This window comes from Vanessa tameamea, chromosome 6 (assembly GCF_037043105.1).
Source record: "Vanessa tameamea isolate UH-Manoa-2023 chromosome 6, ilVanTame1 primary haplotype, whole genome shotgun sequence".
Taxonomy (NCBI): Eukaryota; Metazoa; Arthropoda; class Insecta; order Lepidoptera; family Nymphalidae; genus Vanessa; species Vanessa tameamea.
Window position 1 is genome coordinate 7069622 of NC_087314.1, and position 72089 is coordinate 7141710.

A 72089-nucleotide genomic window follows, 5' to 3' on the forward strand; every position below is an offset into this window, starting at 1 on the left:
AAATATTTATTATATATAATTATCATACAACTTTTTGACACTGATATTATAATTACGTATTAAAAACCAGGTATATACTTATTTTAGTCATTGGGAGACTCTTATGTAAATAAATCAACTATTTTGACATCTTATCCTGTGAAACTCATTATTATTTATTTAAGCGATGACTAACATTGAAAATATGGACCATTTATAGCTCTCGTGAACCCATTAAGCGTTGATGTAACCCGGATACCTGTAGAATGTCATTCACAAGATATAATATATTACTTAACATATATAAGCGCTAAAGAAACATTTTTAAGTTTTTTTATTCAATACATTAAGTCACATAATCGCTTGAGATTGTCTGCGATATCAGTTATGTAAATAAAGTATGTTTTGAGCTATTGAATGTATATCAAATAACGAGTTTAATAGGTTAATGAACAAAAAGTTTGTTATATATAACCTTTTTGGTCAAGTTTAAATGGTTTGTTAGTTTGGTTTATTCAAAGAACAGAATCGCATTTCACACTTTTAACATACTGAATTTGCTTTGATTAGTAACAGTACAATTATATACAAAAAAGAAGAATAAAAAAGGTTATATTCGGCCCAAATATTTTTTGCTTTAGATTGATTTTACACCGATTGTAAAAACAATCTTTTCAAGTTCTAATTCAACTATTAGAGAGAGAAGGTAGACTACTCATCGAAATCAACTCTTGTGTAACGTGGTCAATCATAAAAATAAGCTAATTTGGTAGAGTTCGTGCTTGAGTGTGTGTGCAACACAGGTGGGCTTTTTCTCATAATTCCTAGGGATGGCAATAGATATCAAGCGAAGGATTTCTGATTATATGAACGTGCTTTCCGGGTAAGTTACTCTGCCAACTACCTAAGTCTGAGCTTGTTAAAAAACAAAGGGCACACATGCGAAAACGTGGAAGATAGTAAGAATATAATTACATTATAAAATAAGTATTTTTTTTTTAATTATTAAAAATAAAGATTAGATAGATGAGTTTATCTTTACCGTTTAGACTTGTGTACGAGATAAAAGCCAGCCACTTTTGAAATAATGATTTATGACATAAGTCTCATAAGAATAAATTTAACATTTTATTTGACGGTTTTTATTTACCACTTACATATATTAGCACAATTAAGTATCAAATACTTTTTGATGATTTCATTGAAACTTGATATTTTGTAAAAATTGTCAAAACAATTTCACATTATATTTATTTCACATTTGTCTTTTGTGTTAAATCATAACAAATATCTAAAAATGTATCACTGTTTAATCAACATTAATGTACAACAATAATTTATCTATACCAAGAACTATTATAATTTAAAAAGTGATTAACGTGCCACACCTGAAAATCAAATTAAAATATTCTTTATTCAAGTGGGTTCATAAAAGCACTTTTGAATCGTCGTAGTAAATTAAATGTAAAACTACTACCGGTTCGGAAAGATGATTCTATCGATAAGAACCGTCAAGAAACTCACTGGCTACACTTTTCCACCATTTTATTTACAGAGTATATCAGGAAAGAACATTTTTATAAACTTATGTCTAACCTATGTACATATATGTATTATACAGCATAAACTAAATCACGCCCATTTATTTCAAAAATATTTTTAAAATATTTGCTCTTCTAAAAGCATTGACGCTTTTAAACTGCAATGCTAATACGAAGCAAACCTGATACTGCTAATCTCTTAAGGACCAGGCGATAATAAGTCATATGTGGCGACAATGCGATGTGCAATGTATTTTAGTGTGCAGGGCTTGCAAATGCTAAGGTCGAGACGACCGCATAGTATCACGATGGCTTCCAGTCGAGATGAAGAGCGCATCAACTGCATCATTTATACCTTTGTGCTGTCTGGAATGATGTAAAGAATGTAATTTGTTATGAACATTAGTACAGCAACAGTACCCTATTACTTACTTAGTATTTTTTAAAGGTATTATAAAACGGAGCTTGCCTCAAGGCTCCAACGACGTTCCACTCTCATTGAACACTGAGATTTAGTCTTGATTATGGTAAATGGTCTGATGGACTAGTATAGATTCCTTGGGAATAGGAACGGGCCCTATTTTAGGACGCTAAATGAGTTGTCATTTTGATCTCGTCTAACATCAGGTAAATAATATTAAAGACCGAAGCCACCTATACCTTTGATTCAGTGTAAATTATTTCTAAAATATGTAATACCACGTCTCAGTACCCACTGGTGACACAAGTTCAGTTTGTAGTTTTAGCAAAACGGAATTTTGATGCAACAGGAAACATTAATATTATTCCACGCGAGCATAATTTATACAATAGCTATTAATAATCGTATAATATTTTACTACAAAGTCGGACCATTATTCAATATTAAATCTTGCCAAATTGCAACCTATCGAAAAATTATCAACAGCGATATTATTAACATCAATATTTGGGTTAATAAAACCAAAAACATTTTATCAAAACCAATTGAGTTCATTTTTATTACATTAATGTGGATAGAAAAAAAATCTCTACATGTACTTTAAAGATTAAATTATAAATAGATTTCTAGAACGGCTTACTATGTTGTAATGTATTATCCCTTTACAAAGCTGTCGGGCAGACGATCAAGGTTAAATAATGTATGAATCTTCAAACAAACAACTTATTTTAAATAAAAAGACCGTTTCATTTTGCTTTGTTTGTGGATCATAATTTTATTTAATAATAAATAAATATATAGTTAAGGCCCATTAATTTATAATAGGCTAGAAGAGAAGCACAATTGTGGACTACGTGATACTAATAGATCCACATTGCCTATAGACACTGGTTCTGTAAGAAATATAAAGCACTACTTATTCCGTCATGTGCCGCCACTCAGGGAATCTATGATGTTATACCCATGTCCCTGTAATAACACTGTTGACTGTTGCTGTGACGAAGATATTATATTATATAACGAGTTAAACTGGTAGCCTAATTTTTTTTTAAGTATACCTATATTATTGCTCACGATTCGTATGCACTGCCGTAAAAAAATTACGTGTAATAATATTATTAATTATAACTGTTTCTACAATTCTTTTAAATATTTATTACAAAAATCGTGTTTATTTTTGTGTGAAGAATTATCTAAAATGAACACAATCTAGTTATTATCAACGTGTTCGATATAGAAGTGCTAATAGATTTGAATCGTCACAAACCAGTGTATCGTGTACGAGTAAGTTGATTTTAATAGACGTGCATGAACACGGAAGCTACTATTTATTCAAATATGATGACAAGTGCTTGTATATTAAAATATTGACTATCGGCATTGTTATGAATATTTTTTTACTAATTTCTAAGCCATGATTACGAACCAAACATACAAATATACTTTCACATTGATAATATTGATTAGTATTAATCAATACCAAGATTAATATTACATATCTTTTTAACTGTATATAAAATACTAGTTTGTTATTTTAATGCAAACATCGCCTTGTTCGAAATGTTATAGGATAAACCAACTGTTAGGATAATGTAATATATCAGAAAACATCACACAAGATCGTCACCTTTATAGTCGCTTCTTGTATATCTTCAAATTGACGACCTCCGTGGTCGAGTAGTGTGTACACCGGTTTTCATGGGTACGCCACTCCGAGGTCCCGGGTTCGATTCCCGGCCGAGTCGATGTAGAAAGAGTTTAGTTTTCTATGTTGTCTTGGGTCTGAGTGTTTGTGGTACCGTCGTTACTTCTGATTTTCCATAACACAAGTGCTTTAGCTACTTACATTGGGATCAGAGTAATGTATGTGATGTTGTCCAATATTTATTTATTATTTATTTAAATGAAATTTCATTGGTAATCAGTGGTAATAAAGAGTATTTGTAACAAATATAAACTAATGAAAACGACTTGGCGAAGTAACTAACTGATTTAACATTTCGATATAATAATTGGTTGAATGGTTACTATCGATCGAGTTTCTTCGATTATTTATAATTTTATTGTTTTAAAATATAAATAGCCTATTTTAAAATATAATAAACCGAGATTCCCTAGTGGTTAGAACGCGTGCATCTTAACCGATTGCGTGTTCAAACCCAGGCAACTCCACTGAATTTTCATGTGCTTAATTTATGTTTATAATTCATCTCGTGCTCAGAGATGAAGGAAAACATCGTGAGGAAACCGGCATGTCTCTATTTTCAACGAAATTCTGCCACATGTGTATTCCACCAACCCGCGTTGGAGCAACGTAGTGGAATATGCTGTTAATGTAACGTTAATGTGAAATATATATAGACAAGGTAGGAAAGTGTAGAAAAGGTTAATTTAATTTTGTGCCTTGACAAATATTCCACTAGAATTTTGACCACTTCGTTCGTTATACATTCGTATAAAAATATTATCAGTTTAGTTTTTCTTTGTATAAAAAATATAACTATATTATGCATACATATATAGATGCGAGCCAAAATAGAATTTTTAATAATTTAGCATTAGAATTATATTTTAATAATTTGGTCAGTCACATTAAATTTTTTAATCATATTAACTCTTTACACAAAATAAATTATACCATTTATATTTATTTGAATATTCATTTTATTAACTGGTAAAATAATATTATCATGCTTGTTTGTGGGTCGTGTTAAAATCACTATTATTTATTTAATACCAGTCTAGTTTAGTTACTAGAACTTTACTAAAATGTATTAATGACTTTTCATTTTTGCTTCCATTTTATAATTCTTCTTTATCATACCATCTCGTGCTTATTGCAAAGTTATATTAAGTAATGTAAAGTCATATAAAAAAATAAAGAATATTTTATTTTAAAACGCCTGTTATGAAAAATAGTCATAACTTCCAAGCGATAAAATACGTAAAGCTACCAGTCTTTATCAAGGCGTAAACAGTGGCGTACAATTCACATCTCGAAAACCTCTACTAATTCTATGTTATACTAATTATATGTACTAATAAAATGTTATTCGGATTAATGTCTGTATGCAGCAGACATAAAAAATCTTGTTAAGGCTACTGCAATAAACGACTGACTCGTCACAAACAATTCAGAAGCATGTCTTCTAATTAATTCTAGATTATCATTTAATTTTAGCACCGTGGATTCAATGTTACATCCGTTTCGATTATGCGAACGATTGCGAAGAAGTTCATCTATTAAAATCGGTTTTGAACAATTTATAAGGTCGTTCTAGAGATAAATCTTTTTAAAACCAGTTGTAATAAATTTGTGAATGATTGCGTAATCACTGAATTTTGATGAGCACTGTCCAGCCGCGTGGGTACAACCGCTTGATGCCTTGGATATATGTGACACCAATAAATACCAAGGACATTCAAGAAACGCCAACTGATCCATCTCTTATCAACGCAAATTACCATAACCAAAAGATCGGTTATCGTGGACTTCTAAATAGTCTAAACTATAACACAGATACAGTTAGTCGATTACTATTTAAAAAGCATACGTGCCACACATATATATGACATTTCTTTCGCTCTAAATCCTTATTATTAAATATATATTCATTTTTGAAATTAAAGTAACAACCTGCAAGTTGTAAAAAACATCAATTTAAATATTAATTCTTACAAATTACACATAAGCTATGTGGTAATAGTTTTATGAATTGTTTTATGTAAAACAAAATGCTATATAATTTATAATACTCAAAACAATATTATAGAAAACAAAATAATATAGCATGCCGTAAATAATACTTTAAAGAAAAATATTATAATTAATTTATACGTCTTATAAATGACACTCGATCATTAAATACATTCCCGATATGGCCAATGAACTAATACATTTTTACATAATATGAAAACGTCAAATTGGTTTGAATATTTGATTTTTTTTTTAATTTACAATCTATATATTTTTTGTGTTTCATATCAATTTAAGTCTTATTTAGACGATTGCTTCAGTTCAAATTAAACATCACATTAGCATTTTAATCACAATGTTTAGTTAATTTATACATTGCGTATTGTATAAAAAGTTATCTTGTTAAATAATAATTATTGTAAATATAAAAGCTTAATCTTAACAGATTTGTAAAACATTGATAGGCAAAAAAATTTATAATACTGGTTGTCGCGCTCGACTTCATTCGCGTTTTAGAGGTTGGTCATTAGGTATTAGGTACAAAAGAATAGCCGAGGAAGGATGTCCTTCCTTATAGTTCAAGCTTGCTTCATAGAAAATTTCATAAAATTCGTTCCAGTGTTTTCGCTGTGAAAGATCAACAGACAGACAGACAGTTACTCCCGCCATTATAATATTAGTATAGAAGTATAGATGAAGCAAATATATTTATTAAAACTTACAAACAACAACACAACAAAATATTTTTGGTGGTGGCTTTACAAGCCATAGCAAGGGTAGCCTTACAAATTAACCTACGTCAAAATAATCTATTTTGAATTGTTATGTTTTGGTTTGTACGTTATAGTTCTACTCCATTGACTTCGCGAGCAATTGTTTATATTTTCCAAAGTGCCGTTGTACGTGTTATGCAAAAACATCAAAAAACTGTAATGCAAATAGAATTTTTATTTATCTTTATTGTAGAGATATAGTTTATTAACAAACTCAAAATCACCGCAAAAACAATCGTAGAGTTTTAAAAAGTATGTGATACTATTACAATGATAACATTTAAAGGGTCGTTAGATAGTTACCGTAAGTTGGTTTTCAACATTTCACGGGAGATATTAAGTGAATTCTCACAGAATAACAATTATGGTAAAAAGTATTCCCAAAGGCTTGCACGAGGCCCTACACCAAATTAGCTTTATACTTCCAAGTTATTCTTCTGCCAAAGACTTTTTTATGTACTTGGGTTTTAATGTTGAATGAGTCAGTTTAATTACAAAAACTATATATAACTATATACAGTGCCAGTACCGGAGATAACAACTTATCATTAGGTAGCAGAGATACATCTGTTTTCGTGCCATAGACATATAACTTACCTTTTTCGCTGGAAAAACACCTTAACGCCACCTGATGTGGCGTTAAGGTGGTACCACCTTGGTATGTAGAGCTCGCCGGCGCAAAAGGTGCTGGAATACCCACTAAAAAACTATCGGTACTCATACCGTCTTTCCGGGAGACGTCACGGGATCGCTCGCGCTTACGTCCCGTCACCTCGTCACCGCCGCGGGCCTCAAAATTCTAGGCGGTTATTAGGGTAACCTCTAGCCCCAGTGACGTGACGAAGGAGAAGGTGTACTTAGCACAGACGCCGGTCTTGTTCAGCGAAGCGGGTCAGTGGCATATCACTGGACCCTGGCGGTATGTCCTTAACAGACTTCTGAGATAGGATGGCATCTCGTGATATCGAAGTTCCTTCCTTATTGTCTCGAAATGAAGAAATTGTTATGAAGGCGTCTTCTATTAATCTTCTTACCTTTAAAGCTAATAGAAAAAGTCCTGGTTTATCTTTTTTATGGAGATTTGCTCGACTTCTTTGGGAAGACAACAGTTCAAATCATCGTAGCACACATACAAAAATGTAATAAAAATAAAAAACATGTGATTAATTTAAATGCTTAAAATCTTAATTTATTCGTCGTAACAAATATTTCACATCGATCCCCAATGGAGTTCAAATTTTTCACTTTTTATAAGTTCATTGCCCTCGAGATCATCACTAGGGTTCCACAGCACATTTAAATCATTTTAAATACCAACTTTTATTGTAAGAAAATTGCGTTTAAATTATCTTATGATTGTTAATAACAGATTTTTTTTGTATAACTACACCATTATAAAAACAGGAACCGACATTGCATAATTTAAAATTAAGTAACATAACATAATTTTAACAAACCCACAATAAAATATGTCAATTAACATTTATTAATATAGCATAACAGTTATTAATATAATTTGTATTTTCGCAGATTTTTAAATTAAATAAAATAATTCTAGACTACAAATACAAACTTAATTTATACAAATAAAATATGTACAATTCTTTGATCCTGTTTCATAAATAATATAAAATTTAAGTGCCGAGAAACCATGTCGTCGATTAGAGATAAAAATATTATCTCATACTTTGACTACTTCGACTTTGCGAAACGTTTAATCTCTGTCACTTTTTGTAACTGTTCCTAACGAAGCTTAAAAATAAATGCTTGTTCGATTATTAAACTTTATTATTAAAGAAGATCTGATATCTATTTATATTTGATTATTAATATTATAACAACGTATAATGTTTATTGTTATATACATACATATATATATATGTTTGTTTTTAAAGCAATAGCGTTTTTAATTCCGTACATAAATAATAAATACCATCAATTTTCATACAGGTTTACTTACTCCGAGCCGGAAAAAATAGCTAATAAATTTGTACATAGAATATCCATAAATGATTGATGTTGATCCTAATATTGTGTAACGTTTAAACTCATCCATCATTAGCTCGTTAAAATTAATTCAAGAGTAAAATCAATTTAGGAAATTATATATATAAATCCAGTCACCAAATTATTTATTCAACTAGGCTCTTACGAAGACTTTTGCATCCTCATTTTCAATGTTAATTTAATGTATTTTTTAATACTATCACCGGTTCGGTATCATTTATATAATCCTGTACAGTATAATTAGCATTATGTTGTTTTGAATATAAAAAAATATGATATTATTGAGAACATATATTGTGACTCTACCATTTGTGTTTCTATTTTATCAAGAACATTCCGAGGGGAAGCCATATGTGATGTGATAATCTTCTCCCACGTGTGCATACATCGACTCGCATCGAGACAGCGTGGTGGGAAACTTCACCTCGAATCCCTTAGCCCAGCTATGGGACTTGTATAATAACATAAATACATTTATTTATTCATAAGAATGGATTTAAAAGACCACGTATTCTTATATCAAGTAGTATTCGGGGAGCACCACTGAATTCTCATGTCATTAATTTGTGGTTACATTTTCTCATGTTTCTACGTACAGTAGTGCACAAAATATCGTGAATAAACTTGCATAATTGTGTCGAATATAAGTCCGCTACAAAAAACTCCACCGACCAGCAATAGAGCGTAGCGGTGGAATAAACTGCAGACCTTCATGTTAAAAGTAAATAACATATCTATACTGAAAAATGAATAGATATTTTTGTAAAGCCTAACTGAAAACGCAATATGTATAAAAGTTATTTCAGAAGATGCGAAAAAAAGGTTTTTGTATGTAATATTAATACTCTATATTGGCAAATAGCGTTTTGCATTTTCATTCGTTTTAAATTTAGGCTATATATATTTCTATGATTGTTTCCTTCGTTCTTATTTCGTTATTGTCTGTGTCTTAATTTCGTGTTATTTTTTAGTAGCAAGAGTAAACATAAACGTATGTATTATGAAGTTACCGTTATGGATACTCAGTATGTCTGGCATGGAAGGCATCTAATTTGTAATAAATTCTCGGAGGCATTTTCACTTTTGATATCCCCTGAAACACTTTAAAAAGATTCTATTAAAAATAGAACTATAAAAAAATAAAGTGAGTTTTTTTTTCAATTAAAATTAAGCAAACATTCTGAATGTCTGAAATGTCTGAACATCTGAATGTGTTTTTCGTTCAATTTACAACTTTTCATGTAAAAGTATTGGTTTAAACTTACTTAAAAATACGGCCTGCTATATAATTATTCAAAACCTAAAAACAAGTCATTTAACTCTGCTACAATATAATATTTAAATACATTTAAAATAAAAACGTTTCATAACATGACTACCAGTCAAATCATCATAAATTTTAATTTCGTTCATAAATAATATATAACATAGTCTAATCATTTAGTCATGTGAACATGAAAAAATAATAATCATTCTAATAATGAGTAGATTTTATGTTTGCCTAATTGAAAAAAATAATTAACTAAAATACATAAAACTTATACCAAAAGATGCAGCGCTTTGAAAACGTTTAAGTAATTAATATTCGAATAAAAGTGGCTGCGCTTCGCAGTTTCATCCGCCTTGAGTTTAGACTATGGACAAGACAAGCGGGAATTTCATGTTTTGTTAAAAGTATTTGAATATAGATTAATTAATATTAATTTTTATTTGTAATTTATCACACTTTATAAAATCTCTATCAATATATATCAATTCGATACGATCGAGATTCATGTTTATATAACATATATTAATAGTTGAAATATAAAACATATTCATGAAAAGAGTAACAATAAATTTAATGCAACTACGAGTAATCTAATTTTTCTTTAAGAATGAATCTAGTCATTCAAATATTATGGTTTCCTGGTTTTCTAGACAAGGACATCTTCATGTTTATTCATTCTCATTATTTTAAAATTCACTAAATTTTAGACTTAATGATTTATATAAAAATATATACTGCTTGCTCGTAGTTAAATTATAAATGTTTTTTTTTCTATTTTAACGTTTGTTATAAAAATAATTATCTTATTGGAAAATAATATTAAAAATCAATATAATTGAACTAATAACTGTAATTTACTGTTGTATTTAGATAATAATTTTACTTTATTTAGTAGTACTTATTTAAAATTATTTCTATAAATATATTACATGCATACCAAGGCGCCAACATAATCAACACTTTTGAAAAAAAAAACACTTACATGTGATCACAGATTGTGTAGTCCTGTTCTAAATAACACCCAGTCCATTGTTCAGATTAATCCATCACAGATGTCACTTGGTCTTCATTTTGTAACAAGGAGTTGTTTTTGTGTGTCCTAAATTGTCGGACAGGCAAATGGGCCATCTGATGGTTAGTGTTCCTGCCCTACCACTGCCCATAGTCATTGGCACCGCAAAAAAAATTAACGTTTCATTACATCGCTAATGTACCACTGACCTTGGAAACAAAGACGTTATTTCCCTTGTGCCATTTACATTATTTATATTATTTTTTTTTTAATTTACATTGTCAAGTAAATTTAAACCCTCTTAAACGATGAATCGAAAACTTCCTTCATTGATTTATTTCAATCCTGCTACTTTTACTATAGAAATATTTCCCAGAATTTGGGAATTATTTTTTCAATTCATCGCGTATTGTATTTTTTTTTTTTGGGAATTGTTACTAAATATTTATAAATTCAGATTCAATAACTTATTTTGCTCTCTTTTTCCAAGAGTAATTGGATTTTGCCAAATTGGACATCTACAATTTATTTTAATTATTTATTTATTTAAAAAGTTACACTATCATCAAACATGAAATCTAATGCTCATATTTTTTCTAGAATTGGATAAATTCAAACCTACTTCATGCAAGTCTGGAATCGATGCTTTATTGCAATTCATGAATGATTATGAATGTTCCATGAGATAAATAGAATCAACAAATATTTAATGAATATTACGAAATACGAGTATAATAACAATCTTAAAATATAATACTTATAATATTATATTGCAAATTATTTTGTTTTAAAGCTATGATTGTGTATGTATATTTAATAAATCGAAAAAGGGATGAAAATAAGAAAATATGTAATGGTTTAAAATTCTATGTTTTTATTAAAATTGCATATTTATCACTCAAAAATAGAACAGCACATTATAACTTATCACATTACATTTATATTTTTGTACACATTGATTAAACTAACGCTATTATTTTATAAAATGTTACTGACATGGTGGTAGAATTCGTATTTTTTAAAGTTGAAATGTTTTAGTTCTTGGAAACGGGAGCGTTCCTCGCGATGTACTCAAGAGCGCGAGCGATTTGTGGGGGAACTGGAGGAGGCTGGGGAATAGCGTTACCCTGGAAAAGAACAATTTGAATTAAAGAAAGTATGCTTTCACACCTACTACTATTTAACCAATTAACCAATTTGTATGTTATAATTCAATTTAATTTATAATAGTTAGAATTAGAATATTTAATATTAATTGTACATGCAATTATTTAAGGTTGATAATTACTTTATAAAGGTTAACTTACAGTTGGCTGGTATCCGTTCTCATCAGCGACGTAGGTGATAGCGATAACCTCACCCTCGGGGGAAGTCCAAGAGAAGGAACCTTGAGCAACGTCAGGAACTACAGGGGGGTTGCCTCCGAAGTTACGTGGAGTTCCTTGGGCCTGAGCGGCGATACCGTTGTTGGTTTCGAAGCTGTAATAAAAAAATCATCAATTTAGTGTTGTATTTTCAGTAAAATTTAAAACAATTCATTTTAAGCAAAGTCAAACTTACAAGTAGCTGTAGGAACCATCATCGTTGATGTCATTGCCGTATTTAAGAGTCTCAGCAGAGCGAGCGTCAGCAACAACCCTGGGTACAGACACTGGGACAACTGGTGCTTTGGGGACGACGGGAACAATGACGGGTTCCACGGGTCTGACTACGGGGGCGACTGATGGGGAAACGGTTGCTTTGGCTTCAGCGAAGGCGACAGCGGGACGAGGGTAGGGGGTTGATGTTACGTATGGCTTGTAAGGGTTGTAGTTTTGGTAACGGTTGTAGTTGTTGTTGTTGTTGTTGTTGTAGGGGTTGTATCTGTTGTATTTGTTGTACTGGTAATTTTCCCTCTGGGGGAAGTATTGGCCCTGATTGACTTGGCCAAATTGAGCGTTGGCGGCGGCCAACACGCAGGCAAATACGACCACCTGTATCACAAAATTTTCAAAATTAATAACAAAATTAAACGTCACATCGCGTATTATAAATGAAACTTTTATTTTAAATATATAAATATTAGTCGATCCGAATATTTATATTTTAAATACAAAAAGTTACTTACGGCGAATTTCATGATTAGTTTTTAATGATTGTCTAGCTTCGTTGAACTAGTTCGAATGCGGACAAAAAATCCGTGCGAGCTTATATATGTCCGATAGAACCACCCACTTTGGACGGCGAATTGCAATAACATTTAAATAATTTGCTATAAGAGCGAGGATTATTTTTTTATTAAAATATAACTTGGTCTATACATACATATTAGTCATTTAATTTCTTAAGGTCGATGTGGGGTCATATATGTTCAAAGCTTTTGTTGAAGTGTTATAGTTATTTATTAAATTATAGCAACACAAATGTTTGTTTACTTAAATAATTAAAAGATATTGATGTGACAATCCATTGATTTATATTTAATAATAATTAAAGCATAGTTTTATGAAATAATTTAAAAATACGTTTGATGATTTTTTTTCTGATTGTCAAAATAGTAACCAGATATAAATGAATTTTATTTTAAAACAATCCTCATTATTGAATGTTTGTAAAAAAGGATCTTTGAATAAGTACAGCGATTAACTGAAAAATTAAGCTCAGAGTGTCAAACAATAATTCAAATATTAATGTTATTTAATTCAAAAATCGGTTAAATATTAAACAAAAATCATTTAATATTCGGAAGAAATTTATAAAATCTCGAATTTAAGGACCAACCTGACCTACAGTTGTCGATATACTATCGTATATCCCTTAATTTGCATATTAATAAGACGTGTAATTAGTATTAATTTTTTTTAATTTATTCATTTATTGATTGATATTATGATAATCTATACGAATCATCAAGGGCGCGTTTTATAACCAAATTACTTTATCAATGTATAATACGTTACCATCATCGACATCAACTAATCAATGGGAAAGAGTTATGTATGATTTAATTAACAAAAGACCAATTTGTTTAGCTGTGATAAATAATAATACATAAATGTTTCGATTCGATAGTAACTAATTCAACGGACATTTACATAAATAATTTTCACTCAACAATTTTCATAGGGATTTTTTACTGGACTTCATTAAATATACACAAATCAAAATTAATAATACCTACTGTATAAATTATGAACTCGTGGAATTTTGGCTAGAATTTCGCTGAAGAATTTAAAAAAAATATTCTTAAAATAAAATCAAAATACACGAGAGCTTTGCCCACGGAAGGAAGGATTTTACTTGGTAGGCCTTTGTGCAAGCCCGTCTACCACCGTGTTTTGGTTTTAACGGTGAGTGAGCTAGTGTAACTACAGGCACAAGGGGCATAATATTTCAGTTCCCAAGTTTGATGGCGCATTGACGATGGAAGGAATGACTAAAAACTCATAGGGCGCCAATGTTTTTGGGTAGTGGTGACTACTTACCATCAAATGATCCATTTGCCAGTCTGCCTACCTATGCAACGTAAAAGTAGTTGCGGAAGAGTTGCGAAATATTAATTACATTTTATTTATTTATTTATTTATCATGTTTTACAATATCTGTCACTGTGTCTATCTAATTATTGTAACAATACATTATATTGCTGTAAACATACTGTGAAACCGCATATTTTAATTTTCATAAAAACATCTAAAATGTATTTTCAAGTTCAGTGACTATAAATAGCCGCGAACTCATTTATGAGAAAGGTAAATTAATAAAGTTTGTACTAAAACTCCAAAAATAAACTTGTCGAACAATATGAACTGGTTCTTTTGTCACCAGTGGATATAAGAAGAAAAAAAATATATTGAAAGTTTTGATTTATTTTCCATTTTTGGAACAAGTTTGATGATTATACATAAGTATTTAATGGTAAATGAAATAATTTAAATTAATTAATTATATGAATTTAATACATTCGGTAGACGATAGGACAGGTTCGTTTTTTTTATTTTTACGGACTAAAATATTAATACAATTTATTGACTATGTTACCGAACAAATACCAAAATTCTTACGAAAATATACATATGTAGTAAATTATTCTGCGAATATACTTCTTAAAACGTTTTCAAAATAGTTTTTTAATAAACATTATTGTAAATAAATATATTTATAATGCTTAAAACTTGATTAAGTTTGTCTTATTTTATCTCTCTTAATCGAAAATATAGTGAGTTGGTCCTGTTTAATCTATTAAATTTTGTACTCTAGAGCTCACAACAATTTTAATGAAATTAATATATATGTTTAGATTAACAAAAAATAAAAAACCTTTTTACGTTCTCCGACAATTCCTATTACCTTATATTTGCATCTTTATAGAAACCAAGAGTATTTCACATAATATAATAAAATAACTCTTTGTAAATTTAGTATTTTAATCGTACAAGTACAAGATGTTCAGTTAAGACGTTAAGAAGAAAGTAATTTGCTTTCATTAAAATTGTGCAGCAAAGATGCATTTCGCATTTACACGATTAGCAAAAATGTTACAGTAACTATATATTATTTAGTCAAAATATTTCCGTGAAATCGATAAAAACTATCTTTTTATAAGGTACCCTCAATAAATCTGTTGTTCTATGACTCATATTCATAAGTGGGGCGTTTCCCTCATATACTCCTAGGTTTTTTTTTTCCTAAGGAATAATTCTAGTACAGAGAAAGACATAATTATTACTATAGAAGCATCCTATTATTATTTTTAAGTGCATTTATATATTTTAATAATGCTATAAAAAAGGGGTTCGAAGAAATAGCGAATTATATTAAAGGAGTCAATTTAGCAAGAGTACGAATATTTCGTCAAAAACTTGACCTTAGCAATTATTTAAATTTGTCAAGTGGTTTAGGTAAAATCTTTATTTTGTACAACATTATTTTGTACAATAACAAGGACATTGATGTTAGATAAAATGAAATAACCTGCTCTCCATAGACATTCTTTACCATCGCTTTTATCACTATATCTAAATCTCAGTTATCAAAATCGTTTAAATAAAATAGATAGATATAAATAATCTATATTTAAAAAAATATAAAAAACATATATTCTAAATTACTAACGTCCTCATAGTTTTTAACGAATTTCTAATTATTATTCAAAAATCTGGACAATTTAAATTTTTAAATTACCAAAATAATTATTTAATAAGTAAAGGCGGATCTTTAGTTCCATCGGCAATCCTGTTCTTGAATTTATAGACATAATAAAACCAAATCTGTATTAATGAGCTAAAAGAGATTCCATATATGGAAGAAACCTTATCTTTATCACCCATACATATTGGTGTCACTTGAGTCTTTTTAATACTTCAATTTTTAGTATCGAGGTCGAATTACAATACAAAACAGAATTATTTGAACTATTTTCAAACAATGGTAAACAAAAATAAAAAGAACTTTGTATATATAATTTAAAAAAAACTGTAATTTAGTGAAATTAGTGAATTTCGTAAGATTCAAACCTTGAACATAAAAAACAAGATATCTTAGCTGTATAGATAAATTAATTTTAAGCTCTTCCAGAAAAAAAATAGGTGAAATATATATTAAGACTAAAATATTTATTTGTACCTTCGATGTTACTTTATTGGAGCTTCTGTGACGAAATTTACAGTAGACGGTAATTAAGAAGATTACGACGTTACACTGCGACCCGTCGGAAAGCATGTAAGACCGCTGGTTTTTCGCCAAATCACTCTCGAAAATTTTTATTTTTATGCTCCACGGTATTTCCTTTGCTGTTGGCTATTCATGTTGAAAAATTGTCGTATTGATAGAATAAAAAATAAAACCAACATAACATCGTATACAAAAGTTAGGTGGACTACTTTTTTTTTAACACGGTTGGCAGATTTACATCTGATTTGCTAACTCGATGTTTTCTTTACTGTCTATTACAAGGTGAATTATATAAGACAAATTAGGCAGTTGGAAATTTATTGGTTCTTACCCAACTTTGAACCCGCAATCTTGGGCTAAGTTTCTAGTATTCTAGCAACTGGGTCATATCTTCTCCTAATATAAAAATGGTGAAAATAAAGAGAGATAATCCTTGAAGATATAATTATTGATACAAATTTGATATATATTTTTTTTCAAATTTATTGTGAATTAGTTTACAAACTCACTTTTTCATTTATAATCTTTATAAACTTTATAAACCTAATTATAATGAGAATTTACAGTTAGGTTTATAAATGCTTATGCTTGTCGTGGTAAGGTTTAGTGTCGTTTTTTAATATGATTAAACAATGAACATCGTAATCTGTCGGGAAAAAAATTGTTTAAAAATTAAATATACCTAAGTATACAGATCAGTTTCAGCAATCATCTATGTTTCATGTGTGCATTACAATAAGTTTAAATACAAACATATGGGAAAAAAGCATAACATCAAAGATCCCATGGTTGACAGCACACTGATGATTTAAGAAGTGGTCTTGAAATGCCAATGTACTCGTAAATGGGCGAATGACACATATTGTCACCATTAAAAAGGTCAAATTGTTCGTCAGTCTGTCTATAAAGCTTATTTTCCGAAGCCAGGGGGTGTACACACTTGCAATTTTCAGACTTTACTTTTGGGCTGCTACTAATATTTTTTTTACAGGAAAACCCAGTAACTTATTTTATTAACCTGACTCGGTGCTTGAATTGCGGCCTTATAAATGTTAGCCACTAGACCAACGAGCCTAATATAATCCTGTGATCCAAATTATTAAAATTATTGAGTAATCTAACAACTGTTCATTTTCTTATTGACTAAACTACACTAAGATAAAGTATATCAGTGACTCCAAATACTACCAAAAACTCAATGTAATAAAAAAATAATGTTATTGAATTATCTTTTATGTGTAATGATGTTCAATATGCATGTATTTTAATTTATGCCTAATGAATAAAATCTGAGACTTGTAAATCTATTTTTTCAAAACTTTTAAGAGTTCATCAGTCTTTCGTAAAACAGACGCAGCAGATACGCCTCCTATAAATAACTTTTAAATTATATTTTAACACAACTCGATGAATTGATTTAGAATTGTAGATGAGTTGTCGATGTTGATTCTTGATTTTAATTATTTCAATAATATTATATTTATCGTAATTAAAATAGTTTGTCTGTTTTAATCTGAATATTTCGTTTAAAAACTAACTCATGGATCGTGTGACCATGATTTTATTATGTTTTATCCATATTCCATGGATAAAATATTGTTCACGATCCTAAACATATAGAAATAAATTTAAAAAATGTATGGCAATCAATTTCTTAATTTATCTATCTGATCTTCAGTATAACATATTGAAAGATAATATGTCATTTCTTATTTTATAATAAGTTTATAAATAAGGTAAATTTTCGAAATTGGGAAGTTTTAATTTGAATTATTTTAAACGAATTAATAGTTTTATGATCCGGCTTCTTAAACAGTGGTGTTGCTTTGGACTTAATTGAGGAAATATGTTTGATTTACGAGTTTTTAATAAATTTATTGTCAGTAGCATCACATACGCAACATATTCAATAGTGATACACATTAACAAAAAACACTCGTGACACAATTCAGACATTGACTGATGTGAGGCTCTTCGATTGGACAAGTCTAAATAGAGTTAAAATTGTGTATTCACTTCTGATGCTGGTAACTCAGTATACGTTATAATAATACGCATTCAAAATCATAAAGTTAAATTGTTTTTCAATATTATACCGTAGATTTCACAACTATTTACATATTAAGTGCTCCAATGACATATTATAACAATATAAACAGGTATAATGTAAAAACTCAATGACACTTTTGAGCAATATCGTAACTATCGTGTGTTTATTTGAATTATTTTTTAAATACAATACTCCACGTTGAATGAACCTCATGAAGGTAATTTGTAGCGAGTCAAGCAATTAAGCTTACTTCTTACCGAACATCAAATGTACTGTGATACTAGTACTAAAATGATCATTATACAATCATGATTACTATTCCTTTATTTAAATCTATGAATGTATTTATATTTATACTAATATTTAAAGCTGAAGAGTTTGTTTGTTCGGTTGAACGTGCTAATTGCAAGAACTACTGGTCCGATTTGAAAAAATATTTTAATCTTAGATAGCCCATTGGTCGCAGAAGGCTATAGACCATACACTGAGATGCTACGATCAATGAAATGAAAAATGTTGCAAAAACGGGGGAAAATTATTCCTTTTGAGAGCTTCAATAGCGTGATCTGCGGAAACGATTAAAGTTAAAAATAATGTATTACAGAATCTATAATATAGCCGAACGAAGTCGGAACGAGCAGCTAGTTTTTATAATATTTTACTAGCAAATATACTTAGGTCGGGGCACATTGCATTAAAATTGGGTTATTCATGGGAAAATAAACGTTTCTTCCAACTATGATATATGTAACTTCATTTTTGATGCCATTTTCTTACAACAAACTTTTAAATTAAAACTTATAAAACAGACGCTCTACTATCAAAATATAATCAAAAAGAGTACACAATTTATGCACAATGTTTGAGATACATATAGGTATATTTTTAACTTTTACTAAAACTCTTAGCAAGTTTCTTGCGTATATGTGCTTTTTCAATATTTATTTTAAATATTCGTTATTTTTGAATTAATTAAATATGTTACGGAACACAAAGGCAATAACACATTCCTAAGATGTATAATATTAATTATATGACTATTCATAATTTATAGACTTAATTCTAAATAACGTGTTATATATTATAAATATTGTAATTTTTAAGTTCATCTTTTATACTCAGCTCCAGTTATATGTATTAATTCAAAACTTAGCATTGGAATTTTAAATAATATTAACTCGATGCTCCAATTTCGAACAAAACACACGTTTTTAAACATTATTATTTGAATAATATCCTTGTTCGGTAAATGTGTGAATGAATAACATCTATAAATTTTTATGCTTATATTTTTAACACGGAAATACGTTTGTTCTTATTTTTTTTTCTTAATGATATTTTACAATATACTGATCATTTCTATTATTATGTATATGCAGAATATCCTGTTCAACAGACGTTCAGTATACAAATCGATACTAATAAGTAAATCCTGTTTTACGCAATTTTTAACCGATTCCAAAAAAGGAAGAGTTCTTATAAATCGTCCATAGGGACGTAACATAATATGTAGAAATAACACACAATTATATCGATATTTTTCAATGTGTGCTCTGGTATAAGTATTTTTTATATATAATTAGATTGATTGAGAAATTGAAATGAATTGAGAAATTCATGGACAAACATACGAACATACACTTACGAAATTAAGCACACGTGCTTGAAAGCCTAAATGGATCATCATACTCAAATATAATTCAATTCTAATAATGTTGCATACATACATGTCGAACTGATAACCTCCTTTTTCGAAGTCTGTTAAAAGAAGATTTTGATGATTATTTTTGCATTAGGAAAAGCATAGCTATGAGATATTTTTGGACGACGGTTATGATTTATTAATATAAATCTCTTTGGAATTGAATATTGTTCTTTTTTGCTGATTCATAAATTAAAATAATTTGTAAAAACTAAAGCGTGGAGCTAATACTTATTGATTTTTAAACAGGATACATACATACATATATATAATTGTATTTAACTACTTTGTACTTGAAATTTTGAAAATTTTCTAGTTCTGGTTCTTCTAAGTAGAATCTACATTTCGAACCGATGGTACCTCCACTTGATATAGTTTTCTCAAATGACGGTTCAAAAGTGCTTGAAAAAGCCTACTAGAATAAAGTATATCTTGATTTAAATTTTTTGAGACGTATATTCAGACAAATTTTTAAAGCCAGTTTTTTCATTATTTGGAAAATATTTTCGAAATTAATATTTTCGTTTGTATTAATATTATATAGTCTGTTCATGTTAACATACTTAAAAGGTCTTCTAATTTTTAATTATATCCGTTTTAAAGGAATAATTAGTTAAGAAGTATTCATAAACCTGTCATGTCACAGCGTGTGCTTAAGATAAATATATTTCTGTAGATTCACTTAATTATAGTGCTAATGTTTCGTTAAATTATTCAAAAATCTCTCATAGAAGGTCAGATTTATTTAGTTATAGGATAATTTCGGTAAATGAGAAATTTGAATTATGTCATTTTAGTTTAGACAGTATTAAAACGAAATTCTAAATACATAAAAAAGTAAGTTATCTATAGTTTTTTAACTAATAATAACTTAATACTAAACATACAAAAAATATAAACTTCATTTTAGACTGTTCGCAAATAATTTTTCATCGTATTGAAAGCAAGTCATAACACCAACCTCTCAATAGAAAGCACCAAAACAATAAGAACCATGAAAGTATGATAGGAGATTAGACAAAATAGTACCGTATTATTGTTATTATAATAATATCAAAATCAAAATATTGAATTTAATTTAATATAGTTACTCTGTTCTACCATTTTACATAACAGAGTATGCAATTATTTTTGTATTTTAAGTGAATATACATTTTATTTATATTGTATTGTATTAAGAACGATGTAACAAAAACTCTATTGGAATAAACTATTAAATAAAGATGAATAATCAATTTCTTACAAATATGTTGCATAATATAGAATATATATAAAATACGACTCTAGTTTTCAGGTTTTAATAACCTGAAAATATGACAAAGTTACGTTAAGTTAGTGAAAATATCGGATGAATTAACTTTCTAATGAGAAGTTAATACAACTATTCTTATATACGTACCTTCATTTATCTCATTTAAACTTCGCCACAGCACATGACTCCTTACAATAAATTCGGAACAGCGTTTGCGTGTTTATGCTCTAACCCATGTTTACTTTCCTTGCGTTTAATAATGGTAAAAAACTAAATTATTCTTCTTTCGAACGTAAAAAAAGTTAAAGGCAAACACTTTTTCATGACTTGAAAATATACTTAAGCGAAGTTTTGTATATATTATTTGGCGTTAAACGTATAGACGTGTATCTGTATTAGTGTGTAAAAATTATTAATTTTTTTTTCAAAATATTTTTAATAAGTAATTTGTAACAAAAACTTTGAAAAACTTCTATGCTTATGTATTATCTATACTATATGTCAAGGATTTGTTCGTTACGGCCGCTACAACAATTGAACTAATTTGAATTTGTATTCAAACTATTATAAAGGCATTAGGAAGCTATACAAGTCCTGCAATTACTAGGTATTAAATGGTACAATAACTACTAAGTTGCATATTATATATATATATACTTAATGTGCTTTTAAAAACAATTTCTTGTTAAGATTTGATATGACATCAATAATAATTATTTTTATGAATAAGGCTTTGTTCGGCTCTCATAAATCACAAACATTAACATAATAAAAACGCAAAAACACTCCGGTGATTCATAAGATCCACTGAATAATTAATATAGCTTACAATAAAAAGTCACACTTAAGTTTAACAATACATTTACAATTGATAGGGGCTTATAAATAAAATTTCATCTATAATTCAAATGTGGTATTTATTTCTCAATGATAATTTACTAACTATAGTCGTTTTATTCGAAAGTTCACAGCTTAGGCAAGTGAGCCCCAGTCGGATGGAAGCCATTTTCATCTGCAGTATAGTCCACCCTGTATGTAAGGCCATCAGCTCCAATATATTCGTAAAATCCGGACACTCGAGTTCCACCCACTGCACCCGAAGGATCAACAATTCCGGACTCACCAGCACTTATCCCATTCTCGGTCTTGTATTTATATTGGTAGCTGTTATCATTTACATCATTGTCTTGTTCAATAATTCTAGCATAGCCTTCATTACCATAATGTTTGGCATACACGTAATTTGGTGGTTGAACGGTGGTAACCCGGACGACTGGCGGAAGTGCTGTTGAACTAGATATGGTGCTAGAATAAAAAAAGTAAATTCTCGTATTATATTCAGTAAATGGTATTATAATAATAAGTATACTTGTTTTATGAAATGATTATTCGGACGGACAAATCGGTCATCTGATGGTGAGTGGTCGCAACTAGATATTAGCGCCGTATAAAATTTTCTTAGATAATCAAAACACTAGCAACTTTGGTAACTGAGATGTTATGTCCGCTATATCCGTAGTTACACTGACACTTCAAACCGAAACACAATAATACTAAGTACTCCTGGCGGTAGAAAAGGTAATGAATGGATGGTATTTTCCCAGACAGGCTTGGATAAGGCTCTACCACCAAGTAAATTTAAGCGCCTTCACAAAAATTAAAGCAAATATTCAAAAATACAACATTGATATTTTTATTTTGATCTTAGGAATCTACAATAAATTATATTTAAGTTTAGTTATAAGAAAAAACTCAAATTTCTAATAGAAATATTGTGAAAAAAAAAAAAACGAAATATTGTACCATGATTAAAAATATATGTCTAAATTACCTGGCAACTTTGTTGTATGTTTCTAATGGAGCAGAGAGTTGTTGATACGGTTTTAGCGAATACAATGGCTGGTAGGCATGATTGGGGTAGTACAAGCCACTTCTTCCAAAGTTATTCCTCTGTCTGTAGTCGTATCTTCCATTGTTTATTGGATTGTATGTGACCGAGTTATCTCCATACAGTTCTGGGTGATATCTACCATCATCATCGGCCCTTATACAATTTAGAAGGCCAATGGATACAAGAACACACTGTAATAGTAAATAGAAATAACTAAATTACACGTAACTCAGTAAGCGTATGAATGTAACATGAAACTCCATATCGAATAACAATTATTTATTTGTCAAATTTGTACTTATTCGACCACTTCTAAAATTTCAATCTTTTAAAAAATTTAATATATAAAATGATGAATCTGTGTAAAAACTTATATTTTTTTTATTTTATTGACTTTTTCTGAATTTACCTTACAGTAACTGGGCAATTTATCTTACGGTGTTACTTGGGCGACCGAGCTTCTTTCGGCTCTAATAATAATTAGTTATAATTATTTTTTTTGCATGAAAGACCCCTGAATAGATCAACTTAAAGGGCGAAAACTTATTTATGAGCCAAATACAGTCGTTTTTGAGGTATACGAAAATTACAATAATTGATCATTTATAATATTTCCTACTCTTGAAGTATTATATGATTTTTGTAACTTGAAAACTGAGAATTATATACATATTTTGTGAGTCCCTTCCGTATTCGTCAATATCACGGTCCAAACCGTATATATAACATTTGATTTTTACGGATTATAAGTTACTACATAAATGACAAATATAAAAAAAAAACTGTGTTACTTATAATTGAAATTTATTTATTAATATAATGCATTCTAAAGATAAAATTGTTATAAACTCCGAGAAAAAAAGCTTATCAAATAAAATATTACCCAAACTATATGAAACCATCGGGTTATCAAAGATTTGTATTATTAGGAACTTATTACTTAACTAATTAACATTACATTTTTTTATTAAAATAACATGTGTTATTATGGGAGCTATTAAACGAAATAATATTAACAGTCGAAAGCCAAAATCACCGAAGGTGTATTCATATAAAATATATATGAAATAATTTTGATGAAGAAAATAATAATGGAACTGGAAAACGAAAAACATTTTCCTACATAGTACTAGTCTAGTTAATGGCATTTGCACGTGACATTAGTTATTTTACAGTATTTATGGTACGGAACCTTTAGGCGAGGAGCTTGTCACACTATTCAGATGGTTATAAGTATTTAATTAAAATAATAGTAACGTATTTCTAAAGAATATATTGATTAAAAAAGAAAAACGTATTTGTAATCCGTGCCAATATTTTACTGATGGTAAGAATCTATAACTGTTTAAAAAAAATATTTTGTTAAAGTAATATTTTTTTTATTATTTTATATTATATTATGTTTCATTTTATATAAAATATAAATATTTGACTACGTACCAAGACAGCCTTCATTTTGACACCTTACAATACTGAAACTACAAATACAATGGTAGTCTAGTCAACTCACCAGTTGATTTTATACAATGATCGAAAACGAAAATAGACTACTTAATGCAAGAATCAGAGCTCCAAATATGTAGAAAAAGCAATTTAGTATTTTCTAAGGTGACATTGAAAGGCACTTATTTGGAACAGTGTGTGGTGTGTTACGCCATTAGCCGCGCCCATATCAATAAATCCTATCATTCCGCTAAAACAATAAATACAACAAATGTTTTCCGGCAACTGTGTGTGAAGTAATGGGAGTTCTCATTTTTAAGTTCTACTCTTACAAGGAAGTACACTGACGAAAATGACAGGATATTAATAAAACAAAATAAATATATCAATTAGTTTATTATAATTTAGGTTTCGCGGGCATCACGTGTAATCAGAGTTAGACAACATAATTAACTAAAATATATATATCACTGGCTCACATCCTCAACAATCCTAACGAAAACTTCATACTCTAATTTTAAATTATTTTTTAATGAATTTTTCACAGTACTTAAAACTTTACTTCCTTTAAAGTTATAAAACGTTCCTAATTTTTCTCCCTTCTTTAGGTTTAGGTACGGCGGATATCTGAAACAAATTAAAAAATACATTAGACAGGTTCACAAATCCGTTTGTAGTTTGACCTTGGAGTGAAAATTCGTAAATATTTCTAAATATGCATAAGAAGTCTTGTGGTCTCAACTGGTAAAAGGACTTGTCGTATAATAAATATAATAAATAAGGAGGAAAAGGTATTTAAAATTGTCTTTATTTAAGAAAGAAAACGAAAGAATTATAAGGTAGATTGAAAAAAAATAGAAACTCTTTTCAGTCTGCCAGAAGCACGAGGAACATAATATCTTAGTTCTCAAGGTTGGTGGCACAATTATAGGTTATTATGAAGAAAGATTAACATTTCTTGTAGTACCAATGTTTATGGGCAGTGGTGACCACTTATCGTCAGGAGACGCATTTACTAGGCCGCCTAACTATACGTACAAAAATTGTGATAATTAGCCAAATAAGCTATTTATTTTGATAATTTTAATGTGTACAGATTAAATATGAGAATAGACAACAACTTATACACATTTTTTTAAACATATTTTCATATAAATGAGGCCTGATATATTCTTTGAATATTTTTTTGCTATTCCGCGTAATTTAGGATTCCGCAACACATGTCCAGCTCAAAAATTCAACCTGTTCTGATATTTATTTTTTAATTAAAGTATGTTTATGTATCTGACTTTGTTTTCCCATTTTACTGATAAACAAGTGTATCAGAATTATTGTTCAGATGCAACCATCCAAAATTCAACTAAATAAATAAATTGAACATTCTGACATATTATGCGAAAAATTTCAACCCTATTTTCACAGTAATGTGTAGACAAATATTGAAATCTTAATAAATAAGTTTTTTCCAAATTTTAATAATGTAGTATTTACCCATCGTTTGTATATAATTTATTAACACTAGACACAGTTCTAATTACAAACCTACTTAAATGAAATATATTTTTGTCTTTGATTCAACAAAAGTACTTTTTGAAGACCCGAAAAATATATGTTTAAAAATATTTATGTGTGACATTTTGAAATATAAAGTAAGGTTTTGAAAACAGATTACACAAACAAATAAGAAATTACTTACAATGTATATTAGAATGATAATATTACGTTTGGAAATATATTGTCCCTGTATTCACACTACATATTCATTTCTTCTAGGCCTAAGCCTCAAGATTACAGCCCTAAGGGTTATAACTTAGATCACAAGCTGGTCTGCCTTACATTTAAAGAAAATATGACCTAAGATTATTATACATGATATGAGGTTAATAAAATTAATAAACGCATATTTCTTTTAATGAACTACAACAATACAAAAACATTGATATTATTAAAATATACAATACATTAATATTTAAAGACATCGCTTCAGCGCTAAATCGTTTAAATAAAAATCAAAGTAAAACAGCTTTAAGAGTTAGATGCTAGCCGAGAATTCCCGTAAAGGTCGCTGGTTGAAAAACACAATGTTAAAATTGCTAAATATCCTAAATAAAATATAAAGCTTTATAATATTTGAACATTTCATGTGTATCATTAAGTCTTTAAATTCCATTTAAGTCTTATATAACACTGGTGTAGTTAAGCCCACACGTTTATCGGTCTATGTTGAATCAACTAGGAATTTTCCTATTACTGTTTTCTAAATAAGACATACTAGATGTGCCAGTTTTCAAGAAATAAGTAACTAATACGCCTATTATCACCGATAGTTAAGATACGATGAACAAGACACGACAATAACACAGAAGCCAGCAACCTATACTCACGGTGCAACTGTGCAAGGTGGTTTATGTCTTTTACCCGATATTGAACGTGTAACTATGAATCGCTAAGTATATAGCATCAGTAAACCTATAAACTATATATACTTATACTATATAACTATATACCTATTTACCTATACTATATACCTATACTATATAATACTTTTATTTATCTTGTTATATAATTAATATATTTAGATTAATATAATAATTACTTATTTTTAATCCATTAATGGTTATTTAAAGCTTAAAGGTAAGTAGGAAAGGAAATAACAAAAAATGTTTTAATAGAATAGATATTAATATTAAGATATATATAATAAATCTATAATAATAAGATAAGCCTATATCATAATAATTTGATGGATTCAAGGTCTTTTTACCAAACTTTTTAATTTATTCATTTGTAGTATACGAATAGATAATTATTTCATACAAGCAACATGTATTTTAATACAGATATATAAAAGTTTTTAAATCAACTGTAAAGAGATGTGAAAATACAGAAGATGACATAATAATCTACTTAATAAAACTCCAACACTGACTGACTAGCAGCATAGAAACACAAATTTGCACACGAATTTCTTTCATAACGTACGTATAAGCACGAAGAAACGTGTTTTGAAAATTCACCTAAGCCGTATAAGAGATGATGAACGATTGTTTGAATGTTTTACATTTTTCAATTCGTAAATATGTAATCTGTCTAATTTTCATAAAACATTCAGTACGTATACGTAGTAGTAGTTAGATTAAGAAATTTGATAAAGGCAACGCAATATGAGACAATAACATAATAAAATAACGGGAAAGATTTAAAAAATATTTGTTTACTAATTATTCACCGCGACCAAAAAGTGAAAAGAAAAACTAGCAGATGGGATATCCCATTGGCCAGTCATGGAAACTACTTAAATAAATCGTATGAACTAGGAAAAATAAATAAATGTATAATGTTTATACATCAAAAATTATACGTAGGGCGATAACAATTTATAGACAAACACATTAAACTATGCAAATTTTATTAGTGAATATAAAAACATCCTGCAATTACTATATATTAACTATTGACTATTAAATATAACCCATTATATATGTATAAAAAAACATTTAAATGTAAAGATGTTACGATTAGTGAAGTCTCATCATAATACTCAACAACTTCGAAAACTTGTATGTTTATCTGTCAAAGAAAATTTTATAGCCGAATAACCTTGTGAACTAAATATTTGAATTAAATATTTCGAGCAAGTTCGTGTCATACGTCTTTACCTGTTACGTGTTATTACGCAATGTACAAGCAAGGGCAGTATGAAATTTATAAATTTACAAATATCTAAAATTCATCTATCAAAATTAATAGATATCCATTGCAGTTTCAAACATAATTCTAGTGATTTGATTCTATAAATATATTATATTTACCAAAATATAGACTTAATATTAATATGAAATCCTTTATGCAGGATTTTATAATAAAATATCAAAGATAATGGTAGCTTGTTGCTTTAAAAGCTATTTTAGTCAATATTATCATATGTATGTTAAACAATTTATTAAAACAATAAAAAGCAAATATTGTATCATGTATAGCACCCAAATTTCATTTTAATCGGTCCAAGCTAACAAGGCATGTTAAAAACAATAAGTAATTAAGTATAATATAATAATGAATAAGGTTTGGTTAATACACATGTGCCAGAATTATATCGGACCATGCAAGTTTTCTAACGATATTTGCATTCACCGCGGAGCACGAGATGGTCAAAACACAAATTAAGCGAATGAAAACTCAATAATACTTAACATTTCACGCATAAATGTCTACGTCTTATAGAAAAAACTAAAACTCGGTCAATATTAAAAACATTGTTGGAATGACAGACAGATCTATATACTCAATTCATTTATATGGATTAGTTTTAATTATAATATTTTGAAGCGTGAAATACATTAATTCTACTTCGTAGTGGCTTATATTTTACATTTAAATGATCACATAATTTACGATCAATTAAAAACCATTGGATATTAATTAGTAACAACTTCCGTCGATAGCAATTATAATATACCTACTAATCGGATCACCTCTCACCTCATCTTACCTCTCAGAACATTGTATTTGCAAATATTCCTAAAGTATCTTTATTAATTTTATACTAAATACTTTATCGTTGTGGCTTATTGAAAGAAAAAATATGCGAAGTGTTGGACGTACTAACATACATCTATGATTGTGAAACTATGACCAATGTAAAGTTTGAAAGCTATTCAATTTTACCAGTCTTAGTTATTTACACAGCAACTTATTATTATTGTAATCATATATTGCACCTACATTTATACTGTGAAAGTAATTACTTAAGTAATTACCACCAATATCATATTATATGATTTTCATAATAGCAAATATATCTTAAGCTATACAAATATAAAAAATAAAATTGTAGTAAAATTATGGTGTAATATATTTTATTTTTTACAAATCTAAACTTTTACAAGGTTACATTGTTACAGATATCTAATCTTTCTATATGATGAGAAGTATCTCATCATATGGTACCACAGTAGTGGTAGATTGAAGTTTTAAAGAACAATTAACTTCATGTTACTAATTTCCAATTGAGAAAAAAGGTATATAAAAATACTAAAACTTCCGACCTTTCTTATGTTACATTTTTATTATGGAGTCGAGATTGTGCTTTTAGTAGGAAACATCCACATGAGAGCGAGAGAGACTTTTCCCAATAGTGGAATATTAAATTAAAGAGTAGAGACACTCTTTACACATAGTCTCGGTTTGGAATTGTCCATAGAAGGAATAATTTGTGGTGGCATGTAAATTAAAATAAATTTCAATAAAATAAATGTATTAATTTATATCCTCATTTCTAAAGCAAGTTTTTGCGTTTGTTATTATTTTATAAATTGCAGCAAAACTTTATAAAATTTAATCATTTAATTTGATAAAAATATCTGAAAAATAAAAATGCACATTGCTAACATTGTTTATGTATAACTATGTACATTCAACTGTCAGTAAACATCATATAATGTGACTGAGTCTGACTGAGTCTCATGTATATGCCTTTTAGAAGACTTGACCCGACTATTGACACTATTTATAATTAAAATACGAAATAGTAAATTACGATTAAAGTATAAGAGTTAACTTTGCTCGCGTTTTAAGTCATTATAAATTGAATCGAAATCGGTTCAGTGTTGGATGGAGCAACACAGCGACAGCCAAATAGAGTTACTTTTATATTTGGTTATGTTATGTATGTTTTGTAGAATTATTGTTATTATAAACTTAAATTCTTCAGATAACCTTAATAATGTGTGTATTTATTACATTAGATTTTGGTAAGGTTTCAAAACGTATCAAACCAAGTTTATTTCAATATTGCTACAGAGAGGTTTTGTAAATCTTTATAGAAAAACTAAGCTAAAGCCAACCTGGTAGTAACAAAACTTTGTTTACAATCAATCAACATAAATTGTTTATACCGAAACCAATACCCAGAAAGATACGAACTGCTATTCTGTACGAACACACTGTCCATCTATCTTATTCGTCAAATGATTAAAAATAACTCACAATTATATGTTATTTTAATCCGAGATCCTTTTGAATATATTTGTCAAACACAGTCAAGTTAAATATTATTTATGGAAAATGCTAATTAAAGAAATAATTAATTCTTTATTCTTATTGGTTTCTTAAGTTTTTTAGCTTAGTCAATTTTATTGTTAATATAAAATTAATGCAAAAATAATGTGTTATAATCATACTAAACGAAATCTTGAGCCACTAGATATTTACCTTAAAACGTAACGAAATAAAATCCCCAAACAAGACAATACCAAAATTAAATTTAAAACAGAAATATCACTTATGTATACAAAAAATAGAAATAGATCTAAAATTCGTGTGGAACACATGTTTTTAGCGAACATTCAGAATTCTTAACTATACTAATGATAAATTGTTTAATTATTTAATTTAAATATTATGAAATAAGATCAAAAGTTTAACATTTACGCGTTTAATACTCTAACCGAGAAAAAGCTTTGTATCAATCACAATATTGTATTAGCGTATAATGAGATTCATGTAATCTTTTCATAATAAGTAATTACATATTATGAAAACGATGTATAATGACTGCGATTGTTCTAATTATAAAAGTAACAAAAGTAAATATACTTCAATATACAAATAATGAAATTCAATCTGCGTTCAAGCACTTGTGAAAAATAAAACTATGTACGGAGCGATAAAAATCTTGATGTTATGAATAAAAACGAAACCTAATCTAATTCACAACATTCCCATGCTACATTAAACTATTAGCTAATAATCAAATCAAATTCCTTATTTCAATATAAAAACATTTCACATTATTGATTGTCAAATTAAACCCTACAACCGGTTCGGAATAGAACCCTGTCCCGGGAAATACCCTGACCAGAGAAGAATCAACGAAAAAAACCGGATTTTTGTTGTGAATTTGTGATTATTTACCCATTTTCGATATTAAAAAGAAACATAATTATATTAAATGGCCAGGAGGCGATCGTTTCATTCCCACCTTTCGCGTACAAGCGTTCTCTAACAATATTTTTAAATTTGGCAACACTTATCTGGATAATGTAACAACTATAACAATTATACTAAAATTTTGGTACATGAGTTAACTGGTTAAAAATATCAACAATTCTGGATCATTTGATTTGACTAGAAGGAATAATTAAATTATTTTAAAAATAAAAGTCGTAGTTATTTTCGAAATTAATAGCTCCTAATTTTTGTTGTTTTTTATTTTGACATGATTCAAAATGTACCTGTTTGCTGGTAGGTAACGGTACGATAAATTATTATTGGATCGACAAGTTGAGTACAAAAATAATTTTATAAATAATTTCAGTCTCTTTAAGTCTTACTTTATACAACCGCACAAGGTATATAAGCCATATCATATGTAATTATCAACATATTTCACCACGGATACACACAAAATAATAAAATTGCCCTTCAATTTCGCAAAAGGAAAAACTCAGCAATGATTTTCTGATTTTGAACAAGAAATGAGTGAAGATAACAACTATCTACTATGCATCTCGGTTTACTTAACGCAATTACACAAACTAATATTAAATACAACATTATTTCCCACTTACATTATTATTTATATCCAAGGAAATATAATTACATACAAACAACATCATCCTTATTAGAATACTAAATGAATGTGACTAGCACATTTCTAATAATTTAGTATAAATTCCGCGAAGATATCACGTCATTTGTTTTTAATTTAGTCAGTTAGTTATAATAATCTCAACAGGATCCTTCTACAAACTTAGTATGGAATCTACTTGAAATGCATTCCAAATAGAAAACCGGTACTTAACACTTATAGAATATTAAATTAATTAATGAAAATAGCTTTTATTGGCATGTAAATGATCTGTCATCTTCAAGCAAGCGACAATTAGATACATATTTTATTCTCGCCTCGTAATAAAAAACTTTATTACTTATAAAAATAACTTTGACACGGACCTAAGATCATATATTTTAACCGGTCATAATTAAAAACGTTAACGTCTAATATACATACATCATAATATCCGAAAAATAGGTAAAATGCTGCTCTAATTTATTATTTATTTTCGAAAAAACCTCGAACGGCGACCTCGAACCGGAACACGTAAAGGTCATCCAACTAATAACGGATGATACTAACAAAGTAGAGGGGCAGTTCGCATACCATGTTAAAACCTCGATAATCAATTACATTGAGAGACTAACTTTTCATATATTATTTTAAAACAAACAAATGGAAATCTGATGATAAATTTCACAAATCAAATCGCTTAAAGACAATTGATGTAAGGTTTAATGAATATAAACCATATCTTGTAAACTTAAGATTTGTTATTTATGCCTGTACTCAACACTGACCCACTTAACATTCTAACCAACAAGGTGTTAGCCTTTGACGCTCTTAAACTAAATATAAATTATATTATAATACTTTAGTTGGGAATACTTACTGCGTTACAAATTCCGTAGTATTTTTGGATTGTGAATCAATTGCTTGACACTTCACAGCGACTTCGTTCTCAGTCTTTATCTTATCAAAATCATTAAAACTGGAGCTGCCTAGTATACCATCCGTTATACCGAGGCTGTCCGGCGATACATACTTACTAATTAGAGCTTTTATTACACTATGTAAGAAGGGGTAGCGCGGAGCGTATATTTGATAACCAATATAATCATTGGAGTCTCCACGTTCTAAATGTTTGTATGTACCATCATAAGGGTACACTCCTTCTTGGTAAATGTAGGTGTATTTGCCTTCATCTCCTGGAACGTATTTCCCTTCGGTTAGAGGTCTATAATATTTTCCATCGTCGTAATAGTCGTACGTTTGATGTCTGTATTTCCCATCGTCGAATGGTGAACATTGAACGACTGCCCATATTGATAACACGAACGCCTGAAATGCCATATATAAAAATGTTTCTGTAATGATATTTAACAAGGTCATTATAATAATACTATCATCATTTATAATACATAATCCCTATTTGACATATAGCATATTTGTTCTCTTAATATTTTATTTTAATTGTATATGTGTAGTCTTCGTAACATATTTATAATAGTTATGCATAATTTACTATTCGTGCAGCCAAATTCCTTAGAAGCGACTAAACGATCGCTTTATTCAAATAAATAAGGAGAGAAAAGGTCATATCAATTAAATTAATAAGATTTTTAAAGATTATTTGAATTGTATTTTTTCAATCAATCTCTCTGAAGCAAATAATTTATCTTTTATTATAACAATAACGCAAAAAAAAACAAAAACAATTTACTTAGTTTATAAATGACAGTGTAAACAATTAAAAACAAATATATGACAAAACATAAAAACAAACTAGAAAAAATAATTTACTACAAAATATTTTGAAACAGCCGAAGAATCTACAGGGATATTCATAAACATTAAATTCAAGAACCCCAGGAAAACGCTCATATCATTAAGTGACAAGTATCTGAAGTAAATTAAGCCACTTCATTTAATATTTCGTGGCATAGATATTAATGAATACATAATTATTAAAACAATTTAATATATTTTAATTCGTTTATGAAGATGGAAAATAGAAGCAAATAGTGGCATATTAAAAATAATATTTGAACTTTGTTGATATATATATATATAGCAAAACTATACCAATACTGTTGTAATGTACTGTAATGAGCAAATTCACAAAGATAAAGTTAATTTGTACAAATAATGATCTCAAAATATGAATTTATTAATTAATTTAAAAATATTTAAATTGAGTCTCGTCTTTTTATTTATTATTACGATAGAAAATAAAACCATCCCTTTCTAACCCTTAATGTAGTAAATGCAAATAAGGGAAAGCTGTGCATTAAGCGCTTTCACCAATACCATAAGCACTAAGCGTCACAACAACATAAAGTTGGAAAGCTGACCCAGCGACAACATTTCCAATGAAGATTGACGTCAAGAGCACTGCCATCTAGAAAAATCCGATCCCATTTTTTTTGCAATGTCAATACCCTGCACCGACCATGATTAAATGGAAAAAGAGCAAGTCAATGTTATTAAATTACATATTTTAAGTTTGAAAATTAAATATTAAAATAACTACGTAAAGTAAAATAACAACCAGGAATTTTTCCACTGTTCGCCAAAGGAATCCATTGAATTTACAAATATAATGAACGGAATACAGTTTATATACATGAAAACCAATCAATTTAAAAAATATATTAAGATAATCCAAAAGTAAAATTAATTAATAAAATTGTATGATGAAACGTTTAACAAACAACAAATTCAATTGAAAATAATATTACTAATATAAAGCATGCATTTAAATCAATTAAATATTGATGTAAAAGTACTTACGAATTTCCCAACAAGTTGCATTTTATCAAAATGGTATTGTTCTGAAAGATCCAATAAATATTTCTTCTAATAATAGTTTTTTCGCGCCTCGACCGGTACAAGTTGTTTACTCGACAGGTTATGTTTGGGATCTGAAACTAGATCAGATAATGTGTCATAAGTAAGCAGAATTTTTCTGAGATAACAGCCAATATTCGTCAAAAATATTTCATTCCTCATTGCCTTCATTAACATTTAGATGTATAATAAATTTTGTTCGAGACATACCAAAAGTGGATCAGAATCCTAAAAGCAGGTGTGACGAGGTCAGGCAGAAGAATTAGCATAGCTCATGACATTATAACAACTACCAGCGACTGTGCGATACTGTATTGATCACTAATTTTTGCACTGTATTCGACACAATTTTTAAATTTTACCGTACTCGATGGACACAGGTAGCTTCGAGACGACCGACTTACAAGAGAGTCGTAATTCTCATAATTTGAATGTATGAGAAGCTACCTCACATATCGATTTGCATAAAATAAAAATCAGCCGTCATAAAATGCAACATAGGCAGCATCTCATAGGCAATGATATGCTGCATTCTGATGACCTTACATTACGCATTAATATATAAATTATTCGTCTAATTACACTAATGTGACATACTTGTATATATTCCTCCATTTAATATAATAAAAGTGGCAATCTTCATGGCTATGCATCTACAGTACTCAATTAAAAGTTAGATAAAGGATCAATTTACCTACTTCGGTAGCCTTCACATCCGGTACATATATGACATTTTGGTGACAATGAAAATAATAAAAAACAAAATATTTTGAAATGTCAAAACATCATTCACTTAAACAAATGGACACACACTTCACGGATTTTAGATTGAAATAGACAGAGATGTGTATCAAATTAAATTCTTATTTATAATATCGAGGTGTGCTGATATTGTATTTTTAAGTAGTTTGACGGGAGCGTCATAATCGGTACGAAGGTGTACCAATATTGTACCGAAGAAAAACTTCCAATATCTTGTTATGAAGACCTAACAATCGACCTCATATTTATCTTATTTTGTAAAAATTTTGTATGAAATTTAAACACTTACCTTACTAATCTTTCTTGTAAAAAATGTATCGGTTTTTTTTTTAATACTGGTTTAATACATTTAAAATGGGAATGAAACAAAAATGTATGTATGTTTACAAATATTGTGCAATTAAAATCTATAAAATATATTATATCAGTTACAAGTTAAATTACTGTACAAGCACACACGCAATGATAGACTAGTATACTCGTAATTTGACTACGCCGATTACACGTCTGCATACGAGTGGACTGGTTTTATATTCGTTATTAAAGTAAATATAGTCAAGATAACCCATTCAATAATTTTTTAACATTAATTTCCATTTTAAACTAGCCCTCCAGCTATTTTTATTAATTGAGGTCAAAATGTAAATCAAATAAATAAACATTTTTTATCATAAATGCTCTGTAATATTTAAAAATAAAATATTATCTCCACGAAAGCTTTGAAGTCAAGATTGATTTGATTTTTAAGTTCTATTAGTAATAGATTTAAGAATTGTATGAATCCTTAAATAAATTGTTAATATCGCAGAAATTTCTTTATAGATTAATAATTCTATAGTTTTACAATATAATTATAACCTATACCTAGCTTATTTTGATTTGATACATATTAGGAGGTAAAATTAAATAACGATTTATTAGCTTGTTTAACTAATTTTAGATGGTTTTTTTTACGATGATGATATCCTCATCATGGTGGTCATTCTCAAGGGAGTCTAGCCAACTGTGCACTCTCTGCTCCTTCATGCTCATACTTCGATTTCCGGAGTATCGGCTAATCTAATACGACCAGGAATGATTTAGGCGAAGGACTAGAACACTTTACATGTAATTCGAGAAACCGGAATGTTAGAACAGCCATCTTCAAGATCTCTACTAATAAGAAAATAAGGACGGAAAAATCCATTACAATTTTATCGGCACAACACGGGATTTTATATTCGAGCCTTTGTGAGTTTTATTTTACTCCATTTAAATGTTGCTAATGAGTTTGATTAACGTTTTTAATTATATTCGAAAGCATTAAATAGATCTTAATTTGTCTCCACACAATATTTTAAGCGTTAGGTATGTTAAAAGATTTTAAATTCTTTATAAAAGCAATAATTGATAATGATATGTATTTCGATTAAAAGTATTTGCATTAACTAGTTATACTTTTTTTTTCGTTTGTCTTTTTTACAAATAAATTAATGTCACAGAACTGAATTGAAAATTAATAGGTTTATAGTCAATTAGCCAATAGCTCACGGGCTGCCTAGCGATGTGAAAAGTCGAACCTGACCCCTTGAGCTATTTCGTCCCAACAAAACATAATGAGCTATAAGATGTATGTATTTATGAAATTTCATAATTATACCTAAGTGAATTTTTTTATTATTTCGTGCGTAATATTTTTGAGACTACTTCTACACTTGCATCATAAAAGAGCACACTGATTGAAGGCAATGAAACTATGCCTTAGTTGATGTTATTAAGTTAGGACTAAATATTCAGTAACTAATCATATGTAGATAAATTAAATGTTTGTTTATATAATTCTTAAGTACTTGTGTCGCTGAATTCCTCCTAAATAGCTGGACCATTAATGACTTTTGTATCCGAGTTTGATAGTTCAGAGCCGGAAGTTGGTGCTACGTATAGGTGCCAGGTTATTTAATAAAAAAAGCAACGGCAAGTCATAAAATGAAAACTCAGAAATAGAAAGAATTAAATGATGAAGGAAAACCTCTTTTGATAAATGGACACCACCGCCCATAGACAATGGCGCCGTAAGAAATATTACCCATACCTTACATCGCCAATGCGCCACCTACCTCGGGAACTAAAATGTTATGTCCCTTGTGCCTGTTGTTATACTGGCTCACTCAACCTTCAAATCGGAACACAACAATACTGTGTACTATTATGTATGTATGTGTGTGTATTCTACTGCTTGGCGGTAGAATGTCTGATAGGTAGGTGGTACCTACACAGAAAGCCCTACCACCAAGTATAACCTGTTATTATAGTATGTATGTCTCAACCATGTCTTCATTGAAAAGTAATCAACTTCACCGTAACAAACACAATAAGTTTGTCAATATTATTTCAGTAGTAGATTTTTTATTAAATAATCAGACGACAGTACCCTAAACACCTTATACGCCAGCCGTGCTACATATTTCTCAGCGTGTTACACATTTCTCAGGAAAATTTCAGTGTCTGAAATCTAATGTTTGATGAAAAAATTCTCAGACTGGGGCCGGCTAAACCTAGTTCAATTCAACCCCAAAAAGACATATGTTAACCGTTAAAAAATCACCATTCGTCGTATCTCTACGATTTGAGAATATTCCCATTGCTGCCACAGTTAGTACCGGAAAACTTGGCTTTAATGTTTCGAACATCGTTCGGTTGTATGGTAAAGCCAAATTGGCATCAAAAAAGCTTGGTGTGCTCAACAAGGCAAGATGGTACTTCACGTCGGCTCTTCGACTAAAACTATAAAAGGCGCAAATTCGGTCCCACATGGAATACTGCTCTCACGCCAGGGTGGTTGCTCCCCAGTACCAGCTTCTTCCATTTGAACGTGTCCAACGCAGAGCGATTCTATTGACTTTGCGTAAAGATGTTGGATCACTCTGCATCTTCTACCACATTTATCACGGGGAGTGTTTCACGTGTTTGTGTTCACCTTCCGGCATCACGTAAAAAGTTTCAGCCGCACCACCTAAATGTCTGAAAATCCGCAACAGCACGATTTCTAAGGCAATTTTTGTCTCGCACAATCACTTTGTTCAACCAGCTTTCGCTGGCGATTTTCTGATCCGATGCGATTTGGGAACCATTAAGAAAAGGGTGTACACATTTCTTAAAGGCTGGCAACGCACCTGCAAGCCCCCAGTGTTGCAGATGTGCATTGGCGGTGGTAGTCACTTTCCATCAGATAAGCTCCCTGCTCGTACCATAGCATAAAAAAAACTAACATTAACTTACATAAGAGCTCTTAATAACACATATTTTAAAAGAACTGAATCTTAAATTGTGGAGAATATTTTGGGGATAAAGTTATTTTATATATTTCCAGTAAAAGTAAAAATGTAATAAAGAGGCAGTAAAAATCCAAACAAACGCTGGACAAAATCGTCTCCTCTTAAGTAGATAGCATATAACATCACGCTGTTCCAGTGACGGAAGGAGAATACATACGTTGCGGAGTTTGATTTGATACTCGCAAGTTTCTTTATGATTTTCGTCACTATGACGATATCAAGTGACGAGACCTAAGAGATAATTTATGAACACCAATGGACTTCATGAAAACTCTGGTCTAGTTGTCTTTGGTTACGATCACGGGTTTGAATTATAAAAACTTATTAAATATAAAATACTTAACTAATAATATACAAACTTTCATGGGCATGAAACTGTGAGAATAAGCAAAATATACTAATCAAGCAGTATCAATGACATTTAGATGTCATGACACTAGCCTACCGTATAATACGTATTTAATAATTAGAAGATTGATTTGATATTGTTGCTTATATTACTGTTACTGGAAAAAAATAATACTTCGTTTTAGAAAAAAAAGGTTTGTCAATTTATTAATTACCTACAGATACACAAACCATAATGAGGTCCAAGAGCTAGACACAGGTATGGCGTAAAGTCCAAATAAAGACCCACCTAAGCCTTTAAATAAAACATTCACACCTTTGAAACTCTAATTTATTTCTAACCGACTAAAAAAGGAGGTTGTACGAAAAAAACATGTAGGCTGTTTTGCGATTTCCTTCGATTTTGATTTCAGCAGTAAGATGTTTTTTGACCTATAGAACTCTATAATAGGTCTTTCAAATACAAATACAAATTTTAATGGTATAAAACACTTTTATGAATACAGACTTATTACCTAGTTACCGACACTAAAACTAATAAAAGGCATAAAAATGTCTTCTTCAAATAGTGAATCATAAGGTATCATAAATATACCGTAAATTATGAACTAAGATTAAGTTTCAACGAAAATAGCATACAACAAAAGTTACAGAATAAGTCGATACAAAAATAAACAATTAAAGTACGTTATGGTCAATCAAGACATTTTTGCTAAAGACTTTTAAATGATGAAATTTAACTAGGCTGGTGAATTTATATGAGTATAAAAAATAAGTATTTTTTTTATGAATATACCTATATTATAAGTAAAGGTTATAACGTTTTAGTTACACGTTTATTTTAACTTCATAAGCGGTTATTGATTGAAATAAGTTTAAAGTTAAAATAGATGTTTTTGCCGAATAATATTGGGACTATACTGTCATGTTCACACTACATTTCGACCAAAATGTCATTCATTCTAATTGAAAACCCATCCTATTTACCGTTGAGGTTCATAAAGGAGAAGGGATCAACCTTTTCTTCGTTTCGAAACCATATAACGAATCCTGCCTCAATTTATTCGAAACCTAGCCAATAATTTAATGTTCTTTGGCATCGAATCAATAATAAATACTTCTAAATAATGTCGCATACTTTTTTATATAATGGAAAATATTTTCGGGTATTGACTACGTTTTTCGTACTTCAGTATGTACTCGTAGATTACGAATCCGTAAACGTCCCACTGCTGGGCAAAGGCATCGTCTTCAGTTAAGAAGAAAATAAAAGAAGAAAAAAGTAGCTTAGAAGTAGTTGTCCGTACCCTACAGCTACACAATAAGTTATCAAATAACAGTGGAACAAATATAATAACGAAATAAACGTAATTATAAACATAAGTATGATGCGCCTGACAAATAAATATTGCAATAAAATTAAAACGCCGAAAGCGTTTTTGCCACATATTTTGTGTTAAGAATTTTCTTCGTAACCACGTCTATCTTATCAATTAAAACTGAGCTTTGAGTATCTTTTAATATCTGCATAAAAACTATTGAGCACATTCTTGATTTTTACAATAGAATCCATTGGAAGCCTGTTGTTGTTTTGGGTTTTTATTAATTAAAGTGACCACTCTAATGCTCGCCAAAGCTGTTTGAAAATGAACCAAATCCAATTAAACATAAATTAAATATCAAAATTTTAAATCAAATATGAAGCGTTTAGTGTAATTATACAAAACAACTCTAATAAGGATACAAAATAAAAATAAAACTGAACAGGTTATTTGTACTAATTTTATATTTTTAATCAGCAAATATCAACTACTGAACAGTTGTAACATTTGTAAATACTATAGACTAGAGTTCTTAAGGCAAATGAGCACCACTGGGCAGGAAACCTCTCTCGTCAGCAGTGTAGTCTACCCTGTAAGTAACACCGTCGGGTCCGACGTATTCGTAGAATCCCTTGGTCCTCATGCCTTCGCTTTCACTGTCGATCTTTTCAATTTGGCCGGCTTCCTCAGCGAGGATCTTGTTTTCAGTCTCGTACAGATAGTGGTAACCATCGGGAAGAACATCGCCTTCTTGGCGGATGATTCCGTATTTGTATTCGTAGTTTCCAGTGTTGACTGGGACTTGAACGTAAGCTGGAGTGGGCTTAACGTAGTAGGGGGTAGAGCTTGTGAAAACGGGGGTGTTGGAAACGGTTGCAGCGGATGAGATAACAACGACCTCTGGGGTCTTCTTTTCTTCTTCAATTCTGAAAATAAAATAATGATTTAACTTAGTGATCTTGATGAATTCAACGACGGGAATTTGGTGTCTTTAAATTAAATACTAACTTAATTGCCTTTTATACTATATTGTTATATTTGGCAATAATTGCATACATTTTAATATCCGTCCTAAGGCATACTAATTAAATATAAAAACAAAACACTTACGGTTCCACCTTTGGGGTGACAGGTGCGACGGGTTTTACGACTTCAGGGGCTTTGTTGCTAAAATAGAAAAAAATATATTAATATCAGTACTTTTTTAAATCCATGATCTAAAACAAATAAAATTTAGTTAATAGACTATTATTCACTGAAAATAACTGCTGCTTATTACTTAATAGTTTGCACTTTAGATCACTTTAATTACTAGAGGAATAATTTACCACCTTAATCTTTTAAATGAATTCTGTTTATTCTTATCAATTATCACACGTTTACCATTTATTCCTTAATAAGTACTATCGCGTGTTTACATACTTTTTTTGCACAAATTAAACATTACGAATGAAATAAATATCATACTCTCCTATTAAAATAAATACTAAAAGAAATCCACGTTTTTCGATATGTTGCGTATGAGTAACATGCGTGTTATTATTTTTTCAATTCAAAGGATGTATTACCCTCCAGCATTTCCGCCTTTGCCTGCATCGTCCTTGTTTCCGACATAAGCTCCACCGGGACCTCCCTTGTCAGAGGAACCGCTGTAGAAACCACCGGGACCTCCCTTGTCAGAGGAACCGCTGTAGAAACCACCGGGACCGCCGGGACCTCCATTGTCAGATGAGCCAGAGTAGAAGCCACCAGCACCACCACGGTCACCACGGTCACCGCTGAAAATTAAAAATGATTATATATATCACATAGGTACTTGTGTTATATATTAATGACAAAACATTAAACGCTACTATAATTTTACTGCCACCGAATATGATTACTCTCTGTCATTCAAATCAATTAAATTGTCCAGTAGTTAATTTTATTGTTTTATTTAATACATAAATTAAAGATAATATTATGGCACTTGAAATTAATATGCAAGGAGTGGTTAAGTAGTAAATAGATGCGTCAATTTATTCATTGCCATTTACATGTTAAGCGTTTGGTGTATCAAAGTTCATATTTTTTATTTTTTATAATCTACATGCTCAGTTCACTGTCAAAAGATTAACTTACTCGTAGGCACCAGAGTTGTCAGGCATGTAACGGCCCGAACTGTCGTATTTGCCTGGGTTGTAACGGCCAGGGTCGTAGCGACCAGGGTCGTAACGACCAGCTTCGTAACGTCCGGGGTTGTTGTATTTTGGTGCGCTCGTGACTCTACCGGTGAAGTATCTGTAGGGGTCGTAGGTGTTCACTGATGCGGTAGCTGAAGCACGAGTCACTGGGAAGGGAGTCGTGCTAGGGCTGCAAAAAGATATTTTCCAAATTATTATTAAACCATATTATATATTTATATATATTCAATAACTTAGTACTATATATATAAGTATATATTCCGCCAGAGCGTGTTTATTTCAAAATTACTTATATAATATTTATCTTAATACAAATTAAAATAACAGACACTAGAAAATAAATACAAAGTTATAGCAATTCCTTGTTATTACTATGAGTTATTTAATTAAAAAACCGAAAAATACCTATAAAATCAACCCCAATAACTATAAAACCATTATCGTAACTCACCTGAAGGTTTCAGCTGCGTAAGCAGCGGCGAACGCCAAACAAAATACCTGAAAAATAAACAAAACGTTTAATTTTAATTTTAATAAATGTTCACGAAAAAATAATGAATTATTATTCTGATTAAAACGTTATTAAGTAATTAAAAATGTAGTAAGTTCTACGAACCAAAAGAACACGCATTGCTGTTATTATCTTCACAGCTTATGAACTTGAATGTTGTCGCTTCTTAGATCTATGCCTTTATATACCTTTTTTTTCATCTAATTTTATAATATGATTCTCCTGGCCAGTTCGTCTCATTTATAATATGTTCGATATTAGTTATTCATTAGCAATGTTTCTCAAACTTTATTCTGTTGACTAATTAATTTTTAATTGTTTAATGTGCAAAATTATTTTATGTTATTGTTATTTTATATTAGTATGTTAAGGTTTTTTATTTATTTAATTTTTTAAAAAAATTAATTAATCTTCTAATTCTTATCTTAATCTTTTCTAAATTATTTAGAATTAAAACTTTTTATTGTACTAATTAAATTTGGATCTAATAAATATGTATTAAATATAAATTAGGTTTGTTTCATGAAAACTATTTATGGCTTTCCTTTAGAAATATTAGCTGCCCAGGAAATAAAGGAGATAAAAAAATATATCGAAAAAGAATTTTAGTACTCCAAGTTATATCAGTTTGTAGATGTACTACGAGTACAATACTCATTATGAACATTTAAGTACTCATCTCACGGATTTTTTCTTACACTTTCTTTGAAATGCCTTGTAATACAAATACCCACACAGATATAACAAACTATGTCTTATAAACTTTATACATAAATAGTATAATTATAGTATTGTTTTAATGCCTAGCATTTACAGCTATGGATATCGGGGTTCAAACGTCTGTGTTTAAATCTCGCGTAGAGCTTACAAACAGTTATTGCTTTTATTTTCTGTACACAAATTTTCAGCAGTGATCTGAAATTTAGAAGTTGGCAAAATACGTAAGTCAAGTCACGTAATCAAGGTTTATTTTAGGTTTTTAGGTTAAATATTTAGTACATTTTGGGAAAATGTGCTATGTCCTTGATAATAAAGATTTAATCAGTGATTAAATATTAATTATTATACAAAGCCTCCGTATGCCAAACGAGATCATTGATGATTATTTTCTTATAGTTCAAGGATCGAGGTTATAATTTATATTCCTTCAACTGGAAATTGATTAAATGATCCAAATAAAAAACTGGTTCAACAAATGATACACATCAATTAATATCGTGGCAGACCGATTATTTCCGAAGATTTGATAAGATAGCGTATTACAGTGCTTATCTAGTTTTTACGAAAAGTTGGTATTAACGATTTAATTTTCATTGCCAACAAGGCGTTGCTTATTTTCTGTGTCCTGCATGTTTAAATATTATTCGGGTGTAAAACATAATCCGGAAGTCTTCAAATGTCTCCATTTTATTTTTATTTTATTGGTTTATTTTCTATTATCTAAAAAAATCTCTTCGATGCATCAACATAATAAATTTATATTTAATTCGTTTTATGTAGCATACAACCATTTAAATCATTATAAATTATAATCTTTTAGCAATAATACCTAAAATATTACAAAAAAACACTCTTCACGCTTGCACATATGTTAATTTTTTTTTTACATAAAACATATATCATTGTGTACATTAAATCTAGGATATAATAATGAACTTTTGACCTTTTTTTGCTATATAAGTATGCTAATTGATTGCCTTGTACAAATATATAAAACAAAAGAAAGAAAATACTCAAATAATGTTTTAACTACATAAATTGGAGTTAAGCAGTCAGCACGCATGCTAACAGTTTGAGAAGCTAGTTATCAGTGTCAGAGATATTGTAAGGTTAGCCTTTAATGCTAAAACATGATCACCAAAACATATACTTTTGTATAATACGTTGTATAACAAAGGGAACGTTGAATTATAAAAATAATTATTTAAAAAATGTCAATTAATATTAATTTCTTTTTATTCTATTTTAAAGCAATAAGAATAAACTGAGTACAAATACTGTCAAACTTTTGAATCGGGAATGAATATAGTTCATTTTCTAAAACTTTTGTTATTTTATTACAATTATTGATAATGTATGGACAAAATATATGAATATTATATCAATTTCTCATGTAAATTATGTTTATTTCGAAGCTCAAATATTGATCTAATTTGATAATTAATTATTATTACGAATAAACTAATAAGCAATTATATTGATTAAATATATTTGAGAACAGCTATTATATTATAAAATTTAACAAATAACTTAAGTATTATGTCATATTATTCGATCTTTAAAAAATCCTCATCTCACCTTGGGTGTTTTATGTCATATACAATTAATTATATTTCGTATTAGCTTCTGAGTTACTCTAGTTTAGTTTTAAGTTCAAGCGATCTTTTTATATATTTACAATAGGCAGGAAAAATATCAAATGGGTAAATTTATGTTAAGGGATAATCCCCGCTTTGTTCCTTACGTCGTCGCCAATGCGCCACCAACATTGAGAACTATGGAGTTATGTCCCTGGTGCCTGAAATAAAACGAACTCATTCAATCTTCAAACCGAACACCAATACTCAGTACTGTTATTTAGAGGTTGAATGTGATGAGTGAGTAGTATCAGCAATACGCTATCATCCTTGATAACTAAGAAGGTTGTGATGAAATTGTGACACTGAAATTAAATTATATTAATGAAATAAAAGGTTAACTAGTAAAAAATACGTACAGAATGACTAGTATGTAGATTCTCTCATATAATATGTACAACTGGTCAAGTACACTGATCTCAGATACAGGCCATATGTAGATAACATTAAACTTTAAAGCGTCGTAACCTTTTAGAACTTACGATATAAGGATTGTTTATAACTCTGATTTTGTTTTGAAATGTCATTTAGGATTACTTAACTAATTTTATAACCTACTGATTCGTGAAGCGATATAATAGTCCGAGTAACTTTAAACATTTGGCTTTTTTTATGATATAGGTAGGCGGACGAGCAAATAGGTCATGGATGGTAAGTGGTCACCATCGCCCATATACAATGGCGCTGTAAGAAATATTAACCATTCCTTAGATGGTCAATGCGCCACCAACTTTGGGAACTAAGATGTTATGTCCCTTGTGCCTGTAGTTAGGCTGGCTTAAACTGGAACACAACAATACTAAGAACTGCTATTTGGCGGTAGAATATCTGATGAGTTGTACAAAGTAAAAGTTGTCTGTTATATAAAATTAAAAAACAAACTTTTATAAAGTAATTATGTTCCATAATTTATGTAGTTATCAATTCATTTTATTTATCTAATATAAGCTGATGATTGTGTTATTAAAACATTAAATATGTTTATTGAAATTTTGTTTGTTTATCTAAGATATACTAATATATATATATTATTAATTTTATTTATAAAATGAAAATAAAATAAACCTTTATTGCTATTTAACTTAACCTAAATAACAAAATATTAAAAGTTCAAAATGGAAGTAATTGTACTTTTGTTTAATCAACAAGTGATGTTTGCGACTTTAAAGATATCTAGTTAAATTATTGTTGCATTCCTATTAGAAAAATTTTAAGCTGCAGATTATTTTTCAGATTTAGATTAGATTCGAAACCTGAAAGATAAACAGTCGAATCCTAGTAGATATCATAAACATTTTCAGAAGCAGCCCGAAGCAGTTATAGAGGTGAGTCTTGTTCAGGTAGTGTGGAATTTCTGTCCTATCCGACGATGAAAAGAGAATACACGTGTGTATTATACCACAGCTTTATCTCATGATCAGACCGATGAAAGGTATTTTTAGGTTTTTAGTCGATAAATTCTCAGTTACAGCGCCGTATCCAAATGTTGGGAGTGTGTACACTTCCGTGCCTCGGAAAGCATATAATCCTATGTCTGAGCTGTTTCCATTCATCTTTTTGTCCTCCAACTGGATTATGAGAGAGAGGAATAGAGAGGCTGAATTTTCTCACATCCATCTGTAAACTATAGTCAGTGTCCATCGAGATTGGCCGTTGTCGCCGATCTCAGGTCATTATACTATCACCTGCAAAGATAAAAGATAATGACTATTGTAGCTGAAGTTCGGTTTTTCAGGATCCGAGACCGCATTAATAAAACGGGACAATATATTTTTTAAATGTAGCCGTAAAATCGTTACATCCATGACAAATATTTTCAGTCTTTTATACGTTTTACACAGAATCATTTAAAAATATATATAAGCTTAAGATATTATTATCTGTGTTACATAATGTAATGTTTAAAAAACACTCTTTACTGATCAAATCCGGATTGTAAATTTATTTATAGGTTTGAATAGAATGTTAAAAATATGTAACAGATGCTAATTAATTTAAATAAATTAGACCACATTATATTTCAATGTAAACTTTTATCATAACCAGTTGGTACTCGACGTTCAATCCATAATTAAGTTTTATCTTGAAGAAGCAACAGCTTAACACCGCTGTAATTGAAAATAAAATATTCAAATTCAACAGCGATGTATCTCAAACTTTACTTAAAATTAAGAGTTTAATTGTTATAATATTATACTACGAGTTTAATAACCGATGAGAGTTGAGATTGTCCAGTGATTTTGTATTGAAACCAATCGCGAAGAAACCTTCGGGTGAAAATACAGATGTGCACCTATAAATAGTATTTATATAGCTGTGTGTGTATTGATCGACCTTATTTGGAGCCCAGCAATTTGTCATTTACGTGACTGTTACGTATTAACTTACTAAAACCAAACAAACAGGACGTGTAAAATGTTCCGATTCATTGTTTAACAATGAAATAGAAAGAAATTATATTTTGTCCGTATTTTTTCTTTATATTTATTAAATACATATAAAAAATACAAAAAATAAAAATACGATATGAAAAATATTTATTAAAATCGTATGAAAAATTTAATTGATTTCTTCTAAGCCGATAACATTTTCGCCATCAAAGAAAATTAGTTTAGTTTAAAGTACCTATAGATTTGAAATAATTTTATTTAAAAATAAATATTTTTTCTTATAAAATTTCCATTTAATATGTAAAATATTGATCTTTAAATGAGTTCATAACTATTAATGTGACGGATGTAGAAACCGAACATAAATCACATACCTTCTACGTTTAAAGATTATCTTGTATATTTAAATATAATTTCCATAAAAAATCAAAACATATGTACTTCTTCTTAATTAATTACTATTGTGTTTTCAAGTATATATATATGATTTGTATTTTAAACAAAGTTAGGGGGACAATTTTTTCTACTTCACTTCACCTGTGCGCAATGTAAACTTTTCTTTTTTTTTTTTACGCCTTAAATATTATTATTAGAAATGTCAAAAGTTTTTAATCTATCATGTAGCAAGTGTAGAAATATCTACGTTATTTAATGTAAATTAAATTATGCAGATACTTCGTACCCGGAAAAATGCATTGATAAAAATATATGTGATAGTCAAGTTGATAAATAGTTCTAAATTGTGAACTTGACCTTTTGATCAACAACACATGAAAATTCGCTAATAGATGAGAAAAACAGAGTATCGTTAAATGCAAATTACATTAATTTATTTCTTGTCAAATTCCAATTTTAACGTTTTTGTCTCATTTATTCACTATTATAAATTATTATATTCCTACTGAAAAGGGATGTTTTATGTTCTTGACGAAATTATATATGTGGTCCCCATTCACTAGAGCCGACCCCAATCGTCTTTGTCATTATAGTTTCCGGTGAATTATTCGATTTTTCGAATAGATACGTATCATCACCTAGGTGCTCGTTGATACTACTCGCTATACGGACGCGAATGTCCGTCTCAAATTTTATTTCAAATATTGATCCAAAATTAAAAAAAATAGCTATCATGCATACATATAAAAATGTAAACAGCCCAAGAAATAACGCCAAATGCAAAATAATTCAATAAATATCTCCTTTGAAATGTATATTCAATGAGTTTATTAATATTTAGCATCCCACCAATCAAATCTTGCGCTTTTGGTATAAGTGGGAAATTCAAAATGCATGCGAATCAAAAAGGCTTATTTCTGAATATTGTTTAGAAGGCTTAGAAAAGTTGAACTAGATATTTTTGACTAAATTTTATATGAGATTTTACGCCATCTTGAAAACGTGGCCAATTTTGTTATTTTGATAGTCTCTGTTGTGATAACGAAATATACTATTATAATACTTTTCGGTCATATAAATTTTACACCTACTATGGTTCGTTGTCGAGACATAGATGAACGAGAAAGTGAAAAATTAAGCGATTATTATGCGTTATGTGCTTCCACCCACCGTGATCCATATCGAAAAAAGTATATTTTCTTTACTTATAACAATTGAAGAAGTTTCATTCTATAATAAATTTAAATACGAAAAGCACTACATACATAATTAAATAGTGGTTCATAGACATCTTTTTTTACATTGTTGATGATGTTATTCATTGCTACATGTTTTGTTTCGTCAAGTCTAAAATTTTTATTTTTTTTATGATACAGGTAGGCGGACGAGCAAATAGGCCACTAGATGTTAAGTGGTCACCACCTCCCATAGACAATGACGCTATAAGAAATATTAACCATTCCTCATACCGCCAATGCGCCACCAACATTGGGAACTAAGATGTTATTCCCTTGTGCTTATTGATAAAGTTAATTTACGAGAGACGCCATTATTATGTATCAATAAGTTTAATTGTATTTAATAATATAATACTGATAAGTTATTAATAGTTATCCTTTATAAGCAGCAACTAGTATCTTTATTATTATATTTAAAAGTTAGGGATTAGTACTAGAAGGAGACTGAGGTGAATGCACAGAACGCTAGGTTTCGGGCGCACGTCAGGCGAATATTAGACTCGCGGTGAGAGCGCATTTGACGTCGCTCGTCATACGCAATAGCTCACTTTACATTGTACTTTTGAACCATCAACAGCTCACTTCAACTATAATTATTTTAACTATATTATTGATACAGGCAAAATGATAAGGAAATATAGTTAAAAGGAAACGACTACGACGATATCCTGTTTATCTATTTAATCATGAAAGACTTTTATACCGCCAATTTAATACTCATTATCTGAGATTAAGAAATAATTCCAAAAAAAGTCCGCGTATTTCCTCAGTTCCAATGATTGTGCTCGACATTGTGATGTAAATATACTATTGTGGACTTCACTGCAGGCAAGCAACATCCATACAATAGCTTTCGACATTATTCAGGAACCTAAGGCCTCGTCTTAAAGCCATGCTCTAGCTATGTCTTTCTCTCTGAACATTAGACAACCAGTCTGTCTTCTTGTTTTCATTTCGAACTACAAAAACAAAGATTGCATTATATGCAGTCATATAAAAACCTCTTAAATCACCATATATTTCAAATCAAGTACGAACGTTTAATGCATTTATAAAGATAAGAACTATTAATATTAACAGTCCAGGTGATGATAAGAGATCATCATCACGACTAATTGCACCTGGCTCAATAAGGGCAGAAACGTCAATAGTTGCAAAAGCCCTTTTTATTATATCATTAAGAGAACTATGGCGGAAAAGCCTACCTGAACTCCTTGGACAAGACAGACCATGTAATCCGATAATCATAATCATAAAGCGGTATTCCCAGTCGGAGACGAATTGATATGCGGAAATATTTTCTGTCTTAAAATGTTCGAAGTTCGAAGAGAGAAAAGCAACAAAAAAGGAACAGGACAACAGAACAACTTTTTTAAGGATGGCATCGATTCGATCTATAAAGCTAAGAAATTTCTAGATTGAGCTCGCCCGTATGCTCTTATGAGAATTTAATATAACTAATCTCATAGGATTGTCCGAAAATAGTTTAATTTTATCATTAAGAATAGGCTCTATGCCTTCATCAAACAGTGGTGCACCAAGGAGGCAAAGTAGTCAGTCGGAAGGTTACTCGCCAGAATATCCAAAGGCGGAAGCTTAGCCCTGCAGTGGCTATGGTTATAAATGGTAGAGCTGTACCTGGTTCGTCTCCCGCTCATAACAATGAATATTTATAAACGTCAGGTCTTTCTGGGTCTAGGTATTTGTGTTTTGTGGATTCCTGAACAACTAAATTCCTGAAAGGCCGGCAACGCACCTGCAAGCCCCCCGGTGTTGCAGATGTCCATGGGCGGTGGTAGTCACTTTCCATCAGGTGAGCCTCCTGCTCGTTTGCCACCCCTAACATAAAAAAAAAACTAAATTGCATTGTCTTAAAGTGCATGTATATGTAATATTTATTTTTATTATTACGCATTTCTCGACGTGTAATTGACACTTTATTTTTGAAACAAAACGCAATAATATATATACAAGACAGATCATCTCATAATTATGAATGTGAATCAGAACAGTGAGATAACATTAAGTGCTTAAATATATATACAAATATGAATTAAAAATAGTTACTGTATAAATCTTGACCGTGTTCGATTTTTTTTATAGAGACTTAATACATTATGTCAGGATATTTTAAGAATAATTTCTATTTCTTTATTATTTTATTATATTTTAAGGTTTTAAGACAATAAAAGATTATACATGAAACACAAATATTTATTTAGCCATTATAATAGCTGTAGTAATCGTAATATTGTATCAATTAATAATTATAATAAAACCAATTACCTTAATCAAAATATACTTTATTCAAGTAGACTTTTACAAGCACATTTGAATCGTCATTTAACAAACTATTTAAAGTAAAGCTACCACCGGTTCCGAATGTAGATTCTACCGAGAAGAACCGACAAGAAACACAGTAGTTACTCTTTTTCAATATCCAAAATACATTCATTTTAGTTAAATACAATTATACTAACTTTGTATATATAATACTAACTTTGTATATATAATACTAACTTTGTATATTGATAATTGCAAAAACACAATTCATATATTCATCAATAATTTAACAAGCAATAACAATTATCCTATATCACAAAATTATATCGTACCTTAAATGTTAGCAGCAACTTGCTGGTCCAGGATCCAAGTGAAAAGTAAAAGTCGAAGTGTTCTGTACCGAGCTTCCATCACTTATATAAGCCTCACTACAAATCACGTGACTCACAATATTGAACAGAAAAGTTAAAGTACTCTCTTATTTAATATCAATGTTATCAATACAATTCAAAAATAACTTAAATTAAATTATTATTATTACAGAATTGATTAAAACATACAATACATAGTGTAAGCCTTGTTTGTAATTGTCTAATTATTTATTTATTTCTTACTTAATCTGACAACTGCGTGGAACGGTGGCAAGAATGCTAGCAGCATTTCGCCGTTGAATCGCAATTCCGATCCTCTGGGCTAAGAACGAACCAGCCTGCCTCCTGCCTCCTGTCACCAGTGGAGGCAATAAGGCAAGGTGTTATACTTTTGATGAAGCTTTTTGCACCATTACTCCAAGGGCCAAGTGTTTCGACAGCAAATGGGACAAAAAGTAAGTTTTTTGGCTTCAACTTTTTCCGCAGCGGCACCGGCTCTTAACATTGTTTCTCGAATATGAGACGGGGCCAACGTGTACAATCAACGCATGTAGCGTCCAACACAAGGGCCCGTTCTCGTTCCCAGGGAACTAATGTTAATCCATCAGGTCTCTTACCATCATCACGACTGATTCCATGAGGCTCTGTAAGAGCAGGAACGTCGATGGTGGCAAGAGCCCTTTTTATTGTGTCATTAAGAGAACCGTGGCGGAAAAGCCTGCCTAAACTCCTTGGGCAAGAGAGACCATGTAAACCGAAAGAATCCACCTCCTTTCCATACGGGCATCTGTGATCAGAGCACAGCGGTGTTCCCAGTCGGAGACCAATTGATATGCGGAAACATTCATTATCTAAAAGTGTCCCAAGATTTTTAGAGGGTAATGAATTCAACCAGTGACTTGACTCTTTAGTTAATAACGCTAGAAGCCTGGCACGGTATTGGGCACTTGTTAAATTTTGTGTCAAACTGTGTAGTGTAACGTGGACCAATGGCGAATCCCAAAGTTTTTGTTTTGTAACTTCCTTAGGGATATCATCATTAGGGCACTTTACCTTCCAGGTCTCTATCGCCTCAGTAACATTTGTGATTTTGTCTGATTTTGATTTTAAAATTTGTGAACAAACTTAACTTAACTTTTGTGTGACGTGTATAACCAGATAATTATAATTTACTAGCGACCCACCCTGGGTTTGCACGGTAACACTGAGTACTTTCTTCCTCTCAGAGAGCAGACTTTTTCCGGCCTAATCGACAATCATTATAATAATCGCACGAGATTTGTACATATAAATAATACAACCTTTCTCGTAAATAATTTTTTTGAATCGTGAACGAACTGGAAACCACCGCAGTTTTTCCAAACATTGTTCACAAAGTCGCAACATGGCATGCGTGCAATGCCACTATTTTTTTTTTTGTAAAAATAGAATTAATACAACTCGCATCCTACATATCGTAAGTGGTTGGTACAACAACTATACTACGTTTCAAGTCAATTGTATGAATAGATAAACAATAGAGATGTGCCGATTATAACTTTGGCCGACTAGCCGACTAACTGATTAGTCGGTTGTACTGAGACCGACTAATCGGCCGACTAATCGGCCGACTAATCGGCCTCTTGATTTTTGCGTTGCACAGGTCAGAGCGATGTTTTTTGTAAAAAATAAAGTATTATTCTTCATTAAAATGGAAGAGCTTAAAGTAATTAAAATAAAGATAGAGAGAGTGAGAGAGAGAGAGTTTGAGTCAAAAATAAAGTCTCGCGTATGGTTTTTTTTACTACTTGGATCATAATTCTAGTAAAGTCAAATGTAACCAGTGACAAATGATAATTTATCTAAAATTAATTTAATTTTAATAATATTATTACAATTATAATAATATAATGTAATTCCTCATTACATTTTATCAAAAAAATTGTATAATAAAAGAAGCCAGTTATCAGTACACTTTGCCAACTAGTCGAAACATCTTTAATAAACAAACATCAATATGAATACATAATAACGTATTAATGTTTGTTTATCTATTCATTCTATTACGCGATTATCGACGATACTCATTTGTTTTCTGCCTTCATTCATTTGATAAAAAAAATCATTGTAACTACGTTTACGTAATTAATAGGCAATAAAAATCATAATAAATCCATAGGAGGCTGTTTCTATACCAGTTTTAAGCGAATCTGTTTTGGAAATATGGCCTATGTTATGTATGGTGATGAGATGCACATTAATATTAATAAGGATTTTAAATAGTCAAAAGTCTCTGACATTCATATAAATATACAATTTAATGTTTTCCTTACATATCACGTTTCTATAATAAATAACTGTACATATTTCTAACTTTGCCAATTAATAAATGACAATAAGAGACTGTACAAAACCACATTTAGTCATATACAAAATATAAATTAAGAAAAAAAAACAATAACCTTTAATAATAAATAGAGATTTCGTAAAAGTCTCGCATAAAAAGCTACTGAAAAAAGGAATTTATTTGACCTTTTTTTCATAACCCGTTTACGGGATTATTCTGAGAGGTAATAGTGCCAGCGTTCTGAGTACAATGCTACGTGACAACCTTTTGATAGCGTGTTTTCTTCTATCATGTCTGTATAATTTAATTTAATTTAATTTAATTATTTTACTTATTACATATTCTTCAAGACGTTTCTGTAAAATTCTTAATAAAAACTTTGTAAATTAATTAATAAAAAAAACTCAATAAGTCAGTGCTCTCTGAATATTAAGATATATTTTTAGTTTGTGTTTGTTCTTAATGTCCGCTATTTTTTACTGTGTTATTATTACTGTTCGAATGGATATGTTAACGATGTTGTGATGCATAAATTGCCACGTGTGCATCAACAGGATGCTAAGAGATGTGTTGTCATCGTTACAATCTTCAAAACCAACTATTCTCACAAAATGAAAAGCAATACAATAGTTATATATTGCTGGGTCAATTTAATTTTATAGCAGAACCCTCTTAGAATAACGTGGTATTACATCTTACATAATGCTATTTATAAACAACTAACAACATAACTTACCTAATCTAACCTAAATGTCAATATTGGTCTTAGATTTACAAATAAAATATATATATTAAACAAATAATTGGCGAGGTCCAAAGCATTTAGACTTATTTTTGGGTATACAATAAGGCTTATCATTAATAAGCCTACAGTAAATTACTATACATGGCTTGCTTGTAGAATAGATTTAACTGGTGAAGCAAAATTCTAGAGTTTCGGGCATTGTCGTTTAATATTAACATAAATGAAAGTTAGCAATATTACAAGCAATTGAAGCTTATAGAGACAAAGAACTCATTGTATAGTATTATGTAGGTTTAAGCACATTTAGTCATCACTTAATTTAACAATCTCAGACACATTACTAGTGTCATGTTTATAAAATTTAAATAAACTATTAATTTTATGATCATATTAGCACTGACGTTGTAGAGGATGCATAGGAAACAAATTAGATGGAATTTTTATTATTCGCGCCAGTCATCTATATAGTAGATCTTTGATATAGAATTCCTGTTCCTTGAAAACGATATCCGTGTTTCTTTGATTATCGATGTTAATCGTCACATAAAAGTAATTATTAAAATAAATTATACTATTCTAAACCATTTTACTCTACATGATAATTCACTTATTATTAACTTATTGTTTAACAAATAAAGCATATAATTGCATGCAACTCAATACACGCATCAGGACGTAAACATTACGTCATAAGCGTTCCACTAACTTTACATGTATATTGCACACTTATTGTTTGAAGTGTAACTATTAGCGTGCTAATCTTATACTTAAAATGCTTAAAAAATAAGTCTTACAGTAGTATCGATAGTTCAATCAACGATGACGTGCCCCATTCTTTTTCCCAATCATTACAGAGCAATTGTGTAATGACAGCTGCAGGAGTGTAAGTTGTTTTGCTACGGTCAAAGTATCTATGTACACACACACTAAGTTAAATGACTGAAAACATTATTACTGAACTGGAAATATGCTCTACTACATGATTCCGATTTCAAATAAGGAGATTTTTTATTCAATATGTAATATTCTGTATTCTTATTTTCTAATAATATCTATTTTTAAATTGTCTTTTTTATACACCATCTAAACCTTGGGCCCTGAGGGCCCCTGCATTGGTAATATAATGCATATATATCATCATAACTTAATAGTTATGATAAAGTGACTTTTACTCATTGTGTTCGGGTTCAGTTTACTTTGCAAGAACGGTAAAAATTAATAAAAATAAGTATTTATTGAAAGGATTGCACAAATTCTACATATAATATTTTATATAGTATGTATATTATTTAATTATTCTTTATTGGACAGAAATAAATTAAATATAAAGCTACTAAACAGCAATATTTATTTTTATAGTTCGCTTAATTTATATTGAACATTGTTACTCGTAACTAGTAGGTACGTTTGCTTAAGTAATAATAAGTAGATTTTGAACACTTAAAATATTAGCACACTTGGAAACTGCATAAAAATAATACTTAGGTATAACTGCATTTTTGTATAATACTGACACAAATTTAAAATTATTCGAATAAAAGTTAATAATTTATTTTTTGGCCAGTGTTAACAATATATTATTAGTATAAATAAATTTATTTAGAAAATATTGCAAATACTTAATGAATAAAAAACTTACTAAAATGAACTTTGAGTAAATGAATTGTATGATGTTACGTTGTTTAATAAGTTATTGATTAAAACATGTATGTAAAATGCGTAATTTCATACGAATCGAAGTAATTCTTATTTATCTATTAAGATGTAGGTAGTCATTGTTATATCACATGTAGATGAACTCTTACATCGACGAGAAAAATAATCATTTAAAAATTTGATTTTTATTTTAAAATATAGACTAAAAGCATTTGTAATATTTATTGGTTTAAATTACTCATATATATTTTATTTTTATTTTGTTATATACCGCAAACACATTAATTTGTACATATTTTATGCAAGTCTATTGCTAAATCCAGCTACCGAGACTATAAATTTCCTTTTTGATTCGGTTGTCTAAAAGAAATGATTAATTAGCGTGCATGATATTTGTACTGTACTTTACTGTAGTAGTTTTCATGTAATATACACTCTAATAAATCTATACTAATCCATACTAATATTATAAATGCGAAAGTAACTCTGTCTGTCTGTCTCGCTTTCACGTCAAAGCTACTGGACAGATTTCAATGAAATTTGGTACACAAATAGTCTAGAACCTGAGAAAGGACATAGGTTACCTTTTTCTTGGAAAAAAAGTGCTGTAAAGGGTTGAAAAGGGATTGTAAGTTGTTGAAAGTATTGTCATTTTTAGAAATAGAAGCATAAAACTTATATTTTAGGCTGTACATTTATAAACTAACATATCATGACACCCACTAAGAAGGGAATTTTGGAAATTCTACCCCGAAAGTGGTGAAATAGGGGTTGAACGTTTGTATGGAAGTCCATCATTTTTAAGTTGGAAACATAATACTTTATTTTAGGATACTGATTAAAAATGAGTACATAAACATTTAAGCGTTTCTGCATATTATACTCCTAAGGGGGTGAAATAATGGTTGAAAGTTTGTATAGTAGTCCGTCATTTTTTAAGATAGAAACATGAAACTTTATTTTTGTGATACTGATTAAAAGTGACTAGATACATATTTCAGTGTTTCTAGATAATCTACCACTAAGGGGGTGAAATAAGGGTTGAAAGTTTTTATGGGAGTCAGTCATTTTTTAAGTTAAAAACACGAAACTTTATTTTTGGGATACTGATTAAAAACTAGTAAAAACGAATTTAAGCGGTTTTTGATATTCTACCACTAAGGGGGTGAAATAAGGGTTAAAAGTTTTTATGGAAGTCCATCATTTTTGAATTTATTATGTGTGAATGTTTATATATATATATGTATTTATGTTTTTCTAGACATTCTACCTTTTAGGTGTTTAATAGGAGTTGACATTTCTTATATAGATTAGTCTGGAAGTCCGTAATTTTTTAAGTTAGAAGCATGATATTTTATTTTTGTGTTACTGATTAAAAATGAATAAATACTTATTTAAGCATTTCGTGATATTTTACCTCTGAAGGGGTGAAATAAGAGATGATTTTTTTTATAGAAGTCCGTCATTTTTTAATTTAAAAACAAGAAACTTTGTTTTTGGGATACTGATTACAAGTGACTAGATACGTATTTAAGCGTTTCTGCATATTCAACCTATAAGGGGTTTAATAAGGGGTGACATTTCTTATATAGGGTAGTCTGGAAGGCGGTCATTTTTAAGTCAGAATCAAGAAATTTTATTATTGTGCCACTGATTAAAAATGAGTTGATACCTATTTAAGCATTACTGGAGATTTTATGCCTAAGGGGAGAAATAGAGGTTGACATTTCGTATAAAGGTTAGTCTGGAAGTCCGTAATTTTGAAGTTAAAAACATGAAATTTTATTTTTGTGCTATCGATTAAAAATTACTTGATTCGCGTTTAAGCGTTTCATAACATTCCGTATAAAAGTTATTCTGGAAGTCCGTCATTTTTGAATTTAGAATCAGGAAACTTTATTTTTGGGCTACTGATTAAAAAGGAGTAGATACGTATTTAAGCGTTTTTGAATATTCTACCCTAAGGGCTGGAATACACACCAATGTGGTATACAAAGAGGTTTTACATTAACGTGATATAAGTTAATTTACAAATATATTCATATTTTACGCGAGCAAAGCCGCGGGTAACAGCTAGTATTATATAAAGAGTAAAACTTTGTTTGTTTGGTTGTAATGAATAGGCTCAAAAACTACTGGACCAATTTAAAAAATTCTTTCACCATTAGAAAGCTACATTATCCACGAGTAACATAGGCTACATTTTATTTTGAAAAAAATAGGGTTTCGTAAGATATTTGGGTTTTTCAGACACAAGGTGTAAAAAGTTACTTATTTTGCGCTGCCTAAACTATAAAAGATAGAACCATAAAATGTTCAAATTAATTGTAGATCTTATAAATATCTACAAAATACGTGACACACTATATCTATCTATGTCGAGTGAGGCATAACAACCATTTTTTTATTTAAAAATAATGAATTTTTTTGGACTACATTTAAACGCATTTATTTTACTCATGCTATTAATCCTTATCAAAATAATTTCTCCCAGGAATGAAACAGTCAACGAAATAAACAATTTAATTATGCAGAAAGTACCGGGAAATTAAGTGCTATAAATCCATAGACACCGTCACTAACATTGAGAACGCAGTGCACTATCCCCAGGAATTTTTAAATTCTCTGAACCCCGCTGGGCTACCACCTCATGAACTGTCGTTAAAACTTGGCACCCCGATAATGCTTCTCAGAAGTTTAAGCCCCCCCAACATGTGTAATGGCACGAGAGTTCTTATAAAGGAGCTAAAAGATAATTTAATAGTAGCGAAGATTATTATCACCGGCCCTGCAGCTGGTGAATTGGCAGGGGTAACCAATATCCACGCGGGCGGAGTCGCGGGCGACCGCTATTAAACATATAAAAATATAATAAGCTTTTCTAATAATAATATAATCACCTAAAGATTCGGTCGATTTACTCCTTAATTATATGTATAGAAAAAAATTGTCGGTAAATAATCATAATATAACTATTTACATCACATCCATGATCTGTATAGTGTTATAAAGTTTTCATAATTTTCGGAAAGGTTAAAAAAATACATCTTCTTACTTCTATTTATTTTGATTTCCATTTGAGATACGCAATCCTGTCACCAATCCAAAATCTACGCGGGCGAAGTCGCGGGCAGAAGCTAGTATATTATAAAATGTGAAAGTAACTCTCTCTCTCTCTCACATAGAGAGATCTCTATGTCTGTCTGTCATTCTCTTTCATGGCCAAACCTTTGAATCGAATTTGATGGAATTTGGTATGCAACCAGGTTAAAGCCTAAGGAAAGACATAGACGATTAACCCTTCAAACGTGACCGAAGCCATGAACGACAATTACTTAAATATAAATAGAATATATAGAGATTTGCTTTTATCAATATCAACACACACTACATTATTTATGTACTTGTAACTGTTTTTTTTTTATGTTATAGGGGGCAAACGAGCAAGAGGCTCACCTGATGGAAAGTGATTACCACCGCCCATGGACATCTGCAACACTAGGTGCGTTACCGGCCTTTAAGAAATGAGTGCGCTCTTTTCTTGAAGGTTCCCAAGTCGTATCGGTTCGGTAAAACCGCCGGCGAAAGCTGGTTCCACTGAGTGGTTGTGCGAGGCTGAAAATGTCTTTAAAATCGCGCTGTTGTGGATTTTCGGACATCTAGGTGGTGCGGGTGATATTTGAAATTTTGACGAGATGTCCGAAGGTGAAATTCAGCAGCCGGGATTAACCCAAGCAGTTCCTCGGAACATTCCCCGTGATAAATTCGGTAGAAGATGCAGAGTGATCCAACATCTCTACGCAAAGCCAAAGAATCAAACAGATAGGAAAGAGCTTGCTCACCGATAATTCGACTCGCTCTGCGTTGGATACGATCAAATGTAAGGGACTGGTACTGGGGGCATCCCAGAGGTGAGAGCAGTACTCCATGTGAGGCCAAAATTGCGCCTTGTGTAGGCTTAGGGGATAGGCCGACGTGAAATACTGTCTAGCCTTGCTGACCACACCGAGCTTTTTTGATACCAATTTGGCTTTACCTTCCAATTGACCGCGGAACTGAACGAGGCTGGAAACGTAAACGCCAAGTATACCGATACTAGCTGTGGCGGCTATTGGAATGTTCTCAAAACGAAGAGAAACGACAAATGGTGATTTTAACGTTTAACGCGCAAACTTGTGTCTTTTTGGGGTTGAAGTGAACTAGGTTCAGCCGGCCCCAATCCGACACTTTGTTTAATGAAGACTCGATTTCAGACACAAGTTTGTTCCGGTTTTCGTCGACGTTTTTCCGAGAAATATTGTAACTCTACTAATTAGTCTTCAAATGGTAGGTCTTTGTGCCTTCTACGCAGATACAACCCACGCATCAATTATTTCGCCACTAAACATATGAAAATGAAATAAGCACTTAAACAAAAATAATACGTGGTAGCAGTAGTAGTTTGGTAGTCAGTAAACCAGGGTTGTTTCACAGGAGCAGGAGCAGGATATATACATATGTATAACCAGAGGTCTATTGACTGTGTCGACATTCCATGACCATCAGGGGGCTAATTTATGTCTGCTCTCGTGTTTTTATAGCATTTATATGACAAATCATATTTTATGATTTATATCACACTTAAAGAGCACACCGATTGCATTAATTTTTCCTTACACAATGCACAAATTTATAGTTTTGCATTTTATATTCATAAATAGGTTGTGAGTATGGTAATTTACACATTTCCATATATTACACTCAAACATATTTAAATTTATTAAGCAAGAATTGGTAGCGTAATGAATGCATTAAATGCAATAAAAACGCTTCTTGTTAAAAGTTTAAATGTAATAAAGCCATTTTATTAATGGATTCTGCTGTTGAATTAATTTTGCATACAATATCATCTTCCAAATATTTATTGTATCCTAGGAACATTTTAATAGTATTTAATATTTTATTTTAAATATAATACTCATTTAAATAATTTAATTAAGAGATGATGCCTGGTTGGATGGTCTATCCTAGGTAAGTAATATCATCGACTATGGCTCAAATAGGGCTAGGGAAAATGTGGCGTTCTCATATAGACACTTTAACACATTTACATACCAATAGTCGATTTGGCACCATTGAACAGATTCCAGCACGGCTAGGTTTCAATCGAATCGACCTCGGTTTCCTGTATAGTCTGCCGCAGCGTGTGTCTATGGTATGGTACTAACTATGGTACTGTGCCTTTTTAAAAAACGGATTGTTCGCCTGGAGGCTAGAAATCAAACTCACGTTGAAGACGATTCGTAATACTCGAAATCAACTTATAAACAGAAATGAGATGGGATGAGATTATTCTTCAATAAGATTGTAACACCCTTTTTGAAGAAGAGCACCATCATAATTTTGTGCCATAGATTTGGGGATTAACTATCAAGTATGACGGAGTTAAATAACTTCTGAAGGGCTTTAAGGATACCGATACTTAGGCCTAATCTAATCATCCTTCTTCCCTAATAATCTAACCTTCGCCCTAAGGATTGGTATCGGGTCCAACGGCACCCCCCAACTTCAGAAGCTCAGCTGTCCATCATCACCATGCGCCTTGTCAATTTTGAGAGCTATTCTAATGTCGTACAGGCTGAGGTCTGGCCTAACTTTAGTGTAATGACGTGTTTGTCTTGATCTGGGATCAGAAGTTTTACTACTAACAGGTGACTGAGTATACGTGTACAACTGTTCTCAATCTCTCTCAACAACTTGGGTTTTGACGTGACAATTCTGCCTATACTTACCTACGTAAATATACTTTGCCCAATAAACTCTCTACGAACACTACATATCTCTTACAAACATTTTGAAGCCTTTGTCTGCTCGATAGTTTTTTTAATACTGTCTATTGAGCCGCCGATATCTGAGGACATCAGAATAATTTTCCGTCTATCCTCCATAAGCCGCAGGAGAGGTTCAGAGATACTTTTGAATTGGTTTCAGATGTTCCACAGCTTACACAAACCTGTCGTTGATTGCTTTCAACTCTTCGCATTTATTTTTTTTATGTTATAGGTGGCAAACGAGCAGGAGACTCATCGATTGTTAAGTAACTACCACTGCCCATGGACATCTGCAACACAGAGCATCTCGAATTATCAATGATCAAACCCTTTCCAAACTGCTTAATCCTTTAGCTTAGCGTAGAGATGTTGATTTTGTTGATTTTGGTTCACGTGGAATGTTTCGAGGAATTGTTTAGATTAATGTCGGCTGCTGAATTTCACCTTTTGACATCGCCTCTAAGTTTCAAGTTATACGGTCGAATAGATGACACTGGTACTGGGGAGCACCTACCCAGAGGTGAGTGAAGTGAAGTCACCTGAGGCCGAATCTGCGCCTTGTATAGTTTTAGGCGATGGGTCAACGTGTCTTGCCGAGCACACCAAGTTTTTAGATGCCAATTGATCGCGGAACTGAACGAGGCTCGAAACATCAACGCCAAGTATTCTGATGCTACTTGTGGCAGTAAGGGGAATCTTCCCAAAGTGTGGATATACGGCAAATCGTAACTTTTTAGCGGTTAACTTGTGTCTTTTAGGGTTTAATTGAACTGGACTTAATAGGCTTCAGTTCGAAACAAATCGTTTAACAAAAAACTCGATTTCAGACATAAGTTTGTTCTGGTTTACGTCGACGTTTTCCTGAACAAATAGTAACCCAGCCGATGTATAATATGTCTAGAAAGCCCATGAGAAAGAAGGTTCAAAAGAAGCCTTTTGTGATAAATGCAATCAAAGGCTTTCGTTGTGTTCAAACTAACTGCTAATGTGGAAAAAGAAAAGTGTCACCTATGTGTCAGATAAACTAGAGATCACTGGCTGAGAAACTCTTAAGGAAACTGTACTGGCGGTCGCTTATCAGCTGGTGCTCCTCTAGGTATCGCAGGTTCTGGCATTTAATAAAGGACTGCATTATCTTCGATAACAAGGAGCTTATAGGCCTAAAATAAGACGGTTTTGAGCGATCTCAGTGATCGGATGAACCAAAGCAAACTTTCAGGAATAGGAACGACCTCTAATGCATGGGATTGCCGGAAAAGCATTAAAACTGGTGCCAATTCCGGAGCAAATATCCGTAGCAGGATCGGAGAGATGTCATAGCGACCAGTTATGAATATCCAAAAAGAAGAAAGAAAAAAAAGAAGTGCTTTACAAACTGCACTTTGCCCGAATTTAACCTCAATTCGAATTTAAGTTTGAAGATCGAGCTAAAAGGGTTTGAGTTTTTGGACTTGAATAGGTGTTGGAAGGAGCATGGTTTTCATCAGTCGGGATCTCTGGAGGTTGACTTTAATATTCAACAAGTTTCTTCTGCTTCCGTTTTAAGCCAAGTATTGATTACAAAGACGTCATTGAATATCTGTCTTCTCGTCGACAAAATAGTCTATTTTATTTTTGAATTTACCATCGGAGCTCATCCAGGTCCATTTGCGGTATCCCAGCTTCTTGAAGAAGGAGTTCATCATGAAGAGTCCCTCCGTCTTCATGAAATAAGCCAACATGTGATTCCGGGGATTCTGAGTATAAGGTACGACACCCTAGTCAACACATTCTCGATTTTCATTACGTAATCCACCAGGAACATACACCACCACCTTGTGGCAGTTGGTCTCCTGGAAATAAAATAGGTTAGCGGACTAAGATTATCGTATTCTCCCCTCTCTCGCGTTTCAGACAATCCTATGATATACCAATATAACCTATTCCGTGTTTTCTACGTTCTAGTTCGATGATGTTCTTGTGAAGGCCAGAAATCTTCGGTATTGGTAATTGGTCTCTGTCGAGAATTACACTATTAGCACAGCTGTTACTAAGACTGGGAATAGCAGGGCTACCGAGGACTAGGGGCCGCGGTTTTGTTGTGTATTCCATATAGGTCGGAACGATTTTCACATCTACTACGGGATAATATGGGGTACTCAAAACGATCACGGGTAAAATTGAAAAAAAAAAAAATTCGAAAAAGTGACAATTTGTTAGAAGAATTGGTACTCTGTTTCCAAGTTAGTAATACGTATTCATAGCTTACAAGAGAATAAAAAAATATGTAAATAATCCTTATACCATTTTATTTAACTAATTGTATATTTATTTTCTATCGCATTTAATTCTTATTTATTAATATTAAAATAGTTTTGAGACGCCTCAAATAATATTAAATCAATTAATTTATTAAACAGTTTGCTATTCAAAATCTATCAGGAGTACAAACGTAATAATGCAACAAAAGAAATAAATAGAGAAAACTTAAACTATTGTGTCAAAAATCATCAAATCATTCAATACAAATTGGTCTAAATTATAATGGATTAATTATTCTAATGTTAAAATGTAAATGATTTTAATTTGAATAAATATTTCATTTAAACCAAATTAAATTTTTATTACACATTTGTTAGATATATATCTTTATGTATTTGAATATAATGGCTATACTTGAAATACTTGAGTTTATTACATATACTATATTATATTACTAGGTACTTAAGTAATAGTGTGTATAACATAGTTAGCGGGCCCAGTAAAATTTAAGGCAATCTCGATATTCGTAATGTGCACATGTAAATTCAAACTGCTTTATTATATAAGCTCAAGTTTCAAGATTAATTTAACAATCTCTAGGCAATGGCTACAATGTTGTAATCCAAAATAAACATTAAAATTGACGTACCGTTATACTCGTACGAGTTTATAACTATAAGTATCGTAACGTTCGTGTTGATTAAAAAATTATCATAAAAAATATGTTATATCATTAGACACAGCAGCAAATTTAATTGAATATTTAAATAAAGTTTCAAACAGCTGTACCCATAATTCATTTTTACAAAATGTTATTGATCTATATTAGATTCGAAAGAAGACTCCTACTGTTTCTTTTACAATAAGACTCATTCAGTTTTGAAGAATAATTAGATTTCACATAATTATTTATCACAACTTACAGATAGGCTTACATTACTTTATAAAACTTAACGTGAACTATTAACAACCATGACACCCTGCGTAGTGTATTATATATCTGCAAGGAAAAAAAAACGGAGCAATTGATTATTTATACTAATATTTTTATTATTTTTGTAAATTTATTGCCTGGTGGCAGGGCTTTGTATATGCCCGTCTGGGGAGGTACCTAATCATCAGACATTCTACTTCAAAAAGCAGTACTCAATTCTGTTATATTTTGGTTTAAAGGGTGAGTGAGCCGGTATAAATGCACAAGGGACATAACATCTTAGTCCGTTAAAAAAAAACGAAAAAGTTTATTTCGAGGTATGAATTATTTTTAGACTATAAATAAATTCATCAAATTAGAGTATTTCTTTACTTCAACATTTATTATCAAACGTGTAATAAACATTTATGAAAACATAAAGTTTTTATTAAATTGATGAATGTATGGGTGAGTTAAATGCAAGCAAGCAAATCTATAAACTAGTTCACTTAAACCATAGGTCTCAAATTAAACAGACAACTTTGGTGCTGTTGAGAATGTAAGTATATAGAATATACATAGCTATACCTTTCTTTAAACTATTTAATTTATTTAATTGTATTGTTGAAGTTTATTTTTATGGTACATACGATCACTTCACTATCTTTGCTTAAATATTTCATTAATTTCCAGAGAATAATATCATATCCGACACAAAGCTAGAGGCAAAGCTTTTAATAACATTAAATTGACAAGTAGACACATTTTTAGAAACACTCAAATTTGTCATTCGAATAGCTCTGATGTATTTTGTATAGAAATAAATAATTATTTTTAATGAATATTTATTACTTTAGACGTTAAATAATAGCAGAAGTCCAATGAAGAACCAACATTAATAGATTCGGCAAAGAAAACCTTCACTGATGTAGACATAATATGGATTGTGATTGGTGTGTAACTATTTGATTCTGAAGTAATATAGCCAATATCGATACGACCTTTATAGAAGACGGCTATTTGCGTAATTGATAAGTGATTCATCTGACTGAAGATTCACTACGAAGTCAATTTAAATATTAATTGACGCCTTTCGATAAATATATTAAATACATTTATGTTTCCTATAAACAAAACTATATAATAATAGAAACTGTAACGCATAATTCATGCTCATGTTATTTTATTTATTATTACAGCACCACCCACCTCATATTCTATGACCTATCATACACCGTTGGTTGCCTGGTAGAGATCGCTATGTAGCGATAAGGTTGCCAAAATTGTACGCCTGTCCTATTAAGGCCAAATCTATGTTATATTTATTTTTATTTCACTGTGTGGTGTACAATAAAGAATAAATCAATCAAACAATAATTAAATATAGGAGACTATTACTGCTTTACAAAGGTATCTCATAAAAATTGTAAGATGTATTTCTTTACTCGTTAAAGTAGTTTTAGTGCTTTATTACGAAACTAACGTGTTTTTCGACGAAACATACCTTTAAAAAGAAATGATTACCTTCAGGCTGGTTCAACTAAAACTATAATCTTATTTTTTTTTTAAATCTCCGCTAAATTTCTTTTACCGGTATTTTAAATGAAGTGTAGAGTAACAAACTAATAAAGGATAAAAAGGCTTTACATTTAAGGCAATTTACAGTGCATAAAAAGCTATAGTTTACTTAAGTATATCTAAATATATGTCTGAATACTAAGTCTAATATAATAAATTACAAATTCCCTGATAATCTAGGCACCTATATTTCGTTATTTATAAACAAAGTACCTATGATGTTATGTAAATCCAAACGGATGTTAGTCTATAAAACATCCTTGTTGACCTTCATTTAAACAGCTAGACATAAATCACCAAATTTTATCAATAAAACCGCTGCTTAAGTTTTATTGAAGATGTTCGCACCCACAGGCCTCTAAAACTAGTTTTGTTTCGTTAAATGTCAACAACTATTATTACCACCGCACCAGAGGTCGCTCGGGTTACTATAAATATAGGCTACATTCTCATAACACAGGCCTTTGAAATAAACACTTCTTGATTCAATATGATACACTCGGATGACATACATACGTAACGTAAATTACGCCATCTCATTTCTATTAATAATCAATTTACTTAATATTAATATTGGATCATCGAAGTTGTATCTCTTAAATTTACTTTAAAAAGCAACTAACTTTTTGCCTTTGAATTACCAGTTATATGTGGTATGTTATAGATAGCACAGAAAGTTGGTCGAAAATTTGCTAAAAATAAAATTAAAGATTTTTGACCGCAGACAATACCTGTATAATATTAATATATGATGAACGTTAAAAGTTGGTTCATTAAATAAGCGTTTATTTCATAAATAGGATAATAAACTAAAAACGGATATATTTACACGCAAATAATTTTTACTTATAAAGTATGAAATAGTATTGAGGTTAATAATGTTTAATATATTATTATGGATTTATTTTAAAATTGTACGTTGGCTACGATAATAAAATATAAAAATATGATATCAGAGAATCCAGTACGGACTCAATTTTATGAAGAAATAAAAATATAAACTTCATATCATTCGAAATATATAGATGATTTTTTGCTTATTAGTGAATCAAATTTAAGAGGCTTATCCTAAAAAAAAGACATTTACCTACTAAAATAAAACAAATTTTTGCACGTGCTATTCTTAATAAAATGTATTCATTTAAAAAAATAAAATATTTAGTAAACAATCGACAATTATCTGAATACGTATTTGTTATTAATATAGGATGATGTTTGAATTTCTTGATTTTACTAATTGTAATATTTTCTTTTTTTAGCTTATGAATTGTGCAACTCTCCTATAATTTTTTACATTATTTATAAAATAGTATATAAAAATAATCATAAATTTCAATAAAAACCTTTTTATATAATTTAAGGAATGTTTCCTGTGGATGGGCATAAGGAGTTATTAAAATAAAATGCATTATTTGGTATAAAACTATTTAAATTAAATAAAAAATGTCTATACAGAAATTAATACAACATCGTGCCAACCTTACGACACTAACAGCAACATCAGTCTAAACTTCGTCACCGTAAAATTGTTTTAACAACAGCAACGGTATTCATTAAAATGTAATTTAAGAGGTTTTTGAGTATTTCTTCAAAGGTTAGAATTTATAGTTAAAAGTTTACTTCCTATTGAGTTTGGGGTTTTGCTGTGGCGAGAATTTCTAAAGCACGCTGAATTTCAATTGGGATTGGTGGTGGTGTGGGAAGGATGCTGGATTGGGGTTGGTATCCGTTCTCATCAGCGATATAAGATAGCTGAATAGGGCTACCGTCTTCACTCGGGTATTGGAAATTTCCTTGAATCTGCAAAGCTGGTTCTTCAGCGCCGATGTTTCTGAGAGCACCGTTAGCTTCAGCAGCTATACCGTTACCGGTTTCATAGGCGTATCTGAAGCTACCGTCTGGTGAAATGTCGCTGTCTTGACGAAGGATCGGGATCGGCTCCTGCTGTCCCTGAGGGGCGGCGAGGGCGACAGCCACAAGAGAAAGGATGATCTGAAATAGACACAAAAAAAAACATTAAAGGGGGAAAAGAGATATGTAACCCAACTTTCTCAGATGTCACTCAATCTTTAAAAAAGTTTAACTAAATTAATATTTTATTTATTTATTGAAAGTTATTGATCTCAATATTATTTTGAATAATATTATTTTTAGCGTCACTTTTTTTTTTAAAACACTATCACACTTACAAAGGTTCTCATGTTGTACTAAATTGATGAATGCAATAGACAATGTTGATCTAAGAGTGTTATCGGTATATATACGGTGGTCACCTTGCCGCCTCCACCGTTGGGTGGTATTGCACCATACGCTGCGTCAGAGTAATTCGACAATATTATGTGAGAGCTTACCTATTCATGCGCTTGCGAGATATTTACACATCTTTTTAATATGATTCTTTCTCATCTTTTTTTTTTGAATAATATTCTGTTACTAAGATACCTTTACAAACAACAAGTGTGTCATATTGAAAAACAAATAATTATGCAAAAAAATATACTAATATAAAAGTTTCTATTCGTGTATTTAATCAATTGTATATAAAAGTAAAAGAAAAAAAAAGCTTAACTATTCTTTTTTTGAAATAAGGAATGATAAAATAATTATTGTTATGAGCTGATATCGTAATAAATACTACTAATGAGCTGATGTCTTAGACTGAATTTAGCCACAATCTGTTTAGTTCTTTATTAAATAATTTTATGATCTCCTCCATTAGAGATCCATATGAGCTAATATATTCAAACGCTTCTACTCTAATCGCAATAACTGTTATAAAATTCAAAAGAATATATTTAAAATTCTAAATATTGTATTTCATTGTAATAATATATTATTTGGATATAAAGCTATTAAAAAAATAAAAATACGTAATTAGCAAGAGAAAGTCTCAATCTATAGGTTTCGGTTTGACGATAATGCCTCGTTTTATGTTTTTAAATAAATAATTACAAAAGCATTGTAGTTACATTTAATGACCTTTATTATATACAAAGATATATCAACGACATTAGTCTTCTGTTAAAGTTATAGCAATAGTTATAAACCGCCTTTGTCTTTAAAACATATTTTAAATAGCGTACTTAATTTTATTTAGTAATTTTGTAAAGGTTACACAAACCGAATTCGAGAATAGACACTGCTATTGCATAAAGTTTTAAGACTGGTTGCTTCTGTAAATAAATCATACACGTGTAATAAAACTATATATATCTTATTTATCACGTGTATCGTGTTAACTGTGAGAGGTCATTAATGATTCAGTGCAACCTAAACAATAAAAAAAAGTTTTTTACAAACAAATCAAATAAAATTATAATTTATTGCAAATTGCAACCAATCATTATAGCAACAAATGTGTACAAACTCTGAGATGAAGTTTTGAGCTGAAGTTCAATCGATTTAGTGATTTAAAATTATTTTGCAAGACACTTACGACACACTTGTAACGACTGTATAATTGCTAGATGTTGTTTCTTATATATTGATTGTAAAAAGTTCTTATTTTCATTTAAAATTATTTCATACTCCAGAGTTAAAAAGAATAATACAACTAATAAGCAAACTAACGCCTACAGTTTTTCCATGTGAATTTATGAATGAAATTTGAACAATCTCTTAACCGCTATAAATTATTTTTTATTAAGCAGTCATGCTTACATTACATTATATTACATTACATTAACAGCCTGTAAATTTCTCACTGCTAGGCTAAGGCCACCTCTCCCTTTGAGGAGAAGGTTTGGAGCATATTCCACCACGCTGCTCCAATGCGGGTTGGTGGAATACACATTCAGGTTTCCTCACGATGTTTTCCTTCACATCCGAGCACGAGATGAATTATAAACACAAATTAAGCACATGAAAATTCAGTGGTGCCAGCCTGGACTTGAACCCGAAATCATCGGTTAAGATGCACGCGTTCTAATCACTGGGCCATCTCGGCTCGGTTATGCTTAATATGTCTTTAATTTCTAAGTTTAGATTAGTAGTTATTACTACATAATTTACCTTAATACATAATTAATTATATAACACTGAAATAATGAATCTATTTTCAAGATAAAATTCAAAACAATTGATCATATATTTAATTCGCATTAAAAATATATGGGGATAATGATAAAAGTAAAACGAACATAAAAATATTACATAAATTAAGTCTAATTTATTTTATTTTATTTATTACTGTTCTTTGCACTGTTCTTTGAATTGATAAATTATGACAAAGCTTTATTTCTTTTATT

The 72089-nt window shown here is 30.3% G+C and overlaps 5 protein-coding genes across 7 annotated transcripts; all 5 read right to left on the reverse strand.

Annotated features, from left to right (window-relative positions):
* Positions 1 to 11551: 11551 nt before the first annotated feature.
* LOC113393583 (larval cuticle protein LCP-22-like) lies at positions 11552 to 12834 on the reverse strand. The gene is made up of 4 exons (XM_026630558.2): positions 12808 to 12834; positions 12261 to 12673; positions 12008 to 12179; positions 11552 to 11827 (listed from the first exon to the last, which is right to left on the reverse strand). Exons 1-4 carry the CDS (start codon positions 12817 to 12819, stop codon positions 11735 to 11737), a joined length of 690 nt encoding a protein of 229 aa, XP_026486343.2. The 5' UTR covers positions 12820 to 12834; the 3' UTR covers positions 11552 to 11734.
* A 9408-nt stretch (positions 12835 to 22242) lies between these two features.
* LOC113393587 (larval cuticle protein LCP-30-like) lies at positions 22243 to 24717 on the reverse strand. The gene is made up of 3 exons (XM_026630563.2): positions 24688 to 24717; positions 23188 to 23438; positions 22243 to 22661 (listed from the first exon to the last, which is right to left on the reverse strand). The coding sequence occupies exons 1-3, from the start codon at positions 24700 to 24702 to the stop codon at positions 22322 to 22324; spliced, it is 606 nt and encodes a 201-aa protein (XP_026486348.1). The 5' UTR covers positions 24703 to 24717; the 3' UTR covers positions 22243 to 22321.
* A 350-nt stretch (positions 24718 to 25067) lies between these two features.
* LOC113393584 (uncharacterized) lies at positions 25068 to 35933 on the reverse strand. 3 transcript variants are annotated; one of them, XM_026630559.2, is made up of 4 exons: positions 35793 to 35933; positions 35042 to 35178; positions 33141 to 33589; positions 25068 to 25317 (listed from the first exon to the last, which is right to left on the reverse strand). In XM_026630559.2, the coding sequence occupies exons 2-4, from the start codon at positions 35060 to 35062 to the stop codon at positions 25158 to 25160; spliced, it is 630 nt and encodes a 209-aa protein (XP_026486344.2). In that variant the 5' UTR covers positions 35063 to 35178; positions 35793 to 35933; the 3' UTR covers positions 25068 to 25157. The 3 variants fall into 3 exon arrangements, with proteins under 3 accessions (XP_026486344.2, XP_026486346.2, XP_026486345.2); XM_026630561.2 differs by having other exon boundaries at positions 35797 to 35926; XM_026630560.2 differs by lacking the exon at positions 35793 to 35933 and adding an exon at positions 35309 to 35530.
* Positions 35934 to 41290: 5357 nt separating this feature from the next.
* On the reverse strand, positions 41291 to 43746 carry LOC113393580 (larval cuticle protein LCP-30-like). The gene is made up of 6 exons (XM_026630555.2): positions 43644 to 43746; positions 43479 to 43525; positions 42966 to 43196; positions 42413 to 42622; positions 41955 to 42011; positions 41291 to 41770 (listed from the first exon to the last, which is right to left on the reverse strand). Exons 1-6 carry the CDS (start codon positions 43656 to 43658, stop codon positions 41377 to 41379), a joined length of 954 nt encoding a protein of 317 aa, XP_026486340.1. The 5' UTR covers positions 43659 to 43746; the 3' UTR covers positions 41291 to 41376.
* A 25519-nt stretch (positions 43747 to 69265) lies between these two features.
* Positions 69266 to 70058, reverse strand: LOC113393593 (larval cuticle protein LCP-17-like). Its single transcript, XM_026630570.2, has 2 exons — positions 70032 to 70058; positions 69266 to 69834 (listed from the first exon to the last, which is right to left on the reverse strand). Exons 1-2 carry the CDS (start codon positions 70041 to 70043, stop codon positions 69466 to 69468), a joined length of 381 nt encoding a protein of 126 aa, XP_026486355.1. The 5' UTR covers positions 70044 to 70058; the 3' UTR covers positions 69266 to 69465.
* Positions 70059 to 72089: the final 2031 nt, after the last annotated feature.

Coding starts and splice junctions, on each gene's coding strand:
- LOC113393584 (XM_026630559.2), bottom strand. CDS start 35,062: ATGCAACTTGTTGGGAAATTC. Junction 33,590..35,041: donor TGCAACTTGTTGGGAAATTC/GTAAGTACTTTT, acceptor ATGGCATTTCAG/GCGTTCGTGTTATCAATATG. Junction 25,318..33,140: donor ACTACGGAATTTGTAACGCA/GTAAGTATTCCC, acceptor AATTTGTTTCAG/ATATCCGCCGTACCTAAACC.
- LOC113393583 (XM_026630558.2), bottom strand. Junction 12,180..12,260: donor GATGGTTCCTACAGCTACTT/GTAAGTTTGACT, acceptor TTTTTATTACAG/CTTCGAAACCAACAACGGTA. Junction 11,828..12,007: donor AGAACGGATACCAGCCAACT/GTAAGTTAACCT, acceptor GTTCTTTTCCAG/GGTAACGCTATTCCCCAGCC.
- LOC113393587 (XM_026630563.2), bottom strand. Junction 22,662..23,187: donor ACATACAACAAAGTTGCCAG/GTAATTTAGACA, acceptor TTTTTATTCTAG/CACCATATCTAGTTCAACAG.
- LOC113393580 (XM_026630555.2), bottom strand. Junction 43,197..43,478: donor TACGCAGCTGAAACCTTCAG/GTGAGTTACGAT, acceptor ATCTTTTTGCAG/CCCTAGCACGACTCCCTTCC. Junction 41,771..41,954: donor GTCACCCCAAAGGTGGAACC/GTAAGTGTTTTG, acceptor TTTTATTTTCAG/AATTGAAGAAGAAAAGAAGA.